This window comes from Carya illinoinensis, chromosome 2 (assembly GCF_018687715.1).
Source record: "Carya illinoinensis cultivar Pawnee chromosome 2, C.illinoinensisPawnee_v1, whole genome shotgun sequence".
NCBI classification, from domain to species: domain Eukaryota; kingdom Viridiplantae; phylum Streptophyta; class Magnoliopsida; order Fagales; family Juglandaceae; genus Carya; species Carya illinoinensis.
This window is the reverse complement of record NC_056753.1, coordinates 10,809,371-10,881,459: the sequence shown is the minus strand read 5'-3', so window position 1 is coordinate 10,881,459 and position 72,089 is coordinate 10,809,371. Positions and strand designations below refer to the sequence as shown.

At 34.5% G+C, this 72,089-nt stretch overlaps 2 protein-coding genes across 4 annotated transcripts; both read right to left on the bottom strand.

Moving 5' to 3' along the window:
• Positions 1–3,263: 3,263 nt before the first annotated feature.
• Positions 3,264–8,315, bottom strand: LOC122300099 (transcription factor 25). Of its 2 annotated transcripts, XR_006239905.1 has the most exons (5): positions 7,931–8,315; positions 6,876–7,432; positions 5,554–6,465; positions 3,939–4,024; positions 3,767–3,861 (listed from the first exon to the last, which is right to left on the bottom strand). XR_006239905.1 is itself a non-coding variant. In XM_043110502.1 (4 exons), the coding sequence occupies exons 1-4, from the start codon at positions 8,135–8,137 to the stop codon at positions 3,615–3,617; spliced, it is 1,923 nt and encodes a 640-aa protein (XP_042966436.1). In that variant the 5' UTR covers positions 8,138–8,313; the 3' UTR covers positions 3,264–3,614. The 2 variants fall into 2 exon arrangements, 1 of the variants encoding a protein (XP_042966436.1); XM_043110502.1 differs by lacking the exon at positions 3,939–4,024 and having other exon boundaries at positions 3,264–3,861; positions 7,931–8,313.
• A 10,761-nt stretch (positions 8,316–19,076) lies between these two features.
• On the bottom strand, positions 19,077–32,241 carry LOC122300098 (uncharacterized protein C594.04c). 2 transcript variants are annotated; one of them, XM_043110501.1, is made up of 4 exons: positions 31,815–32,241; positions 31,450–31,713; positions 30,809–31,318; positions 19,077–19,094 (listed from the first exon to the last, which is right to left on the bottom strand). In XM_043110501.1, exons 1-3 carry the CDS (start codon positions 32,082–32,084, stop codon positions 30,839–30,841), a joined length of 1,014 nt encoding a protein of 337 aa, XP_042966435.1. In that variant the 5' UTR covers positions 32,085–32,241; the 3' UTR covers positions 19,077–19,094; positions 30,809–30,838. The 2 variants fall into 2 exon arrangements, with proteins under 2 accessions (XP_042966435.1, XP_042966434.1); XM_043110500.1 differs by lacking the exon at positions 19,077–19,094 and adding an exon at positions 30,623–30,723.
• Positions 32,242–72,089: the final 39,848 nt, after the last annotated feature.

Genomic DNA, 72,089 nt, shown 5'->3' with positions numbered 1-72,089 from the left:
CTACTGGAAAGGAGCAGATTAATGCAAGAACACTTCACAATCTTGCAAAGCAAGAAACACACAACAAACAATCAAGAATTCCTTATATTTCGTTGGTAGAGATTTTCGAGCAATCCCTAAGCTCCACAAGTTCTCTCTGTATCGATTACAAGAATTTAGATCCTTATTTAGTAAACAGAACAACCTATTTATACTACACTTCTGATCCTAACAGAAATTCAACTAACAGTTAAATGTAATTGAACACGACATCGCTTGCTTTCAGTCTGCCTTTCCTAAAGCCTTCTCGCAACGCACCGTTTTATTAATTCCTCAACACAGCATTTTATAGCTTCCAATCACTCTCCCTTCTCATCAACACGTAGCATTTAACCAAGATAGTTAAAGCCGTTAGACCTCCCTACAGCCTTCAATCAGACACACCTTACAGGAGACCCTCCATCCGGCTGGACTATTGCAACCACTTCCCATTCCCAACTCTCCATGGTAGGATATTTCCATGGATTTCATTGAAAGGCTTTCTCTCTTAAATGGGTTTACAATGATGTTCATAGTGGTCATTGTTCATAGTGGTGGATATGCTCACAAAATTTGCTCATTTTTTTCCTCTTGTTCATCCTTATACAACAAGCAAAGTAGCCCAAGTATTTTTTTTTTTTTTTTTCTTGAGTCTTCAAGTTGTATGGGATTCCTAAATCCATGGTCTCAGATAGGGATCCAATTTTTAGAAGTTATTTTTGGAGGGAACTATTTCAATGCAAGAGAATTCATTCAATTTCAGCTCTACCTATCACCCATAGTCTGATGGGCAAATTGAAGCATTAAATAAGTCTTTGGAGGCATACTTGATATGTTATACCAATGACAAGCCATAGGAATGAAGTCTATGGATTCCAATGGCAGAATGGTGTCGTAGTCACTCTTTAATTGGGATCTCTCCTTTAGATGCCCTTCGTGTTTATCTACCACCCAAGTTGTTGCCTTACATTCTAGGAACAACTGCTAAAGTTACAATAGATTAGCAGTCAGAGTTGAGGGAGCAACTTGTGTTGAAATTCAAGAGAATTTGACAAGAAGAACTAAGATGAGTTTTAGGTGGGAGAATGAGTTTTTTTTTTTAGGCTCCAACCGAAGACAGTTGCTTTGTGCCCCAATTTAAAACTTGCTCCAAGGATTTATGGTCCTTTTCATGCCCTTGCAAAGATTGGAACAATGGCTTATAAGTTGAACCTGCAATCATTTTCAAGGAAATACCCAGTCTTTCATGTATCATGCTTGAAGAAGAAGTTGGGGCAAAATATCTCTCCACTACCTACACTACCTTCACTGGATCCACAAAGGCAACTTCAACCTGAGCCGGAGTCTATTCCAGAAAGAAGGATAATTGGAAATCATGTAGCAATTAAGGTACTTGTTAAATGGTTGGGGGTAGTTGTTGATGTGAACTCGCGGGATTGGAACTCTTTGAACCCACAATCAAATTAAAAACTCACCCAAGAAAGCCAAAATCAAGTCAATGGATGGAAGAATCTAAACCTATTGAGAAACTCATTTCAAGAACCTATATTATATTAAAATCTAAACTTGTTGAAGAACATGTCTCAAGAACCCAAATTACAAAGGAAGAATATGCGCCACAAAAGTTGTAATTTATCTTTGATAAGTTCAAAAGTTCAATGAAGAATAAGAGGAGATAAACTCAACCTACAATGAATAAAATTCATCAAATTTCAAAAACTTTCATAAACTTTTGTAATGAGGCAATAAAGAGTATTTAAACTAAAACCTAATTAAAACTTTAGCCTAAAATAAAACCCTCTTTCTCAAAATTACCCTTGCTGAATAGTGCCGAGTTACAGTACCGTAAATAGTGTCATGCTACGGTAACCCTTCCCCTAAACAAGATAAAACTCTAAACTAAAAATTTAAGAATCTTTCCCAAAATACCTCTGGGCGAAATACAAAGGCATTCTCAAAAGAAGTCCTAGCTGAAAATTAAAACAATCCCTAAACTACCCTTAAAAATTTCTCTTGAAATCCTAGTTCATAAAACATAAAACATATTTGGGCCAAACATACTCAAACCTAAATATTCAACAAATCCAAGTCTCAAAAACAATAAACATAATAATAAGCCCAATTAATAAATCCTAAGCCATGTCTTCCATAGCTTGTATCACGTGGTTGAAAACTGAATCTCCTTCTCTCAAGTCCATCTTGGATGTTCGAGTCTTGCTAGCTTTGTCTCGAGTGGATTACACCAATCCTTGCATTTGCTTCCCTAATCTTCTTAACTCTTGGCCTTGTGATTGGTCCATTTGGAACTTGCAATAGATATTTAAGATTCGGTCCACTTTGGGGCCAATCACTTGTGGAAGACAATTCTTGGGAACTATTGTGGAAGTTACACAACTTTTATCCCTACCTTGTAGGCAACGTCCTCGAGGAGGGGGAGGGTTGGAATTGTAAGTGTGTTGAGGTCAGGACAGTAAAGGGGAAGGGATTGTAAGGGAATAAAATTTGAGAATGAGGTGATGGTATGAGATGAGAAGGGCCAGACAACTATATTAACGAAATGAAGGGCAAAACAATGTGTTTGGGGATTTAAGTGGTGCAGTGCGTTTTGAAGATCAATGGTATTAACACAATGAAGGGCAAAATGGTGCATTGGGAACTTCAAGTGATGCGGTGCGTTTTTGAAGATCAGAATGATTGTGATGGGAATAAGAATTACAAGCTGAGTATTAGCATTATATGTGATTAAAACAACTGTGTTTACTTCATTTGTCATATAACTTGTAAAAAAAAAAAAAACACTCAGAAACAACTTTTGTTCAGAATTTTTAATATTGAAGTTCATTTGAAGGTTGGAGATTTCTCAAAAATCTCTTACAAGAATAAAAAATTAAATTCTTGGATTTCTTTCCATTCCTGTTTGAGTTATAGTATTTGCTTTCTTCTGTTATTTCTGCTTTTGTCTTGCTGTGATTGAAGAAAGCTCGTGACAGTGTAGGAGTTTGGCTCATATAAAATTTGAACCAATATTAGTGTTCATGAGCAGCTCATTTATTAAATAAATCGAGTTGAAGCCAAACTGAAGTCATTCAAGAGTTGGTCTGTTTATCTACAGCCCCTGAGGTGCAACGACAATAATGAAAGCCAGTGAGACCAAAGACACGATAACTACTTAAAAATTTCATCAACCAAACAAAAAACATTGGATGTCAAGACTCAAGAGCCTAGACCTATTGATAAGTAAAACGAGTACGGAACAGATGGGTACCATTTATTATCATGTAAAATAACAGTAAGCGACTAAACGTACCCAAAACTTCCTAGCAAATCTATCTTTGGTAAATTTGAGAAGAAATAAAGTATGTTTTACATCCAAAGAGTCGGTCCTCTGTAGAATCTACAGAACAGTCGCTAAAACAATAGTAAACCGGGCACCAATTTACTAGATATAGAAAATTAACTTCCGAGAGTGAGGACGGTAAAAAGAACTTTCCCTTCTGCAGGAAAAACCGAAACGGAAAACATTTCATTAACAATGAGTATACTCTAGCCGCCGTTGCCACTTCAAAATAATATCCATGGCCTTAAGGTGGCAATTCTCAATCAGCGCCTCCATCGTCTTCGTCCCTATAATGAACCCATGGTAGCATTGACTCAAACAAGACAGCCAGTGCATTCCGATTTGCAACGTCACGAGGAGCATGGCCATTGCCAGGTTGATTGGCAACTTGGTCTTCATCCTGTGCAAGCCCCCTCATCCTTGGGTCACCAATAAAGTTTTGAAGGTTTTCAGGGGGAATAGATGGCACTGAATCTGAGAAATCTGAAACCATCAAATGGCCATACCTGTCAACAAAAAGAATGTGGTCAACCATATTCCCAAATACAACAAACTTAAGTAATGCAATAGAACTCTGTACAACCATCATGATAACAACGCTCCAGAGCACAAGATCCACATCCAGCTTAGAATTTGAGCCTAGTACAAATATCTTAACTATATACCAGCCTACAAAATTATTCGTACTCAGTATTAGAATAGGAAAATGCTTTAGCCAAAAAGGAACTACATAAAAATAAACTCAAAAACTGATCTTGCTTGATGTGATACATCAAATTGTAAAGTTACCTTTATTATGAAGTAGATCTAACGTATTCCTTAAAACCACATCAGTTTGTGGGTTTACATTGTGTAATCTTTTTGTGTCTGTAGCAGTTCTCTTAGAATAAAGGTAAATTACACTTTTTTTCTCCTCCATGCCATCATTTCAAGATATATATATATATATATATGCCACCAAATTTTAACCAGCTGCAAGTCATCTTCGAAGAAAATTTTTGGGGAGAGTACATTTTGAATCAGAAACCACCACTCTTTTTCTATTTGCACACCATGTTACGAATACCATCAATCTCGACACCAAACTATCACTTTTTAACACTTTACACTCTTGATTACAATCTAGCTGTCAAGAATATGCCATATCTTATATTTTCATCAATCTTAGCTGTTAAATCCAAACCAATGGTGCAAATTGCCTAAAAAATGGTAATTGGGGGATGCAAAATATGTTTCTCCCACAAATTATTGTTTCTACATGTCCCTCTATCCAATGTAGCCATTAACTTGGACAGAAAAATTCCTTAAATATTAATTTGCACCATTTTACTCAAATTACCCGAATAAACCCAAAACACAACTTCCTGAGTCTAAAGAAAAATCTCCAGAAAATCAACAAGAAAGAGAGAGCCAAAGTAGAAGAAATTAACAAATCTTCAAAACAATATTAAACATACCATCGTGTATTTGATGATTGAAACAAACTGAAGATAGCCTCAGTTCTATAATGCTCCAAAAGAACCTCAAGCATCGGACTTGAGTCGACAACTAATTATCCAAATCCACTCTTAGCTACAAATACCAAGCACTAAATTACACCCAGGAAAACCTTGAAACCAGTTAACAATACCTTCCTTTCTTCACCTCCTTCCCTTCCCTTCACTGCAAAATACCACGTCTTCACATTTTTTCCCCTCTAACAACCAAAGCCTAGGACACAGTTCAGACCAGATATCACATTGGTGCATTTTGGTTTATTCTAGAAATTTGGGTGAGATGGTGCATCTAGTCCTTGGTATTTAAATCAGGCTTTATTTGGTCCTTTTATAGCACCATTTACATGCGCAGATCCCGTGACCATGTATGTACCTATGATTGTTTAGGACACAGAAAATTCAAAACATAACTCCAGATTACCAGACAGGTATCGATTTAAAGTTTGATGGTGTATTTAAAATATGAGAGTTGTTCAGGGGAGGGGTCAGAATCCTGCTGGAAAGACCTACTACCCTTCCTCAAACCTTCCCCTTTTCATAATAATAAGGTAAGCCTGGGTTCCAAACCTTTTGATATGCGGTCTCAGTGTAATCTACCCTACACTCAATTAGCACACATACATTCTGCAATCCAAGAATATAATACAGAGCATTCTGGTTGAAGAAAACTAAGAAAAAGGGAAATTAACTTTAGATACTCACTCATTCTTCTCAGATGGGAATGCTTCTTTTCTGACACAAGCCCAATCATTGGCATCACTCTCATTAGTTTCCATTGTTTCGATCACCAGTTTTGCAGCATCCTTGAGCAATTTTTGCAGTTCTGGAAGCCTCCAAATAATGTAATTCCTCTCTACATATATATTGATCAAATGATCTAAGGATGGTATCCCTGTTTGATCTGATCGGAAGAAAGAATGCTTGACTATATCTATCCATACCCTATCCTTCAAAGGTGCCTTTGCAACTAGTTTCTTTAGGATAGAAGGGTGAAGCATCAAAGCCTGCTTCATAAGATCATTTGAAGTAGCATTTGAAGAATCCGCATGATTATCTCTTGAGAAGTCCTGTTGCTCAAGATAAAACCTGCTAATGGCAAGTGAATACGAGAAATTTGGATACAACCACAAGGAGTTGTCACTTTTATAGTCCTCAGAAAATTGTTCCAACCATGCATATTCCTCTGCCCTCAACGATAAGTAGTCAATACAAAATATGGCACCCATTGGATCATCAGAATCCAATGATAGCAACAGTTTACAAACTTCCAGAGCAGATCGATGACAGCCTCGTCTGTCCATATTTCTCATGTGAGTGAAAAGCGATGTGAATAGTGGTTTGTTGGTCTCATGGCTGAATTTCAATTGGCAATTACCCTGCAAGGGAGTGAACATAGGATGCCATGCACATTCCAAGGCATATAAACTCTTTGCTGTGGCATCTGCTGACATTTGATGTTCACCCACAAACTTTAAATATTCCGCCATTGTTATCAGTGAATCTAAGTGATAAGGATGGTGCAACAGAATGTTGGCAATACTATTAAGATCATGAATAGCTTGGGCAGCTTCAAATGCTTTTTGAGCTTGATCATAGGACGGCAAGTGTACATATCTAAATCATGACAACAAAGACAGAATTAGGGTGCATGAGGATTGGTGTAAACAAAAACCATAAAACAGTAAATTGGGATATAGTGAAAACTACAAAGATAAAGGTAAAAACAAAAGGTAAAGAATAAAACAAAGGAAATGAACTTGAAGGTGCAAATTACTGTCACTACCACTACTACCCTGGAGAGGGATAATGCGCCATAACTTCTAGAATCCACCATATAAAATTACAGAAACTTCTATAACCTAAGCTCAGTTTTAGGTGTGTCAGAAGCAAAGAGCAGGTTCATTCCATGCGCAGATAATGATATTAGTTTTCTCACACTCGGTAACAAAAGACCAGCCAAATCGAGGTATCAGTATATGAAAAAGAAAATGCATCAAAACAGAGCAACTGAGGATGATGTTTACCTAAAGTAGTGGTACCCATCCTTTGTTTCCAGAAATTCCATGGACAAAGAACTATCCCAGCGAGGCCAATGGTCTGAAGGAGTGACAAGAACAGTCTTTCTATGACTATGGCTTCCATATCGTCCGCCCCGTATCTGTCTAGAACTGCCAGCTTGACTATTTTTCTCAAACGATTTCACCACCTTAGAACCAAATATTCTTCGAAGTTCATTTTCAGCATTCAAATATTTGGGATCCACGCGTAAGATCGAGGGCACGTATTGTTTCACCAGCTTGTCACCAATCTTCACATTCGTGGCTTTGGCTTTTCCAGGGACACCAGCATGACTAGAAGATTTACCCTCCACTTCTAAAGAGAGAGTTTCTAAGATCATATCCAAGGGCTTTTCAACATTATCTGCACTCGACAAAGAGCCACCCTTCCCTCTCTTCTTCTTCTTTTTCTTTGACTTGTGACTGGATGTCACAAGCATATCAACGTTACTTTCCATCAGTGAAGGTTCTTGTTTAGTAATATTTAGCGTCAAGGTTTCATCAACGACTTCCGAATCATCCCCCTGCAGTCAAAATGATCGTCAATAAAGTAAAAATCGGATGCTATATTCTTGCCCTTTCAGCAGACACCAATATTCCATTGATTTTTTTTTTAGAAGAAGAAGAGGAAGAAGAAAAGAAATGACCCAATTAAGAGATGCCTAAAACTGTATAAACAAATTAGAATCTTCTTGACATCAAGAAATACTCGAGACAGCTAGGCTTGATCAAAAGCACATAAATTGTATTATATTAAGAGTTTGTGTAGGGAAATGACCCTCAACAACCTATATGGTTAGGAATTAGGAAAGCAAAACGGTCGCTTATGATTAGAGTAATTGGAGAAGGAGGGGTTTGGGTATGGATTTCAATTCCTGGCATGAATTACCTGAAAAATAAAATAAAAGGCCACATTCAGCCCTTCAAAACTCAATTTTGTTCACCCCCCAAATATCATACGAAGAAAAGAAAAAACAAAGAGATGGAATGAATCAGATGATCGTGGGGTTAGAGGCAGAAACCTGTTCAGGGTCATCTTCGTCGCATAGAAGGTGGAAGGGATTGATTGAGGAAGGAGGGCCTGAACCGGAGGATTCAGATCGATTTCCATTCAGCTGCTCCTCCTCTTCTTCATCTTCATCTTCCTCCTCTTCGCGGGGAAGCTGCTGCAGTCTCTGTTGTTGTTGTTGTTGTTCTTTCAAAACCCTTTTCAGCAACCGAGCCGACATGGATTCCTTGATTCGGACGATATGCGATAAAAGAGAGGCGAAACTAAGAAAGAGAGAAGAAAGCAAAGGCAGTGCAGTTGCAGACGATTTGCAGCCTCCTCACCCACACCGCAGCAATCCACCCTTCCAATTTTCCCTTCTTCCTTCGTACCTTCCTATCGTTCAACTTCAAGTTTCAACCCACCACTCTACGACTTGTAGCTCAGTGTTTTTATTGTTTGATTTTGTTTTTGTTTTTGTTTTTTTCTTTTTCTTTTTAGGATACTTGTGTATATTAAATAGAATTATTAAAATTCTCAAAAAAAAATTCTAATTCATTTTCAGATATTATTCAAATAAAAAATACTTTTTAATATCAAATTTTTAACTTCATATAATCATTATCCCAAACACAAAAATTAATAGAGATTTTATAAATTTTAAAAAACTTACATTAAAAAACTAAATTCAAACAAATTTTTAATTTTATAATATATTTATTTAAATATATATATATATATATTCATGTTCTTTTTCTTTCTCTAGAGGTGGGCTCCCTCGATGCAGTCCAATTCAGTAGTTATTCTATTATTAATCAAGGGTCCATCACATTGTCACGTGACACTAACAATTTAATATTATGAATATATTAATTAAATAATAATAATGTAATTTAAATTTTTTATTTTATGTATATAATTATGCGTTCTGATGTGTTAGTTATTCAAATAGTAAAAATTTTAAATTTTGATATTCAATTTGAAAAGGAAAAAAATGATAAAATAGAGCAAATACTCTATACATAAAATATCGTGTATAAAGTTTATGTATATGTGTGTGTGTGTAGAAGTACTTTTAATCAAATTTGACACGAAACACAAATTTCATCTCATCCACGTTACTTAAAAAGTATAAAATGAATTCTAATTAATAACAAAATGAGTCAGTTTCACATATTTGAAAATTAGACTCATAAATAACTAATTCAACAAAAAATTTATTAACATGTGTGTTTGTTCGAGCCATCCTAAAGAATAGAGATTAACAACAATGCTCTATTTGGATACGCAGTTGATCTCATTTCATCTCATATCAATATTCAAATACTGTTTAAATACAAAAACTTTTTATTTTCTTTTCATACTTTTTCATCTAATCATTACAACTTTTCTAAACTTTCATATAAAATACAAAAAATAATTTATCTTTTTAAATTTCAAAACAAAAATTATATTTTATAAATATTTTAATTTTATAATAATTTATTCAATTTTATGTGTCTCATTTCTCAAAATCTAATAAAAAATTTAATTCAAAGTATTTTACTACTATTTACAAATCATTTCATTATTATTCATAAATTTCTTATCTCATCTTATTTGACTATTTAAACGAGGTCTTCAGGCACCTTCATTGATGACTTGGGTCACCTTGAAAATATTTAATTCTTTAATGTTTTGGTAATGTTTATATTTTATGATTTTTTTCTTAGTTTTTAAAAATATTTTAGTTTTAAATGGTTTTTGGGTTTTTAGAACTACTTTATAATTCTTGTTTTTTAATAAATTGGTTGAGTTAGCATTTTTGCACCACACGTTGGATTTTTTGATTGGTCTAAAGTGACGTGATACTAATTTACTACACTATTGGTTGAGCTACTAGGAATTTGATGTTTGGAAAATGAAATGAGACGATGAATTTGATGAATTTGTTAATAGTAGTAAAATAGTTTGTGAATAATTTTAAAATTATTTGAGTTAAGTTGTTTTATTGAGATTTGGAAAGTGAGAAACAAAAACATAAATTAAAATATTATAAAATTAAAATATTATTAGAATATAATTTTTTAATATGATTTTTGTTTTAAAATTTGAAAAAGTTAATTTTTTTTTTTTGAAATTTTGGAAAAGTTGTAATGATTAGATGAAAAAGTTAAAAATTTGAAATATGTTGGTATTTAATTGATGTTTGGAAATGAAACGAGATGAGAAATTTTAAAATGAAATAAGATGAAATAGTCTTTGCATCTTATATGTCATGAACAGGGGTAGGTAACATTATGTTGTATGTCTCGACGCTTCAAATGTCCATCCAATCCCAAACAGAATTTGGGGATGTCACACATACGCTAGGATTATATCTAGCATTACTAATCTACAAAAAGCACCTGATTATATCATTTTAGCATTTTGATAATTGGATTTGAAGAGTTATTCTCCTTATTATCCTTATACCACATGCATGCTAAGGGAAAAAAATTAAAAAGATAAAAAAATAAAAGTAGGTGTATGATATTGTAATAATGAGTGGAATTTCTCGAATTTGAAACCATTTGCAACTAAGTAGTTTGGCAATAGAGACCTACCCCTGTTCATGACATATAAGATGTAATATTCCTAACATGCATCTAACATTATGCAATATTCGTAGCGAATAAATTTTTTTCTTTAGCAATACTATGCACCAAATTGAAAATATCACAAATGCTTAAAACATATTACATATATAAAAGACCCATTGAACAACTAAGATCACAACACTAGTCCAAAAATGTTATGATTCAAAAAATACTGGAGATGAACCTCCATCGTATAAGTAGCAATTTACGTTAACTACTATATTAACATTGACGTCGCACCGTCGCTCAGTCAACTGTATCTAGTTCGTCAGCTCCTAATTCTCTTTCAGATCCTGTAACAAGATCTACTATTCGGGAGGAATGGTAGTTGGGATTACCAAAGTGAAATTTGATTACAAATCTCAGTAAGTTAACAAAAAACTTCTACACAAGCTAATGATGCATGGATGACAGTAAAAATATGAATGCATAATCAATTTTATAAATAATTAAAGCATAACTTGACGTTCAACATAGCATAACTGACATAACTTAAATTGAAACGTGAACTGAACTTTATTTGACATGAACTTGACTTAACATGAACTTGCTCTAAAACTTGACTTAACATGAACGTGATCTGAAACTTATTCTTTAACTGCTTAAATATATACTCCACAGTTGTTGTGGCCCCATGTATTCTACGTGTCACAATTACTGTATCTCACGTAGTGTATGCGTCACAATTGCTATGACCCCATACTTCGTGTGCTTGAAATTTATTCTTTAAATGTTTAAATACATACTCCACAGTTGTTGTAGTCCCATGTATTCTATGTGTCACTTGTTGTGTCTCACGTAGTGTATGCATCACAATTGTTGTGATCCCATACATAAGTAATTAAAGCATAACTTGACGTACAATATAGCATAACTAACATAACTTAAATTGAAATGTGAACTGAACTTATTCTTTAATTGCTTAAATACATACTCTACAGTTGTTGTGGCCTCATGTATTCTAAGTGTCACAATTGTTGTGTCTCACGTAGTGTATGCATCACAATTGCTGTGATTCCATACATAAATAATAAAAACATAACTTGACGTACAACATAGCATAACTGCCATAACTTAAATTGAAACGTGAACTGAACTTATTCTTTAACTGCTTAAATACATACTCCACAATTGTTATGGCTCCATGTATTGTACGTATCACAATTGCTGTGTCTCACGTAGTGTATGCATCATAATTGCTATGACCCCATACATAAGTCATCAAAGCATAATTTGACATACTTGAGATATGGTTATATCGTAACATGACTTAAACATGTATCAAATAACATTTCATAACATGATATTACATGTAACAGAAACATAATTAACATGACATAATTATAACAGTGAACATGACATGACATACATGTAATAGATGACATATTTAACATTATATACGTGCAATATATGACAGAATATCTTGTATAACAGATGAAACTCATGACAGAATAAATTATGTATAACAGACAAATATGTAATAACTTGGCATGGCATGGCATATATGATAATACACATACATACACTGTAGTTCCTTTACTTAGTACACATGCACAGTAGACTGCTAGTAAGTTAAAAGCTAACTTACCTCGATTTTCATGTTTCTTATAAAACCTCAAGCGCGATCACGAGGAATTGTAATTAGTGATTCTAAAAGTTAGAACTAAATCACTAATAATTTGAAATATGGAAAATACTAACTTAAAGAGTAAAATTTCTATTTTACCCTCTACATGTAGAAAAATGACCGTTTTACCCCTAACTTAAGGATTTTGCATGCTAACTCCAAAAGTCACCAAAATTTACATGTCTCATGTAAATTTTATCCTAAACTCAAATATAAATTTAGAAAAATTTAAAACTAATCACAACTATTAAAAATTCATAGGGCCGAAATTCCTATATGCTATTTCCATTAATTTTTGTTTCTAACTTGTTTTGATTAATTTTTTGATCTATGACTTATAAAGATATGATCTTCAAACCAAACTATCACATGATTTACAAAGATATATTAAAACATATATAAGCTTCTAATTCAAGATCACATGGTTAAACATTAACCAAAACATAAATTGAGCTAAGAACATCCACACTTTGGTCTATACAAATATCTCTTTATATAATATTTCATATCTTTAAAACTAACATCAAATATCTTTAAAATAATATTATAATATGTATATAAGAGACTTAAGATCCTCCAATAAAATTATCAAAGCCGTTGGAATAGGTTTAAACCACCAAAGATTTAAACTTTTTTAAAATAGAAACTGTTTTTCCTCTTCCAGTTTCTAAGTTTCTAGATCTAAGAAAATATTTCATCAAAACCTTTAATCATGTAACAAATCCTCAACCAATAATCATATACACATGTTAAAAATACTCCATAAAAATTTTGGATCAAGATCTATCCATTAACTTGGTCAAAAACTCCAAAATATAACATATTCTCCAATTTATCTCCCAGAATAACCTCTCTAGAGTTTAAACAATATTTGATTGACCAAATGATCTTCAAATGGAATAAATAAGATATCCACGTAAACTAAACTAAAAAAGGAACAACTTGTATGAAGGAGACTTTATGATAAAACACTTACAAAAGTTTCGAAATTGGAGTGCAAAAGAATACCTAAAATCTGTCTAAGAGAGTGTTTGATATTCTTTCAATAAAAAGTGTAAAAGAAGATGATTTCTTGGGGAGTGGGCTGGAGATATTTATGCACAAGATATGGAAGAGTGTGAGGCTGAAGTGAGGGTTGAGTGTAGGTCTTTCTTACCCGATAATATCTATAAAAATCAGCTCAAAATATTTTTACCCAATAATATCCATAAAAATTAGTTTAAGATATTTTTATCTAATAATATCCACAAAAATTAGCTCAAGATATTTTTACCCAATAATATCCACAAAATTAGCTTAAGATATTTTTATCCAATAATATCCACAAAAATCAGTTCAAGATATTTTTATCCAATAATATCCACAAAAATCAGCTCAAGATATTTTTTTCCAAAAATATCCACAGTTTTGAACAGACGTTTCTTCCGAAAATATGAAAAAGAGTTATTGCGCTATAAGATCTTAAATAACCCACCAAGACTAATGGCACAAACCATAATACATTTTGACACTTCTAACTATCTCCAATAATAAAAAAAACACACTTCTGATACCATAGTGAGTAATAACACTAACTATGTAGTTAGACTAAAACCTATACGATTAATGGATTCGTAAAAACTTATGGGGTCTTCACGAGATTCCTAAAGCCAATAGAAATTTCACAATTAAATTTCTAGCAGGTTGTTACATTATGTAAGTCTCAGAAACTCATTTTGAAAAAAGTAAAGTCCACCATTAAAAAAAAAAAAAAAAGATTAACTACTAATGATGAGGAAGTGAACATAACGCTGGTCACCCTTCTAAGGGGCATGTGGCATGTGGGTCCAGATATATTTGTTTTTTTAAAAGAAATATACGATACTTATATACTCTAAAACTATAAACGTCACTCTTTTTTTTTTGAATATGTGAAGATATAAGAAATCATTTACCCTTTAACCCAATATATATATATTTATATATATGTTGTACATTAACCGACTCTTAATGACCGCCTCAAAATCATCGCCTATATGCTCCAATATATATTTGGGGCGAGGTGGGGGGGGGGGGGGGGGGGGGGGAGGGTTTCTTGTAAAAAAAGAAGTAACTTTGAGTGCTTGAGTAACAACACTTTAAATATTTTCTCTTGCAATATTATTTTCTTTTAATTTTATAATACGTTATCAACACGAGGCTTTGCTGATTTTGAAGCTAGCGGTCTTCTATTTCAAATAAATTTTTCAATATATTATTTGTAGTCCCCAAGATGAATATGAAAGATTAAATTACTTATTATTACTTAATAAAACTTTGCGTTTATTCTCATGATTTTGTGAATGAATTTCTTATTTACAAGATACAAATACTTATTTTCGTAATTCATATATATAGAAAATGTCAAATCTAAGAAAATTGAAATTCATTGCTCTTGACATTTTTGACAATAATTATTTATCTTGGATCTTTGATACTAAGACCCATCTGGATGCAATGAACCTAGGAGATACAATTAAAGAAAGTAATCACGCGTCCCGGCAGGACCTTGCTAAGACAATGATTTTCCTTTGCCACCGTCTCCATGCAAAATTAAAAACTGAGTATCTCATGATAAAAGATCCTCTTACTTTGTGGAATGATTTAAGTGAGAGATATAAGCACCAGAAAATTGTAGCCCTCCCAAAAGATCGTAATGATTGGTTGGACCTGAGGTGCAACCAATCATTACGTGTTGAGAAAGTCATTCATGATGACATGTTAGAGAAAATATATACTACTTTTCATGTCCCAATGTGCTTCTGCAGCAGTAGTATCAAGAGCGAAAGTTCAAAAAATATTCTAAACTTATATCTTGACTTCTAGTAGTTGAGTAAAATAATGAGTTTTTGTTAAAAAAATATCAGTCATATCCTATTGGTTTCACATCATTTCCTAAAGTGAATGATATTGAATTTACATCATTCTCAAAAGCGAATGGTGCATCTTTTTAAAGAAATAGAGGGCGTGGACTTAATAGGAAAAACTATAGAAGTGGAGGTCTAAAAAGTGATAGCACTAAAGGGAATAATAATATAAATACATTGTATCACCAGAAGTTGTCCAACTCAGAGAAATGTAAAGGCCCTTAGAACAAATCTTCAAAAAAAGATGAAAATGTATACCATAGATGTGGTATGATTGGACATTGGTCATTTACTGATTATACGGTTAAGCACTTGGTTGACTTATACCAAGCTTCTATAAAAGGGAAAACAAAAAAGTTTGAGACAAATTTTGCTGAACCATCAAATGCATTAGTTTCAATAGATGGAGAAGATATTACCAACCTTGATGCTTCTGATTTCTTTGACTATCCTAGTGATAGAATTAGTCATTTGATTTACGATGGAAGTGTTCCTTCCAATTAATGTATTTTTTTTTTGTCTTATAGTAAAAAATTTTAATATTTTGCAATGCTTTGAAATAATGAAAGTTTTACATATTTAGTAAAATCATAGGTCTTAGTTATGAATTTTTTATCTCTAAGATGAATGATAAAGATGTATATCTGGCTAACAGTGCTATAACTCACACAATTCTTACGGATAAAAAATATTTTCAAAATCTAACACTGAACAAAGCCTATGTCCATACTATATTAGATTCATCGAATCTAATTTAAGGTTCTGGAAGAGCTTATATTGTGTTGTCTAATGGTACCAAATTTTGTATTGATGCTCTATTTTTTTCACAATCTAGAAGAAATTTATTGAGTTTTAAAAATATACGTTGTAATGATTGTCGTATTGAAAATACCAACAAAGGCAGTTAAAAAGTATATTCTCATGATTAAAATGATTTCGAGTCAGAAGCTCGTATTATAAAAACTGACTACTCTCTCGTTTATGGATTGTATTATACAAAAATTAGAACAATTGAATCGTATATAGTAATGCACCAAAAGTGCAGTGACCACAAAATATTTATGACTTGGCATGATCGTTTTGGACATCTGGAATCAATAATAATGAGACGAATCATTGATAATTCGTATGAGCATCTCCGAAAGAATTAGAAGATTATTTTATACAATAAATATTCGTGCTCTGCTTGTTCCCAATATAAATTGATTATCAAACCATCTCTCTCAAAAGTTATTGTTGAATCTCTATCATTTTTACAGATGATTCATGGAGATATATGTGAGCCTATTCAACAATCAAGTAGACCATTTAAATACTTTATTATTTTAATTGATGCATCAAGTCAATGGTCATATGTTTGTCCACTTTCAACTAAAAATGTTGCATTTGCTAGACTTATTGCCCAAATAATTATACTACGAGCACAATTCTATGACTATCCAATTAAAACTATTTGATTGAATAATGTAAGTGAATTTACATCTCAAGTTTTTTATAACTATTGTATGTCAATAGGAATAGATGTTGAACATCCTATTGCCTATACACACACTCAAAATGATTTAGCTGAATCATTATTCAAAAGGCTTGAGCTAATAGCTAGACCTTTACTTATGAAATCAAAACTACCTGTTTCTGCCTGGGGACACAATATACTTCATGCAACAGTCTTGATTCGGGTTAAACCATCAGCATATTACAAATATTTTCCACTACAGCTTGCATTTGGTCAACAACTAGATATTTCTCATTTTCGTATTTTTGGATGTACTATATATGTTCCAATTGGACCTCTACAACATACAAATATAGGTCCTTAACATAGATTTGGGATATATGTTGGGTTTGATTCTCCATATATTATTAGATATCTTGAGCCTCTTACAGGTGAAATGTTTAAGACATGTCATTTAAACGAATCCATTTTTCCAATATTAGGTAACGAGAAATTGATACCTGAAGCACGACAAGAAATTATTTGGGAAAATAAAGTCATTTTCCAATTTGATTCTCGTACAAATGAATGTAAACTGGATGTTTAGAAGATTATCCATTTGTAAGATGTTTCAAATCAATTACCAGATTTATTTACTGACCCTAAAAGTGTGGTAAAATCATATATTCATGTTGTTAACGTTTCAATAAGGATTGCAATCCCTAAAGGAAAGTTGTCAAAACAGTAATAGGTGAGTCTAAGACACGCCTAAAGCGTGGACAACCTATTGATGCAAAGGACAAAATTCCTTAGAATAGAAAACTACAAAATGAATTTGGTATTCCTGAAAAATCCTTACCCACAATACAAGCCACAAGAGCAACACAGGCCATAAGGCCACAAGACTAAATCTCATGTTCCAAGATCTCTTGAAAAAGGACATCTAGAAGAGATATTTTATGAAATGTCTTCCCTTGAAAAGGGACATGTACTTGAAAAAAATGAGATCTCAATACATTTCATGAGTATTGGAGAATTTTGGATAGAAATAAAACTATTGTCGACAACATATTTTCATATAATATGGCCTTGACATTACTAGAAATAGTGAAGAAAGTGAGCCAAGAACCGTCGAAGAATGTCAACGTAGAAATAATTGGTCAAAATGAAAAGTTATTGAAGTTGAATTAAACTCGCTAGCAAAGCGAAAGGTCTTTGGACCTGTTATACAACTACTAAAGGGTGTAATGCATGTTGGATATAAGTGGGTATTTGTATGAAAAGGTAATGAGAGGAATGAAATTATATGGTTGAAAGCACGACTCGTCGCACAAGGTTTCCTGCAGAAACCTATGATTGATTATGAGGAAACATATTCTCTCGTTATGGATGTAATCATATTCAAATTTTTGATTAGTTTGGTAGTTACAGAAAAAATGCATATATAGTTGATGGATGTAGTCACAGCATATTTATATGGATCATTGGATCATGATATATATATATATATATATGAAAATTCTTGAAGGATATAAAATACCTGAAGTGTCTAATCTAAATACATCAAAAAATATGTACTCTATCAAGCTTTAAAGATCTTTATATGGGTTAAAACAATCCAAACACATGTGGTATAATTACCTTAACGAATATCTATTGAAACAAGGATATGAGAATAACCCAATATGCCCATGTTCTTTTATTAAGAAATCAGAATCCAGATTTGCTATTATTACGGTTTATGTTGATGATCTAAATCTTGTTGAAATTTGAAGAGATCACAAAAACTACTACATATTTAAAGAATGAATTTGAAATGAAAGATTTTGGCAAAATGAAATTTTCTCTCGGCTTGCAGCTTGAGCATTTGCAAAATATAATTCTCATTTATTAGACAATGTATACAGAGAAAATCTTGAAGCACTTTCATATGGACAAATCTCATACCCTGAGTATTCCAATAGTTGTTTGATCACTTGATGTATAGAAAAATCTATTTCGTCATGGTAAAGATGATGAATAAATTCTTGGTCCTGAAGTACCTTATCTCAGTGTAATTGAAACCTTGATGTATCTTACAAATTGCACTTGGCCTGATATTACATTTTTAGTTAATCTGCTTGCAAGATATAGTTTCGCACTAACTCGAAGGCATTAGAATAGTATTAAACATGTCTGTCATTACCTCTAAGGTACAGTTGATATGAGATTATTTTATCAACATAAATAAAGTCTACAATTGGTTGAATATGCGAATGCAGATTATCTTTTAGATCCACATAAAAGTAAATCTCAATGTGATGCCCCCAAATCCCCATGCACGAACACGGGAAAATCGAGACGTTCGGATGATGACATCACGGGTCACCACTCTATCGATGTGTGCCAAGTGTGTGTATAAGCAACAATTGTGCACAAAAAAACATGCAACGGATAGCAAAGTCATATAACTAAGTACCATAATTTTTCTTATTTTAATACAAAACTGATCAAAACATACATATTAAAATATTAAAAAACAAAAATATTATTTCAAAGCCAAATACAAAACATAAACTCCACTCAGAACTCCGGGGGAGCCGCATCGTCGGGCTCAGCCTCCTCCTCCTCTTGCTCGATCTCTGCACCAAAATCTACGGTACCAGAAATAGTGTCACAAGTAAATAAAATCCAAACACCACTAGATAAAAACATATAAAACTCAAACAATATGCATGAAAGAAAAGCCAATGCACATGTCCCGTAAAGCCATATTTTCCAAGCACGCCAAAAAACCATTTGACCCACAAAAACATATAGCTTAAAACCAAGCCTCGCCATTATCTCAGATAATGGTCCAAACCACAATTTTCTCAGAAAATGGATCAAAACCTCAAAACCAAACTCCGCCATTTTCCCAGAAAATAGCCCGCATCCGAAAACCATAAAAAAACGATCCAATTATGCATGCACCATGATCTCCCTTAGGGATCATCCGCACATCCTAGCTCTGTGCCACATCACAGGTAACGACTACGCATGTGACACCTAAACAAGCGATGCCCAGACTCGCGCCCAGCGCGTACCTGACCAGACCATCCTCTAGTCCCCGCTACTCTAGGGACCACGAAGTCGACACGACAGTGTTACCGTATCGTGCGATCCGGTCGTCGCCCTGCGACAATCCAGGGGATGTCACTCAGTATTATCCACTCCCGAGTGACCAGAGGAGCTCTAGCGAGATAATAACTCATCCCGGCTTGGGCTCGTGAGACACACGCACTTGAAATCCATTTACGCCAACAAAACACGATTTTCTCAATTAAAATCAAATGCGCATAAATGCAATATAAATGCAACCTTAAGGCATAAAACAACCAACAAATCCAAATCAACACATCAAGCAATTCCGTCCTCAATCCATCCGACCCCCGAACTCCTCGGACTCAGTCCGGAATCAGCCAACCAACAGCAATAATTTATTGTATGAGAAAAATATATCTAAATCTAAAAGTAGGGTTCAAAAAATACTTACAGCGCTATACGGTATTTTTCAAAAGCTCGCGGCGTTGTAAACGGAGGAGGAAAAGCAATGTAACAGTGTAATTTACACTATGGCCGTGGGTAATAAATTACCCACTTTCGAACGGAAACAAACCAAGGCTCAAAATTGATAGGGAATGGTCTTGAGATATTTATGAAGCTAAAGGAAACGAGTTTTGGCCGTGGGTGGCAGTGGAAATAGCAGAGGAAGTGGAAAAAGCTCAAATCGGAGTTGAGCTTGTGGGAGCTGCTCCGGCAATGGATCGAGGCCGAAAATGGGTGGTTTAGGTCGGCAAGAGGTAGGGGAAGAAGCTATGAAGAGATGGTGGCCGGAGGTGGTGCGACGGTCCTGGAATCGGTGAAAAACCGTGTGGTTTAGAGGAGCTCGTGGTGGCTAACGGTGGCTCGGATGAAGGTGAAACTTGGTAGGGATGTTCACCGGTGAGAGGGGAAGAAAACTGGGTGGATGGTATAGGCCACGCCGCTGGCGAGCGGCAGGTCTGGGCTGGGAAAGCAACCAGCGACAGGGGGGAAAAACAGAGTAGGTGCCGTGACTTCCAGGGGCTCGTGGCGGCTAACGGCTAGTTCGATAGCTCTAAAAATTGGTGGGAATGATCTCTGATGGGAGGGGAAGAGAATGGTGGGGATGGTGCACTACACGGCGGCCAGACGGTGGCGCACCGGGATGTCAAAGGGGCGGCGACGGTAAGGAGAAAAGGAAGAAGAGCTACGCGGGGAGAGAGAAACCAGGAAGGAAAAAGAAGAAAAAGAAAGAAAGAAAAGAAAAGAAGAAAAGAAAAAGGAAAAAGGGAAAAAGAAAAAGAGAAAAGAAAGAAATGAGGTCCAATCCTCACTCCGGAAAACAAAAAAACCGATCCGCCGAAAACGATATTAAAAACCGTAAAACGACTAAAATAAATTAAACACAATATCAAATAAGTTAAACTTAATTTAAAATACAATAATTTAAAATAAATAAACCAATATATTAATTAAATTAAAAACAACCCTTCAGTGAAAATACACGTAAAAGAAGGTCATCACACTCAAACTATATATGTGTTTACTTATGAAAATTCTGTTATATCATGAAAATCTGTAAAGCAAATACTATCTACCACCTCTTCAAATCACTCAGAGATCATTACAATCCATGAGGCAAGTCGATAATATATTTAGCTGAGATCAATGATTCAACATATTCAAGAAAGTGTAGTCTTCCTGTGATCAATGATAACCCAACAATTTTATACGAAGATAATGCTGCTTACATTACTCAAATCATAGGAGGATATATCAAATGTGATAAAACTAAATATATTTCACATAAATTCTTTTATACCCATAAACTTCAGGAGAAATGTGAAATTGATGTCAAGTAGATACACTCAAGTGATAATCTAGTAGATTTATTCACTAAGACATTACCAACTGCAACATTTAAGAAGATTATGTAGAATATTGGAATGCGAAAATTTAAAGGCCTATTAACATGTACTTTTCAGGGAAAGTGAATTTTCTTGAAGACTTATACTGATAGTACTCCTTTTCCTTTGCTAAGGTTTTGTCCTATTGGGTTTTCTTTTGCAATGTTTTAATGAGGCAATCATAAAGTACTTGGTGGTACACATGAATAATGTACCATTTTTTCTTTTGGCATTGATCTTTTTCCCATTGAGTTTTTCCTTGAAAGGGTTTTAACGAGACATATTTTTTATGAGTGGTCATCCAAGGGGAAGTATTGTACATTAACTGACTCTGAATGGCCACCTTAAAATCACCGCATATATGCTCCTCCTATATATATTTTTTAATAAGGTAGACAATGTGACATTTTTTACATGCAACATTAATGCCAACGACTAAACCATTAATGAATTTAAGAAGAGCTCGGTGGAAGAAGTTAATTAATCAATACTAATGGAAAATACGTGGCCCAATCACATGTTGCTACCTATTAATCATAATTTCTTTAAAAGATAGTCAATCACAAAATCAGTTCTTGGATTGGTGGAGAGTTTGCAAATCACTCAATCGGTCTCACTTTATTATAATTTTTTTTTATAGGTAAAAAAAGTTTTATTGATCCATGTAAATAGGCAAAACTCGAGTACACAAGGAGTATACAAGAAAAAGCCTAATTACAAAATTATGTGCTACGGATAGTAGCATACAAATCATTAAGACTTGTTCCATTCCATGCAATAGAAGAGCCCAAAGCAACAAAGTATGAAAGAAAAAGTCCCTAAAGCTATCCGGGGAGCATTCCCTATCCGCAAAACAGCAGCCATTTCTTTCATTCCATGTGCATCACATTAGGCATAAAAATATCATTTTCCATACAGAAACAATCTGGCGATTGCCCCTAATCCTTTGCCAACAAGACAATAGGTCTATCACCCTCTTGGATATGACCCATGCAATGCCAAGCCTCGAGATGATTGCATCCCACAAAATCTTAACTACTTCGCAATGAAAGAGAAGGTGATCCGCTGATTTGCCGTTACATTTGCACATGTAGCACCAGTCCATTATGTATGTTCCATGCTTTCTTAATTTGTCTATTGTTAAGATTTTACCATAGGAGGCCACCCAACCGAAGAAATCAACTTTGAGGGGAACATTGCTCATTCAAATGCTTTTCCAAGGGAAATCATTGAAGGAGTGGGTCGACAAGGTTTTGTGATATAAACGAACTGAAAATTTCTTGTTCCCTGTGCAAGTCCAAAGTAATTTTTCCTCCCTTCCCACCCTTAACTTCAGCGAATATAACAATCTATAGAACTCAGTGATGTCTTCCATCTCATAATCTTGTACAGCTTTAGTGAATCTCATAGACCAAGTGATGGAGTCAATGCCATAACCATTTCCCTATAAGTGCCTTGTTGAAGGTTCTCAAATTTCTTAGGCCCAAACCGCCACAAGATAACATTGTGCATATTTTTTTCCATTTGATCAAATGGAATTTCTTTATAACCTCTAGCCCCTCCCCATAGGAAGTCACAAAAGATCTTTTCCAATCTATTCGAAACCCCTGCAGGCATTAGAAATAATGAAAAGAAATGTTGGGAGATTGGATAATGTACTTTTAATAAGTATGATTCTCCCGCCCTTAGACAAGTAGATTCTCTTCCATCTCGCTAGTTTGCCTTCAATTTTCTCCACAATCTCTTCCCACATTACCTTAGCATTATAAGGGGCCCCCAAAGGGAGTCTAGGGTACTTCATTGGCAATGATGTTACCTTGCATTTCAAGACGGTAGCCACCTCCCTTAAGTTGTTGACCGAGCCAACGGGAACTACTTTCGGCTTAAATAAGTTCACATTGAGGCCAAATACTGCTTCAAAGCAAAGAAGGAGTGCTCTGAGGGAGCGAATCTGATCCAGATCCAGATCACAAAAAATCAACGTATCATCAGCAAATAGAAGATGAGAAATCGTCAAGCTTCCATGTGTAGAACCACCCACCGAATAACCTGAGATGAAACCCCGTAATCACTGCCCTATCCAACATTCTGCTTAGCATGTCCATGACAAGGATGAATAAAAATAGGGATAATGGATCCTCTTGTCTCAATCCCCAAGAGCTATTGAAGAAACCTTTGGGAGTGCCATTGATCAAAATAGAGAATTTGACAGTTGTAATAAAGTGCTTGATCCATTGACACCATCTTGTCCCAAAGCCATACCTACCAAGAATATACAACAAAAAGTCTCAGTTCACATGATCAAATACCTTTTCCATTTCCAGTTTACACAAGATACCTGGAATGCCGGTTCTAACTTTGCTCTCCAGACATTCGTTGGCAATGAGGATCAAGTCTAGTATTTGCCTTCCTTTCACAAAGGCGTTTTGTGACTTCAAGATGATCTTCCCCATGACCTCGCTCAACCGCTTCACTAAGACTTTAGAGATAATCTTGTAAACCCCACTTATCAAACTTATAGGTCGAAAATCATTCACTTCCATCGACCTTGCTCTCTTGGAAATTAGAGCAATAAAAGAGACATTTAAGGCTCTTCTCAAATTTCATAAAAGAGTGAAATTCCAAAGAAACCTTCAGGACGTCCTCTTTAACAATTTCCCAACAGGCGTGAAAAAAAGCCATTGGAAAGCCATTTAGTCCTGGGGCTTTATCTTTGTTCATACATTTTACCACACCAAGCACCTCGCCTTCTTCGAAATGCCTCTCCAACCAGGTCGCGGTTGTGTGGTCGATGGAATCAAAAGCTAGACCATCCATCTTGGGTCTCCAAAAGTACTGCTCTGTCAAAAGCTTCTCGTAGGAATGGACAATATGGTTCTTAACATCATCTTTGCCTGATATAACCTTGCCCTCCTCATGGAGGACCTCTATAGCGTTGTTCCTTCTATGGGAGTTTGTGACGCTAGGAAAAAACTTTTTACTCCTATCTCCTTCCTTTAACCAAAGGGCCTGTGTTTTTTGCCTCCAAGAGATTTCCTCCATGAGGGTATTTTTTCCAACTCAACGACCATAACCAGTCTTCTTGTCCTATCCTCAATCAATAATGTCATTTCCGCTTCTCTCTCATCAAGTTGTTGTAACTCCATAAAGAGTTTGTCTCGTTGGTCATTGATGTTCGCAAAGACTTCCAAATTCCATTTTTTAAGATCATTCTTCAATGCTTTAAGCTTCCTTGCTAGAACAAAACTAGGCATGCCTGTGAGTTGATAAGAGGCCCACCACGAGTGGACTTTTTCAACAAACACGTCCACCTTTAACAACATGTTCTTGAACTTAAAGTATCTCCGTCCCTCCTTAAGACCTTCACAATCTAGTAATAGGGCAAAATGATCCGAGCAAAGCTAAGGGAGCCGCTTCTGACACAAAGTGGGAAAGTGAGTCTCCCAAGAAAGAGAGACAACGAACCTATCCAGTCTCGACCAGGCCCTTCCGTTTGACCAAGTGAAGTCTCCTCCTGCCAAAGGAAGATCCACCAAGTCTAAATCAAATAGGAGAGCTAAGAAGTTAGCCATAGCTGTGCCCATACTAGAAACCCTTGACCGCTCACTCAGGAGCAGAGTGATATTGAAATCAGCCCCGATACACCACGAAATATTCCATCAACTACATATGCTAGCTAACTCATCCTAGAGAATTTTTCTGCTACTATCATCATTTAGCCCGTAAACTCCTACAAAACCCCAAACAAAGTCATCATCCACATTCGAGAAAGAACATGCTAACGAAAATTCCCCAACGCAATCCTCCATGAAGTTGACTGCTCTCTTGTCCCATAGTAAAAGAATACCCCCTGAAGCGCCCTTAGAAGCGAGGGTGGTCCATCCTGCATAAGGGAAATTTCACAAACTTCTGATGATGTGCCTGTTGATAAATTTTAGTTTTGTCTCCTGCAAACAGATGATATCCGCTTTCCAATTCCGTAATAAGTTCTTCACTTTAAGGCGTTTGTTCGGATCATTCAAACCACGAACGTTCCATGAAAGAATCTTGGGCTTCATGGATCGCCAAGATTCACCCTATCCTTGCGACATCCTCTGCATGCGCTACCCTCTCGTGCATCATAATTTATGGAGCAAGCAAGTCTCTTAAGCTCCTTATCCTTCTTCATTGATGATCTGGCAAGTAATGGTTGGCTTGATTTTATTGCAATGAGGAGAGCTTGCAGCTGATCCTCATAACCCTCACAAGACATCCCTAAATAGTGACTCATATCCTTAACCTTCTGCAAGATCCCGTCTACTTGCGGATCAGCTGAAGGGGCTGTTGCTGGCAACGAGCACATAGGACTGAACATATCCTTGGGTTCATACAAATCAGTTGCGAGTGTGTCTACCCCGAGTTCCTTGCATAATAGTTGTAGGTCTGATCCGTAAGGTGTCCCTTCATCTGATGAACTCCCATCCAAAGATGAGTTGTCAACCTCTTCCAACTCAGATCTCAGGATCATAGAGAGTGATTCAGAGAGGCCCAACGTGTGTTGAAAAGCATCGGGAGCATCTCCCGTAGTTGGCCCCAGTGAAAATAGTGTCTTCACGCTGCTAGATCTACCATCAATGATAGGGAGTAGTTTCAAAATAGGAGCCGAGTGGTCGCTGGAGACCATCAGCCCTTTCTATGGCAGTAGGGAGGAATTGATGGCCTGAGAACCACTGCTGAAGTCCGTTCGAGGGGCCTTCATAGGGGAAAAAAGCTCAAGAGAGCCCTTTGGGTGTTGCCCACCCAAATCCGAAGCGACCTCCGTGTTCGTCGGCAGTTTCTGTGCCGGTGAGATGGCCAGGGATGCCACTGGCAGGTTAAACCTCGGGTCGGAGTTAATCGAGGTATTGGTCTGTCCACCCGCACCTCACTGCTTGGGTGCCCATAATTCCCGTGGGCTTGCATTGCTTGAGAGTGGGCTCAATTGATGCATAGGGTCGATGGATGGACACAAGCTCAAAGCTCTTGGGCAAGAAATAGTCGGAGGCTTACTTTTGGGGCTGATGGGTCGGGCTGTGAGAGGGCTCAAAGCCTTGTCCAAACTGCCACTAATCTTTGCTCGTGAACGAGTATATCGTGGGCTCGAAGTGGGTTGTGAATCTTGGGTATTAGGATCAGTGGGCCGTGGGCTCGAAGCCTGTGAACGAATTAGTAAAGGTGGATGGGATTGTGGACCCGAGCCTACCCCATCCTTTGATCCACAAGCCATGGTCCCATCTCTTCCCAATTTAGGAATGGCGTCTTGAGGAACCCACAGAGCTAAAGCTGTGGGTGTCATAATCACCTTGCTCAGTCCCATCACCATGCTCAGTCTCAAATCAACCTTTTACATTAATAAGGAAATTTCTTCTAGTACACTAGAAAGTTGTGCTTTGACAGCCCAAAACACGCCCTCTACCTCTCCCAACTTTTTACCACTGTTAGAGAACGCCCCCATGTCCACTGGGTAAGGACCAGTAGCTTCCTCCTTTGTTTCCATGGCAGAACTACACACTGCCTCAAAACCCACTGCCATGGCATATGATTTCGAGACATGGACAGACTTGCCATTCTGTCGCGAAGCTCTTTCTAGTTGCACCATCGTGTGCTCAGTAGCCTTTTTGAGATTATAAGCGAAACCCTCCCAACCACTGCCCTTTAGCCTTTGGGAATGATTAAAGAACCTCTTCTCTTGCCATTGTTAAACTCCTCCAAAAGGAGATAACAACCTCTAGAGTTTCTGAGAAGCTGCAGAGTAAGAATCCCATTACCCACCCTCTGTTTTTTGAAGAAATCATTTTGCCACCTAGTTTTGATGGCTTCCCCTACCATTTTTACCACCCATGAAGCTACTGAACCATTTAAGAGAAGAAACAAAATCATGTGTCTGTTCCTTTCTATGATGCGAAAACTATTGGCACCCAATTTTGAGAAGATGAAAATTTTTTATTCCACCATAAAGCGTCTGAGTTCTTCCATCTTAAACTAAACGGGGAAAAGAAAGAGATAAAAAAATGATAGAGAGGGGAGGAATAGAAAGTGAGTGAGGAAATCAGCTCAGCGAGGAGCGTCGGAGTGAGGTTAGGTGCATGCATGCAGGCACGACGAGTACAGAGAGAGAAAGAGATACTAAAAATCCTAAAAGAGAATGGCAAATTTGATAAAAAAAACATCCAATCCCAGAACAGCATAGCTAAGCACAACATATGATTCGTCAAACAAATCCAAAAATAAGTCCAGAATTTAACTCAAATCAGCATGAATAAAATTACCATTGAAAGATACTAAAACTGAACAACATTGAATCCCTTTAACACATTTTCACTAATTTCAACCACCTTTGTTATTATAATTACTTCCTGAAATGCAAAGTTTTGAGATTAAATCCTTTCATCGATCTCCCGTCAATTCAATTAAGAAAAAATCTATTTATCATCTTATTTTTTATTATCCTCTCATAATGGAATGATGAATTATACAAATATAAAAATTATACAACCATTTTTCTAAAACAAAAAACCTCGTACCCAAGTATTTAGCTTCATTTGTCATTCATAAAAGGATGATTTCTCATAGATTATAGTTCGAAAGGAGCCTAATAAATTCCCATTTACATTGCAATTATAGATTTTTAAGGGCACATATCTAAATATGATATTTTGGGGCCTTATATCTCATAAGCTTTAGTGTATGGGTGTAATTGGTCCGATTCAATCCAGCTTTGGACATATTTTAGAATCGAATTGATATATACTTGTTTTAAGATTTAAAGAATTGGTATGCATTGGTTACACCCCTAAACTGATGCTTCCAGTTTTATTGGTTTTAGTCCGGTTTTTTCAACTTTTATGATATATTATATAGTATATATAATATAGTATATTATATTATATAATGATATAGTGATAATATATAATAGTATATTATAATGTATATTACAATTTTATTATAAACCATAATGATATCTTATAGTATATTATAATATATAGTAATATAGTATTAGTATAACTATTAATACAATAGACTATAATGATATAAAATTTTTAAATTTAATATTATATTAATTAGTAATTTATCATATAATACAAAATAATTTTATATATAATTATATATATTATATATAAAAATTATATATAATATAAAAATATTTTATACAATATAAAATATGAGTAATGCTATATACAGTCATTTTTGCATACTCCTTGCGCACTCCACTTATGTGATTGGCTGCATCAATTTTTTTAATACACAACCAATCACATCAGTAAAATGTACAAAAGAGTGCCTAAAAGTGACTGCACATAGAATTTTTAAAATTATATATATATATATATATATGAACAGGTCCAGTCTAGTTTTGTTTAGTGTTAAAAAAAGTAAAATCCAAACTGGACCAATTTTAATCAATTTTGAGAAAAATGAAAACAGTGCCAGACCAAACTTATCGGTTCAGTCCGGTCCAGTCTAATTTACCGGTTCACCAGTTTTTTTTCACCCATACTTTAGTGATTATGTAATGATCTCACAAGATCTCTCACATGACTAAAAATAAAACTCTTCCAAGATCTCTAGTTAAGGTTCAAGAAAGAACCACATAAAGTTGATTGAGATTGTTAACGCTGAAAAAAATATTTGAAAAATGATATATATAAACTCCAAATACACAAGCCTTGCACAATGCTTTTATAAAAGAGATTAACTTCAAACGGGTGTTGTTCTCCTTTTACAGCCTCCAATAAAATGTGGACACATAAAAGACTAATAAGACTTACGATAGGTATGGATGTTTCCTTCTTCCTTTTCCCCCAGTCCGCCCCTCTCTCTCACTTATCCATTTTTCTCCTCTCTTCTCCCCTCGTCTGAAATCGAAACCCATTTCAAATCCAGCTCTCTCTCTTATCCCCTGTCTTCCAGAATCTCTCCCTCCTCTCCTCTCTTCTCCTCTGTCGAACACATTTCAAACCCATCTCAAATCCATCTCTGTCAACAGATTTTGAACCCATCTCTTTCAATATATTTTGAACTTATTTAGGCAGATTTCGAACATAGATTTCAAACCTATCTTCCTCATCTGGATTGGAATCACTCAAGATATTTTTGCAAGTACCTATTTATCTTCATTGAAATTTTTTGCTTGGATGAAACTTTTAATAAATGTTTCTTCATTGTAATCCATATTGAAATTTTCTCATCTTCACTTATAGTGAATATTTAAAACTCTTCAACAAGAGCGAAACCATATGGGAAGTATTTACTCATCTTCCCTTGTTGATGGAGTATTTTAGTGAGAGAGAGAGAGAGAGAGAGGGTATGACAAGGGGGCTTCGATGCAAATGTTTGTGTGAGAGAGAGAGAGAGAGGGAAAAAGGCTCAAGTCTCTGCTTGACGAGGAGAGAGGGGAGATGAGATTGGGTAAGGCGGGGGGAAGAAGAAGGAAGTAATGAAAAAATTAATGCAGATTCACTGCATCCAATTTTATTATTAATTTTGTTAGAATCCTTATGTGTTTTTTTGTTATTTGTTAGTGTAAAATAGTGGAAGTCACCAGTCCAGTTCTTGGTGCTTCCCTTCATAAAAAAGAGGACTCTACTATAGAAAAGTGTTAAAAACTCACTTTTTCGTGATGTGACTCATACTTTTACAAAATATTTAAGCCTACTACTCGAGCCATGCATAAATGCACAGTGCTTTATAAATTCACCTTCTAGTCTAGTGATTGTTCGTCCAGCAAGAAACTGATGAACTAAGAAAACATATTTCCAACTCTTTTACAACTCTTTTGCAACTCTATATTAAATTAAGAGTCGTTTCCTAAAATTGAATGTCATTTTTAATAAAGTAGCATATTTGCATTGGTTGATGGTAAAATGGGTTAAGAGAGTTGTAGTGTATCGTTTATTAGAGTTGTAAGTTATAACTACTGTTAGCTATTAGTTATAAATTAGTTAGAGGTGATTAGTTTGTTAACAGAGGATTTAAGCTCAAGTCCTGTATAGAAATACTTCTCATGTGTAAGAATCAGAAGCATTGCAATAAAATCATTCATTTTCAGTCAATCTTCTCCACTCTAGGCAGTTTTCTCTTCTCTCCCCCCAACTCCATTTTTGACATCATTACCCGAAATGGATATCATTATCTGACCAAAAAGCTAGATCTTCGATGAACTTCAAAATTAAATCTGAATAAACCCGCAAAAGTTTCAGAAAGTAAAGGTAACGCTTTTAGCATATGCAGAAATATTTTGTACAATACATACTACGATCTATATTTGGCTAAGCACAAACAAAACCCATCTCTCCTGAAATGAACAAAGTAGTAGATAAGTCCTCACAAATCAAGGCAGAAAACTGAACAAAGAAAAAAATGCTGATAAATACGAGTACCGTAGCAATGCTTGGTGCCGAAATATCAAATCAAGTGCTTTTATCTTTTCCTCCCATGGCGGATGACCTGAACCAAGGTATCCACACGGAAGTTGTCTTCTGGTACAGTCTGTAAGCCTCAGCTCTGTAATCTTGCTTCACCATCCGGTCCTCCACAAGCATAGTCACGTAAGCTAAGCACATACTATTGATAAGTGCTCCGAGAAAGGTCCATCCATGTCCGAGGTTCCACGCAAATATAACCAGTCCCCACCACCACAACTGCTCTCCAAAGTAGTTTGGATGCCGTGAGTATTTCCACAAGCCCTTGTCCAGGCTGGGTACCATTGGCTTCCCATGATCCTTCAGCTTGGCGTTCATAGTCACAAATTCATGGAGTTGCGTGTCTGCATAGTAAGCGACAATGATTCCACACACACAGACAATGACGGCAATAAAATCCCAGATGTTCAATGGCTTATTGATCGAGTGGACAACATATAATGGGAGGCTTACTCCAATCAGAAACACCTGCAAAGTATAAACCAACCAGAAAACATACCATATTAGCTAACATGGTTTAGAAACCCATTCAGGAAATTCATCGAGCAGTTATTGTGAAGTCGGATACAGAGTCAGATTGCCTTGGGCTCATCAGTTACCTGTTGACAGAGGTAGACAGCGAAAAAGGAAACCCACCACCAGTGCTTGCCGTACTGTTGGCGCATATTTGTGAACCTCCAGTCCTCCCTTGCGCCCCACTGCCAGCCTTCACGCCTGAAGTAGTTATGGGTCAGCCTTAGACCCCACACCCAAGTCATCAAGATTGCAATCCTCGACCTCCACCAGTCATAATGAGCCATAGGGTGAGTCGCATAGTAATGAACAAGCATCACTGGTATTACCGTCCAATACAAATCTATCATCTACACAGCCAAACCAAACACAGAAAATCAACAATCAATTGGAAAGTAAAAAGAAGCAAAGTAGTCCGAAAGGAAAACGAAAAAAGAAGTAACGTACGTACCCAGTGGCTCTTCTGGATATGACCGATGAGCCAGAAGAGCAAATTGACGTTGAGGAAGAAAAAGGCATTGGCCAATAGGAGAGGGTGGCGATAGCTCCATGTCCAAAGAGGAGAATGAGAGAGCCCGTCACCGTCACTACCAGAAGCAGTAATACGATAATGGTGGTTAAGGAATGAGAGATAGAAGATTATGGAGGGAAGGGGAGCTAAAAACGCTATCACGGCATTTTTCAAGTTAGCAGAAGCACCACGATTTCCACCAAAACCCATGCTATCCCCGTGTTCGATCGGTTTGGTGCTAGTATTGTTGACCTTCGGTGGAGAGAGATAGGGCTCAGGACTACTTATAAAATGGGAAACGATAGCATGAATTCGACCATTTCTTCGGTTGTCTAACGTTCGAAAAGAAAAAGGCTAAAGGTTCGGCGGCACCTACCATCTTGATCCGTTCAATGATACAAATGAATTGTCTTTCGGCCCACATATTAGGAGGCATCCACTCCTAAAGGCCCAAATAATTATTACCATGCCCAACGCCCCCATCACTTTGGTTTATAAGAAGTATCAATAATTCAATGACAGATTATATAACACATCAATTTAATCATTATTTTGCCAAAATAATCATTGTTGTGACGTCCGGTCAGATCCTGAACGCCAACAACAATTTGACCGGTCACTGCTACAGGTTTTAACCAGAGTTCGTGCTAGGCGTGTAACCGGTCCAGTTCGATCCGATTTTGTACAAAATCTAGGACCGAATTGGTAGGCACCGGTTTTGCATTTTTTAAAACTAATTACGCACCGATTTTCCTCCTAAACCGGTATTCCGGTTTTACCGGTTTCCGGTCCGGTTTGGTCCGGTTTTCCGATTTTAATAAAATACAAATTTTTTATAAAAATTCTGTTTAAAAGAAAAAACTGATTTAAAAAATTCTGTTTACCATTTACAAAAATCTGCTTTGCAAAAAAAAATCTGTTATGTAAAAAAATTCTGCTATCAAAAATCTGGTTTATAAAAAAAAAATCTGTTATGTAAAAAATTCTGATATAAAAAATCTGCTTTATAAAAAAAATCTATTATATAAACAAAATTCGCTATATAAAAAACTGCTATAAAACAAAAACTAAAATAAAAAATTTAGTGTAAAAAAAAAATCTGCTATAATCCTATATTAGACGATTAGTATTAGTATATATATATTAGTATTAGTTATAGCTATATAATATATTAGATAATATAATAGTATTAATATTAGACTATTAGTATAGCTATATGTTAGTGTTAGTTTTGATGATTTAATATAACTATATTAGTATGAGTATTAACTATAATCTATATTAGAATATTAGTATTAGTATATATGTAATTATTTTTTATGTGATTAAAAGTTATATATAATATAAAATATATTATATGTAATATTAATATATAAATAGTACCGGTCCGGTCCGGTTCGGTCCGGTCCAAAACTAACCGAAACCGGACCGGTTCCGACCGGTTTTTCATTTATGAAAACCGGTTCCGAACCGAACCGTTCCAAAACCGGCACAACCGGTCCGGTCCAATTTGGTCTGGGCCGGTTTTCCAATTTTCTAATTTTTTTTTACACCCCTAATTCGTGCATCGAAAATTTTATAACTTTCAAATATATAAATTATATTTGAAGTTATATGTGGGCGATTGGCGGCACGCGCAGAAAGTTATTGGAGTTTTGACACATTGCTTCCATGCGCCACTAGGAAGGCCTGTATTGACGTCATGAGTGGCAATTCTTGAGCCTATGAGTCGTGAACTTCTAAGATCGGCCTTTAGTTTCCTTCTATCGTGGTGTGTGTTCTACACGCACTATAAGAACTCCTGGGTGCATTAGTTTTCTAGTTTTGTGCAGTATTTTTATTGTAGTTTATTTTGTATCTTGTATTTATTTAAAAAAAAAAAAAAAACAACAACAGTACCTTCGGACCTTTAGTCCGAATAGAGTGATCCTCCCTTTGCTTGACAGTGCTTATGGTGTGGTTAGTGCTGCATACTCCGCTTAGTCGGGATATGAGAATTTGGTAACTCTATCGTGGATAGAATTGTACTATCTCTTAGACTTAAGTCTTTTGAGATTTATCGTCTGGACTAGACCATATCAATCACGATAGTGTGTTGAGAAGTTATTAACATTTGTAATTGGCTTGTTGTTAAGTCAAATTTATATGTCCTCTTTTTATGAATGAAATGTGATCCGTTATTATAAAAAAAAAAAAAAAAGTGTCGTGTAATTAAATATAAAATTTATATAAAAAGAAATTAATTTTTTAATAATACATTTCATTCTTTTTTAAAATGACTATGCGACATTTGTGCATTCTATAACTGCATATAACATTATTCTTATGAAAAATGATGTAAGAAAAATAAAGTAAAATAAGAAACTAACAGTCGATTAATAAACCAATTATGTCAATGTAGGTATGTTGTTATGAAAAATGATGTAAGAAAATAAAGTAGATTAAGAAATCAATCATACAATACAAAAATTTATGTGATTCAACAAAATGCAATAAGCGAAATATGCAAGTGATCATATATCATATGAAGGTCCCGTTTGGATACAAAAAATGTTGCATCTCATCTCATCTCATTATTATAACTTTTTCAAATTTTCACATAAAATATAATAAACAATTTAACTTTTTCTAAGTTATGATATAATAATAATATTAAAAATAATATTCTAACAATATTTTATTAAACTTTTAAGTTTAATCTCAACTCATCTCTTTTCAACTTAGACCTAATACTAGCACATATATATCACATATTCAAGTTCTTGCTGAGTGGCATAAATAATATTATAATCCCTATTCGACCTCTGGGTTGCTATACTTTTATCACCCTAACTTTAGTAGGTTTGGGGTTAAAGAATTCTCATCTCAAACTCAAAATTCTCATATCATTATTACACCTTTCCCAAATCTCTATACAAAATATAATAAATAATTCAACCTTTTCAAATTTTAATATAACTTTTTCAAATCTCAAAATAATAAAATAATATTTTAAACTATCATCTCAAACTCAAAATTCTCATCTCTATCCCCAAACATTCCTATGTTGGTATGCATATAACTCTTACTTAGCCCTTAGTATTAGTTTCCAGCATAATGTATTGCTTTTTAAAAATATCTTCTCTTTATCTTTTGCTATCATCCTCCATTTGACTCAATTATGTTTTAAAAATCAATAGAATTATTATGAAATTAATGGGAATAAGTCTTTGTTAGTTTATATGTATTATTTTCTTTTGATGGATGATAGAGACATAAGCATACTTGAGCTTTTATGGTGGAATCAACAATCATGGTGGGATCAGCGAACCAGTATTCATTTCTTTTAACTAATATGATAATCTCACCAAAACTTACGATTCCGTTTAGATGATAAAAATGTCTAATCTTATCTCATCTTATTTTATCTCATTATTATAATTTTATTAAATTTTTATATAAAAAAATTAAATTATTTATTATATTTTATGTAAAAATTTAAAAAAAATTATAATAATTAAATAAGATGAAATAGAATAAGTTGTAAAACTACACGAGGGGTAAGCATCTCAAACTCATTCAAAATGTAAATGCGGTGTTCGTGGGCATAAAATAGTTAAGTCCCAAAGTTTTCATCCGTTTGTAAAAAGCTACATGAGTTTCAAATTTTTGCTAATTACTCCCCGAGTTTACAGACTTTTAAAAACTAATTTCTTCCATCCAGCCCTCATTACATTTTTAAACGACAGAGATGACATGCTGCATTAATGCCACATGATAAGACTTGGACTAAAATCCCATCATTATTACCTTTATGCCACATTAGCTGCCTCCTAGAAAAAACGTAAAAGTGTAGAAGTAGTAAAAAACAACTCAGTTTAAAAAAGAATAGAAAATAACAAAAATTATTATGTGTAAAAAAAGAACTTCTCTTTAAGAATTTTATCCCCACGAGGAGATCGATCCACAGGTGGGGGATGGAGCCCACCCCACTCTACAAAACTCTATGGAAGGAGCTTTTCTATCGGGAGAAAAAATTTCTATTAATCATCTTTATTATATATTATATATTACATATTTTATTTATTTATTTATTTTTCTCTTTTATTAAAATTATGATATATGAATAAATTAATAATGAGTAAAAAAAAATCAATTAGTTTAAACCAACTCATCTTAATACTGCAAATAACATTTCTTACTTATAAAATATTGGTTGAAACAGGAAAGCAATACTTTAGGTTGGGTTTGTGTGTTAATAAGTATTAAAGTATATTATGAATAGTAATAAAAAAGTAGGTAAAGAGTAATAATAAAATATTGAATAGTAATAAAAAATAAGTAAAAAGTAATAATAAAATAATAAATAGTAGTGGAATATGTTGAGAAGTATTGAGGTATCCTCAACATCCAAGCACACTTTCATTTCAGTCAATCACTTTTTTTTTCTCTCTCTAGGCGAATTTTTCTCCCTACCAAATGACCTAACCATTCCAAAGGAGGTGCTTCTGCACCTCCCTCCCTCCTCCCTTCTAGGTTGTCTAGAAACTATCCAGTTGTCTTTTACCAGTTTTTATCTAGTTTTCCATTTATAGCAATGAGAAGTGCCTATCTGCTTTTCAACCCATAACGACTGCCACATGCCCCATTGCAAGATTCCCTAGCTGCCAATCTTTAAGACGGCCTAAACAGATTGTCGAACGAAGCGACAAGTGAGCCACATGTGGATTAATTTACATGCCGCTATACCAAGTGCTTGCTGCCACCACATGCGATATTTTTTGGGCTAGAACATCAAATCCTTTACACTTAACTATCCTCCGCTCTACTAGCATAGTGCATGACTACGCGTCACCAAAGTCTTGGGTGGTCGTCCCTCGGCGATTCAGTATATCTCCTGTTTGCTATATTCTTAAGGTTTGTTTTTTGTTTTTTTTAACAAAAATCATGGGCGAGAGATAGTGGAAGTCTTTGACAGCTAGTCAAAACCAGCAAAATGTAACACACAATTCTTCACTATGACTTCCAATTATAATATTGCAATCCATTTTTGATCTGTATCAAAATTGTTTCAAATGACTTCTCCTTGTGAGAAATGAGTGAAGGTCAAGTCATTGACGCTATATTCCTATTCTTTTTTAATTTCTTATATTGGATTTATTAATTTATGATAAATGTTGAGACATCTCACTCTATTGACTATTATGTTCTTTAGTCGTAAAATATGTGTATATTATGCTTGATTAGAGAGAGAAAAAAGACCCGGCCGAGTTTGGGTGGGCTGGAAACATCACGTAGGAGTAATAATTAAAACAAACAGCAATGATAAGGCATCTAATCAAATACATAAAGACATGATTAATTATGAGGAGGTTACCATCCGTATTGGTGCATGGTGTGTGCAAGGACTAATAAATCATTATGCGTGCAGCAGAAACAAGCTAGTGTGCCTAATCATAAATGCATGCTGGCCTCCTACTGGCCTGGATTAATCATATTTCCCTTGGTCCCCCTTCCTGCTCCATATCCATCATTTTTTTAGCCCCATCTCTTCTTTCTCATGACCTCGTAAAAATATTCTCCCACAAACTGCCTGCGACGGACACAAGGCAAAACTAGGAGTGGAAGGACCATCATCTCTATCCATGGCTGCTTCTTGACTTTATTAGCTTGAAAATGAAACGCTAAGTGCGTGCGTGGTCCACAATGGAGCTCGATCATTCATAGAATCATATTCCTTTTTGCTTTTAGCATGCACATGCAAGTAGTTCATGCAAAACTTTCTTGTAATATTTTTATCGTACTAGGGTGGGGGGCGAGTCCTTTTGACTAAAAATTCTCATAGCCATGATAAATACAAAGGTGACACTTGACAGTACTTAGTCTTCTAATCCCGCCTTAGTGCCATCTATATATTCCTGGTTCTCAGCCCTGATCATCAATGTTATCTAAAAAGTAGAGATAATTGGGTGAGTTCCAATAACTCAATAAGATCAAGCAAATCCATTCTAGCATGCAAATTATCTATGAGCCATTTACTGAATGTAGAGATGAATAATTCTCATAAAAATAACATAGCAGTAATCAGCGGGCATTTATTAATTATACTGAAACAGCATAAGAAAACAAAGGTTATGTTTACCCCGTCGCAAGATTATGCATTTTAGCGGCCAACTGAGAAAAACAGAAAGTGAAATTTCCCTAGTTAAGTTCAGTAAGCTGAGTGTAAACTTAGACTAAATATAATAGAAACGCACTACAAGGTATCCGACTTTTTGGGGCGATTTAAATCGCTGCAAATACATTAATTCGCGCCGCAAAAGATATATTAGTGTCCACAATCTTTCGCAGCTAGATGGTTGGTACCAATCCATCTCAAAAAGTTTTTTTTGGCTGTGAAACATGTAATCGTCTCCGTTGATCATATATTCACAGCGTTTTATATCGCAGCTAATTACAAATTTTTGCGCTACAAATAATGTAATTATGCTACTGAAAAGACTTAATTGCAGCTACAGAGTAGCGTTGTTAATAGTCAAAACAGGATGAATATATTAGCTTTAATTACTGCAAAACGTGGAGTTCCAAAATGCCATTAACGGATGTCCCATCCTTGTCACAAAAAATAGGAAAATTGCTAGGAAATACTTGGATTGTTTGCGTCGCTCAGGATAGTGCCACAAATATCATTCTGTAATGAAATTTGCCGTCATTTCCAATGGGCCGCAATAGCCATTGACGCGCTGCAAAAACTGATTTGGAAACCCAGTACACCATTTTTTGCGTCGCCATTGATAGCATCGCAAATGGTTTTGTCGTGAATGTTTTTCACGTGTGAACTTGATTTTTTCACGTCGCAATTTATTGGAAATGGATCTAATTTACAATCTATTCCGACACTATATTTACCTTTAGTTGGTTGAAAAAGAATGTAATTTGTTAATTAAGTTGGTCCGTCATCAATGTGAATAAATGGGATAAAGTCAGTATTTATTAACAATTCCAAATTTATATTAATTAGTCTTCCAAATTGCAGTTATAATTTCACTTTATCACATTGAACGAATAATATTACAATTATCACGTACCTAACTTCAACCCAACTTCAATAGTTTAGTTATTGGCTGAGTAACACATAATATTTTACTAACCAGTATACATCAACCCATATAATAAACTAGTGAATACATTAATAATTACACTGAAAATAATATGAGATCATTTAACACATTACTAATCATGCCATGTATAGATTCCATATGAACCAAAAACAATCAGAAAGCATCATTTAGAGTTGAACCATATATATATATATGTGACATAATGCCATTGAGAAGTGTCATATACATGGGAGTGAAGTAGTACTACAAATCAGTCTATACATGGCAGGTGGAAGCAAAAGTTATATGAACAAAGGAACTTTCCAATTAAAATGTTTGTTTGCCTAAAATATTTACATGAACATATAAATTTTTTAGGCAAACATGAATGGGACAGAGCCAATACATGCATTATACCCACCAGTCAGCAGATTTGTACTTCTTAACTTCTATTAATGAAGCATGGTGAGAACTTCCCCATGTAACAATATTTGTACTCCCTATATTAATGAAGCATGGTGAGAAGTTCCCCATGTAACAATATTTGTACTCCCTTGCCCTTTTTTGCGATCATCCATCAGCTTTCATTAAGCTTTGTTGCTACATTTTCCTGCATCCATAACCATTCTTACAATTAAATAAAGCAACTAATATTATATGGTAATGAAAGATGATCACCTTCAGATATATGATTCAAGTTGCATGTTTAATGCTTATCCTATATATTGCACATGATTAAGTCCCTTGCTTATGTTACATATAATTTCACCTCCTGCTCATTTCCCAGGCCGTAACACACACACACACACACACACACACACACATATATATATATATATATATATTTATATGTTGAAACCTCAAATGCCTGTCAGCACATGCACTATCACACATGTAATTGACATATATAGGTGTGCACCTAAAAATGAGGTCCTACTGTTGGCATGCATAAGTGATTATGCAAATTTATGTTTTATTAAATAATATTTTCCAGTATGGGTAGTTGGCAATAACATATAGCTAAAATTTCATTTCTTTACAATCTGACAAATACATTAAGATCACATGTTCATCCCCTATATATCAAATCTGCTAACATTAATTATCTTTATTTATAGAAAAGAGGTTTTGATAGATATATACCTGTTTTAGAGTGCTATAGCCATAAAAATTACAGTTAATGTAGTAGGTTGACCTGTTTCATGGTACTATTGACAATTATTACACCTGTTTTCTATTTTCCTTACCCAAATGTGTTTTTTTTTTAACATTTATTTTTGTTTCTTTTCTAGTGTTGTGTTTGTTTATTTTTTTAATATTTTAAAAAAACACAAAAAATGTTGTATAAAAAATTGATCAATCCAAAACTTTAAACACTGTCGATACAAAAAAGCTCGATAGCCTTTGTCAATGGATGTAGCAGGGTCCATATATATATATATATATATATATATATATTTATGTAACATACTAACATGTAGTTCTGCCTTATCAACCCTAGAATTCCTACGTGCATGCACGTAGGAATTATTGAATTAGCAATAGTCAAAAGAAATAATATATACCTACAAGTATGATCTTAAGATACAACTAATATTTAATGCCATAATTCTAGCTAAAACATATACCTGGCTCGTCGCTTATTAAAGTGTTGTAAATTTTACTGGATCAGAAACTAATTTAGTAAGTAAATTATATATATATATATATATATGCAATGAAGGAATTCAATGCGTCGATTGATTTCTATTGGGTTCCATTGCTGTCGGAGTTGAACTTCGATGATCCGGTAAACCATCGGATACTGGATCTGATTGTTAGAGTCAAGGCAATAGAGAAGCATGCTAGGCATTGGACGGACGCAGACATACTGGTCATGTTGGACTCCTACTTATGTTGGAGGAGGCCATAAATGAAAGTTCTGTAAGTACTTTTCGATACATAAAAGTACCCCAATATTAGCAGCTAGATAGTTAGCTCCTTAATTGATCATTTGTCACAATATCGACTTAAATAGCAATCTAATCTTAGCCTGTTACTTTTTGGTGGCAATGATTAGGTGGGGATCATTTGAAAGTCCAGATGATGCTATTTATAAAGAAATAGAGATGCTTCACGTCACTACAAGATATATGATTTTTTGAGACAAAAAATTTTGTCTTAAAAAATGGAAATTTCGTCCCTAAAAGTTTTGGGAGATGAAAAAATTTCGTCTCTATTTTGTCTCAAAAAGGCTGTCTCAGAAAGTTTTCGGAGACGTCTCCGAAAAGTATTTTTAGGGACGAAATTGGGCGGAACCGGTCGAAACCGTTCGAACGCAAAATTTTTTCTGAGACAAAAAAATGTCGTCTCAGAATCAAGTTCGAACGAAAATATTTTTGTTCGAACGAACGCATGGATTGTATTTTCCGGTAAGTTCGAATAGGTATATTTTTGTTCGAATGGAAATTTTTTGGTTCGAATGGATATTGTTTTGTTCGAATGGAAATTTTTTTGTTCGAATGGATATGTTTTTGTTCGAATGTATGCATAAATGGTAATTTACCATTCGAACGGCATTGATCAAACAAAATGAAATTGATAATACAAATTGTAATCTATATACATCAAATTGTAATCTATATACATCAATTGTTCAAATGTTTACAAACATCATAAATATTAAAGGCAATTAAAAAAAACCAAATGAATTATGATTATGGTGGTAGTGGTGGTATAGGGTTTTGGGACATCATTAATTGAAATTGTTCAAACATTTTTTGGTTATTTAATTGTAGCCTTTCTTCTAATCTTGCTTCTAAATCTGCTGCTTGATCTAATCGGGTCAGTAACTATTTTTCCTTCGATCTCAATCGTTCTATCTCAAGTGCAGCTTCCTCTAATCTTTTAGTCTTGTCGTCATTCGATCTGGTTTTAGAAGATGATGAAGATGTTGAGGATGGCTTCACGCAACGTCCTAAGCCCCTCAAATATCCAGAACGTGATCCACGAACTTGAGAAAAGATTTGAGCATCGTTGACAGATGATTCATCAGATGGATCCGCAACAGTGTCTTTAAGAGATATCATCTTGTCCTGGAAAAAGAAAAACATTAAAATTAGTATATGTAACAAAAATATATTTAGACAATGAAATTAAATAAACTTAAACTTACATAATTTGCCTCTGCCTCAGGATTGCTCCAAACACCATCACGATTTTTATGTGCTTTAGCATACAATTGGGTCAGATCATAATCAGTAGGATTTTCTTCTTGCTGCAAAATGAAAATTAATATCATAATTTATATGAAAAAGTGTATATATTAAGATTTAATGGAGACAATATGAAAAAATAATATCATATTTTATTTAAAAGATATGCAGTGATAAAATACCTTGTTCTGGCGCTGGTGATGTTGGCCCACCATTGTTGACAGGTGAATCACACGGGAGTTAGTAAGTGGTGGGGATGGCTCACGTGTTCTTTTGCGTTTAGGAGGCATTTCTGTTTGAAATTATAATAAATGTATAAAATGAAGTCTTAATCTATTTAATTAGACTACTTAAATATTTTTAATTATACATTATAATTCTTTAATTAAATATTATATAAGTATATTCCATCATGTTAATCATCTTAATTAGAGTACTTAAATATTTTTAAATATTTAGTTATAATTTTTTAATTAATTATTTTATAATTATATTTTAACTAATTAATATTTTAAAATTTCGTCTCAGAATCATATATTTTAATTATATTTTATTAGAGTACATAAATATTTTCAATAATTCATTATAATTATTTAATTAAATATTTTATAAGAGTATTTAGAGTATTAATCTATTTAATTAGAGCATTTAAATATTTTCAAATATTTAATTATAATATTTAATTAATTAATTTATAATTATATTTTAACTAATTAACATATTAATCTATTTAATTATAGTACTTAAATATTTACAATTATACATTATAATTACATTTTATAATTACATTATAAATATCTACGTAATTGGTACTGTTCGAACAAACACTCAAACTGTTCGAACGAAATTCTGGTCAAGTTAGATTCCGTTCGAACGGAGAAAATTCAATTCGAACGGTATTCAGAGTGTTCGAATGGGACCAAGCCAGAAACCATTCATGAAACATAGCAAAAAACTGAACCACAAAACACAATTTTCCCATACACTACAGCATATTTCAATATAATATATTGAAAACTAAATTATTATCCCTAAATATGATTATTAAATAACTTAGAAAACTATAAAAACTTACCTCTAATTTTTGCAATCTAATAAAAATATTAATCCACAATACCTATATGTATAAAACACATTAAACCGTTGTTCTATCCCAACAAATAAATGCAGCAAATATCAAGATACTTGTAAAAGAAAATCGGAATGAAAAATAACAAAAAAAATACATATTACCTCTTGTTCTTGTCTTTTCTCCCTCAAGAATCTCTTTTCTCTCACTTCTTTAAGCTCTCTCTCTATACAACACTCTCTCAAAGCCTCTGTCGCTCTCTCTCCTTCTCTCAAACTTCAATCCGAGTGAAAATGAAGTGAAATGATCGGTTTAATAATATGTGAATTTATGTTCGAACGGATTTTTTAGCAGTTCGAACGCGAAAATTCAAAAAGACCGCTAATTTTTTCCACAATATTTTCCCGTTCGAACTAATAATATAAGCGTTCGAACAAAAAAATGGAATATTCTCCAGCATATACCGATAATTTGGCGCGAATTTTCCCTCCAAACAAAAACAATTCGTTCGAACATACTTTATCTCTGTTCGAACTATTTTATATTCGTTCGAATATATAATTCTAGAAATATATAAATATACACATAATATTTTCAATATTATTATTAGTATTTGTAAAAAATATATACACTATATAATACTAAGTGTCACTAATAGCATAATACTAAGTTTCTTACCAATCTATAATATTAAATATTACTAATAGTATAATATTTTATTTAGTATCACTTATAGTGTTATACTTATAATTAGTATCACTATAAGTATAATACTAAGTATTACTAATAGTATAATACTAAGTGATATTATAGTATAGATAGCATAAATATATGAAAACTAATAGTACTATAATACTTTATTATATATTCTAAGTACTTGGTTTATTACTAATATACAAACCAAATATATTAGATATATGTATTTTGTACTTATATTTAATGCAATGTTTTACTATATACTTAGTATATTACTTTATAATGCAATGCTTTACACAATACTATTTTATACTCATCTAATGCATAATATATATACTAGTTACTTACAATATATATAAGTAACTAATTAAATACTCTATACTATATAATATAGATATCTAATATATATTATATATATATACTATATTATATATACTAGTCCAGAAATTTTTTATTAGTACTAATATTAGTATTATATACTAGTATTAGTAATATAAAACGTATTGTTTTACCTCTTGTGCTTATATTTTTTTTTTATGAATTATTATATAATTCATTCGAACTTATACCCTTTTCGTTCGAACTTATACCCTTTCCGTTCGAACTTATACCATTTCCGTTCGAACGAAATTATGTTATATATGCCGCGATACAGTTTCTTCTCCGATCCCATTTTGTTGTTTTGGGACCAAATGACACAAAAATAATCGGTAGAAATGATGGGGCTTTACTCCTAAATCATTTCTACCAATTAAAATCTTGGATTATGGTGAAAAACTAGTTTGTAGATTCGGGACTGAGTCGACTCAACCATATCTGTTTGGCTTAGTTCCGTTCGAATGAGCCTAAATTCCATTCGAATGAAATTCAAGACCATTCGAATGGAATTTATTGTCATTCGAATGGACTTTAACGTCATTCAAATGAAATTTTCGGCCATTCGAATTGAATTTTAATCATTCGAACTAAAGATAATATTTGGCAGCCCTTATTGTTATTTATATTGAGGGACTTCATTTAGCCAATCATGGAAAAGTTAAAGGACCTGGAATGATACTTACATACCTTACATGAGGATTTTGATTTACTTAATAAATAGATATTGTTAGTTATTATTTTACTATTTTTATGTTGTATAGAACGTCTAACTCTTTTTAGGATGTAATTAATGTATGGTTTTTATTTTTAGTGTTTGCTAGCCTCTTTATTATTAATTATATTTTATTCTCATTACTCTTAAAGTTCACGATAATTAAAAAAATGACAATATCTTTAAAATAATATTTATTTAATTAAAATATTTTTAAATTAATTACATAAAATTAATTTATGAATTCGTAAATATTTTAATTCATTGTAAATCATAATATATGATATATAGACATTTTTATTTACTTTGAAAACGATAAAAAATTAATATAAAAAATATGTATTATTACAATTTTAACAATATATCTTTTCAACTAAATAATACCGTTCAAACAAAGTAATACTCATTCGAACCAATTATTTTGCATTCGAATAGATTAATTATCTGTTCGAATTAAATTTTATTAGTTCGAACGGTTTATATTTTTGGAGACGATCTAATTCGTCCCAAAATCTCCGGTTCGAACTAATATGTATTAGTTCGAACGGATTTATAAGATACTCCATATTTTGAGACGAAATTTAAATTTCGTCTCTGAAAAGTATTTTTAGGGACGAAATTTATTTCGTCCCTAACAAATTTCGTCTCTAAAAATTAAATTTCTTGTAATGCGTCTATGAGCTGCCTCTAAGAACATGGTCTGATTGGGTGGAAGGTCATGTTAATTAATAGAACCTCATTCCAATTGTTTTCTTTAGCATGTCACCAACTCATGAAAGGTATAGTGATATCTTGGCTCCCTCCTACCCTTGCCCCCCAGCCAGCCTAGTCTGTGTGCGCATATGTATATAAATATATACATATATATATATATATATATATGATACCATAAAAGCGGAATCAAGTGTATGATAGAAGGAAAATGAAATAACAGAGTTTGAAGATAAATGACAAGAATTTAAATATGAACAGATATCTTTGGAGTCGTAGTAGACTGCCGATGCATGATATGCTTGATATGAAAAATAAAGAAATAATGAAACCAAAACTTTCAAATATTATTAATTGAAAGTAGATATTTAAACAAACTTACACAAACTTAAAATAAAGAGAAGAAGAGAAGGAAGGTGAATTTGGCTTGTATGGGAAGCAGTTCTTGCTGAAGGTGAGTTCGGCTAGAAAGTTCTGTTTTTCCCAATAAAACGAAGAGCCCTTTTATAGATGAAGGAAGCTCTTTTACAATCAAAGGATCCCATAAATCACGGGATGAACAGTAAAAGTGAACAGTGACTTTTTTTACTATTCACTTTTCAGAAAGCATGCACTCGTCGAAAGTGGTCTTGTCTTCTTTCACCGAAAGTGCGATATTCTTTCCTGCACTCCAAGCACCGAAAGCATCTTTGTCTCAATGTGCTGTCTGATCGTGCCGAAAGCAAACTGAAATGACTAAAGCATCGAAAGCATTTCTGTCTTCAATGTGCTGTCCGTTTGTAATGATCGAAGCAAACTAAAATGACTAAAGCACCGAAAGCATTTCTGTCTTCAATGTGCTGTCCGTTTGTAATGATCGAAGCAAACTGAAATGACTAAAGCACCGAAAGCATTTCTGTCTTCAATGTGCTGTCCGTTTGTAATGGTCGAACCATCTTTCCACCCCCAAAAAGTTGAAACTCCGCGGTTGAGAAGAGGGCAGCCGTTTGGGCATGATTTAATTATCTCCCAGCCTAGGGGGATAGTGTTCCGAGTCATGTCCAAAAATGTTGCTGTATGGATCAGAGGCCGTCGATTCTGTTGATGAAGCTTCTGACTCTTTATCCGAACCTTCACTGTTGGAGGTCTGTTCAATGGACTTCTTCAACAGTTCAAGTTGTAAAAGTAAATCCTGCTTCTTCTGTTTTGGAGAAGAGGATGAAGCTGTAGAATTCTTCTTTTTACCGGAAGGTGACTTTTTCTTCTGTTTTGATGAAGAATTCTTTGACCCTGAACCTGAAGCTTGATCACTTGAACCTGGAATGGTTGGATATGTAATCAAAGCTTGATTTGGGGTGGGGGAAGGGAATTGTTGTTTATCCTTGAGGTTAGGAACAACAAGGGGAAAATCAGCTGAAATTCTTGAGACAATATCGTTAGTGTGAGGAAATTTATCCCACCACTTGACAAAATATTGTCGAATTAACATGTAATCTTTTTTAGTGTATTGCCATCTACAAATCCAAGGAGTTTTGTATTTGGCACAGAAATGGAGTAAGGGTGGGAGCAAGATGTCTCGTCCTTTCATTTTTGATACACTGGAAACGGTAAAATGTTTAATAGCCTTCTGAAGACTATCAGGAAACAAATCATCAATGGGGCCAAAGAAATGCCACCATTTTTGAAACCACAAAGGAAATGATTGCTTGCAGTTCTTGTTGAAATTGAAAAACCAAGAGTGCTGCATAGCTGGTGTTTGAAACAAAGGAAATCTTAACCAAGCTTCAATATAATCATAATAATTATACTGAGCATTAGAATCCTTGATTGTTTTGAAGGTAGATGGGTGGGTTTCCCATTCTTCTTCGGTTATGACTGAAATGATAAAACAGTTGTGAAAGATGACCCTTGCAGGATCAACTTTGCAGTAAATGGGTTTAACTGAAATGGAACCGGTGCCAACCAAAATTCCAAGATAGTAGCTGAGGTTTTTGTTTAGATCCTCAGGGATCCAATGGAAACCTCGGGGAAAATAATCAGAAGCAATCTGGAAGGGATCTGTTTTTACTGATTTCTCAATGTAAAACAGATTCTGAAACCAAGCTTTTAAGAAATATTCTGCCTTGTTGGCAGAGGGAAATCTGGGGTTTATCGTAGCTAAGGGACTCGCATACGCATCGTATGGAGTGACTAAGGTAGAAGCAAATGAACTGGGAGGAATTGGCCTAGGAACTTGTCCTAGACTGGTAAATCTATTGGCTATCTCCAGTGGGGAGGAAGCTATGGTTGATGCAGATGCTGGAGGCATAAGCATTGGTAAGACCGGTCTGGGAGGTGGTGAAGTAATCGGTGAAACCGGTTTCTTCTTCTTACTCATGTTTTCTGCAAGAATTCACGGGTAAGAAAATCAGGGATCGAATTATCAGAACCTTTGATAAATTCAATATCATAATCAAAAACACTTAAAATAGCTTGCCATCGTGCAAAAATCTGTTTTGATGCAATGTTTTTAACATCTTGTTCTAAAACAGTTTTAGCAGTTTTGCAATCAATGCGTAAAAGAAAATGCTGATTAAGCAAATCACTTTGAAATTTAGAACCACATAGTACTACTGACAAAATCTCTTTTTTAATAGTACTATAATTATGTTGTGCATGGTTCCAGGTTCCGGAATAGAAACGAACAATCTGTTCAGAAGAACCTGGTGAAACAACTTGTTTCAGGATGCCGCCATAGCCTGCGTCTGAGGCGTCAGTCTCGACAATCTTGAAGCTATTTGAAGTAGGAATCCCAAGACATGGAAGAGTTTTGACATGTGTCTTGATTTGTTTGACTACGTTGGTGTGAACATCAGTCCACGGAGAAGGATTAGAACGCAATCTCGCAAAGAGAGGGCGACATTGTTTTCTCATATCCTTGTAGAAATCTGAAATGTAATTTAAAGAACCAAGAAATCTTTGAAGTTGGTTTTTATCAAGAATGACATCAGGAAATTTGTCAGCAAATTCAATGGCTCTTTGGATGGGCCTGATTTTGCCTTCAAAGATGTCATAACCAAGGAATCTGATCTTGGTTTGAAATAGCTTAATCTTTTTCGCAGAAACAACAAGTCCATTTCTTTTGATGATCTCAAGAAACGTTCTGAGATGTTTCCAGTGTTCATCAATAGATTTGGAGAAAACAAGAACATCATCTATGTAGACGATGGTGAAATCAGTGAATGATAGGAAAATATCATTCATAATATTTTGGAATTCACTAGGAGCATTCTTCAGCCCAAATGGCATGACGTTCCACTCATAGTGACCGAATGGAGTAGTGAAAGCAGTCTTGTACCGGTCAGACTCCCTAATTTGGATTTGCCAAAATCCAGACTTAAGGTCAAACTTGGAGAAAATAATTGTATCACTCAATCTATGAACCAAGTCATTCTTGTTAGGAATGGGATACCTAATCCACTCTAACACCTTGTTCAATGGTTTGTAATTAATGACTAAACGGGGTGTACCTCACTCAATCTCAGCATTTTTCTGAACATAAAAAGCTGCACATGACCAGGGTGACTTACTATGCCTGATGATATTTTTAGCAAGAAGATCCTGGATTTCATTTTTGCAAAACTCCAAAGTTTCTCTATTCATTTGAATAGGTCTTGCTTTGGTTGGAATTAAGTTTTCAGAGAAATCTTTAACATAAGGTAAAGAAACAACATGTTTCTTCCTATGCCAGAAAGCATTAGGAAGTTCCGAGCAGACTTCATAAATCAAAGTTTTTTGAAAATCTTCGATTTTAGATCTAAGCAAGGAATCATGCAAATTATCAGAAACACGTTTGAATCTAATTTCTTGTTTAAGAAAATCTAAATGTTTTCTTTTTGCAGAGAGCAGAAACACAGATCTTCTAGCAGTATCACGTTCAAACTTAGAAGCAAATTTAAACTTAACTTTCTGTCCAAAGGGGTCAGTGGTGATCCCATCGGCTTCAGAAAGGAATGGATAAATCATGTTAAGAAAGGGCATACCAAGAATAACATCATGAGTCAAATTCTTAACAAGCACAGAAGGAATCTTAAAGCAGACATTGTCCTGGCAAATATGAGCTGTGTTCAACTCATAGCGAATCTTCATCTTAGATCCGTTTGCCGAGAATAAATTCTATATATATATATATATATAATTCAGGTATATCGGGTACCTCCTAGAATTTATAGGAAACTGCACTAAAATGATGGATTACTTAATTTTTTTACATTCTCAATAAATTAATGATATACTGAGTAAAATATATATACATTAGTGCTTGAGACACAGTGCCAATAACAGAAGTAAAGTGCATATTATATACTACATTATTATCTCATTTTCATCATATACAAGTATTGCTATATAGATACACACACACACACACACACCACATGCAATCAGTTATTGCTTTTAAAAATAAGAAATGATGATGAAATAAGGATGGATCGTGGCCCAAATAATGGTTCATGGAAATTAAACCTAACATTCGGTGCATATTGCAATGGAGAAGATTGGCGCACAATTGAAAACTGTTACAAAGAAATCGATGCAATTTTAGATGAGAGTTATTGGGGAAATGATACAGATCCAAAAGTAATGCGAGTGCTTGAAATTTCATGAGGTCTTTGACTATCCCAATTGAAATGATCTGAGAACAACAATTGAAATATATTAACCATGAATAAATTCCGTAAGGTCTTTAACCCAATTTGATTATCACAATTGATACTCAAATACATGAAAAATATCAACCCTTCCACTAACAGATGGAGATGCACAAATATATAATCTTATTTAAAAGAACAAATCTGGTGGATCATGTAATTGAAAATTGTTGGCATCATCTAATTATCCCATCATGATTTCCGCAGGTAAACATTCAGATTAGTACCTAAGTTGATGCAGAGGAATGTTTGGGGCCTATATTTTCAGTGTTCAATGAAAGACAAATTTAAGGTGGCAAATTGGATCTTGTACTACAGCCAACATTAAATTGGTCTAAGGAATTGAATCTGCCATTCTACTTGTAGCAGGAGAGCTTGCTGTTCTTTATATGTTTAATTTGAAATTAATAATATGTTAACATGCAGTAAGTTGCATGTGAATATATTTGATATATAGGGGATGATCAACATGCGATATTAATGTATTTGTCAGACTGTAAAGAAATGAAATTTTAGTTGCATGTCATTGTCAACAACCCATGCTGAAAAGTATTATTTATTATAACATAAATTTGCATAATCACTTATGCATGCCACTAGTAGGACCTCATATTTTTAGGTGCACACCTATATATGTCAATTACATGTGTGATAGTGTGCTGACAAGCATTTGAGGTTTCAAGTACATATACATACATATATATATATATATATATATATATATGTTACTGTCTGGGAAATGAGTAGGAGGTGAAATATCAACTCAAAAGCACTCACAATAAAGTATGACCAATTGAAATGCTTGGTCATACTCAAAGATCAAAATATTAATTGGGTACCCAAACTAATGGAGCCCATGAACTATATATATGCGAAAAAGAAAAACTGAAAGTGTCAAAACCCATCGCTAACCAAACAAAACATAGAACAGTTCAAAAGATAATATAAATGATTTACATATAGAGACCGATATATGGGGGTGAGACAGACCAAGTGAGGGTCAATGAGGAGATAGAGAGGGAGAGAGGAAAATCAGGATAGTGAGTGGCAGAATACCTAAGGTTTTGGTAGGGGCGCGATTATGGAGCAGAGAATACCTTGGAAACGATTGAGCAGAGTTGTTTGTTGCTGTAAATATAGAGAGAGATAGAGATCAGGATGTGCGGGGGAGAGAGAGAGAGAGAGAGAGAGAGAGAGAGAGAGAGAGAGAGAGAGAGAGAGAGAGAGAGAGAGAGAGAGAGAGAGAGAGAGAGAAAGAGAGAGAGAGAGCCTACTCGAGGAGTTGATGGTGTGGCATGCGAAGGGGCCACTTTGGGGCAGTTTGGGTGATAGAGAATAAAATTGTAGGGTATTGGGTTGGGGGAGAAGGAAAAAAGGATGGCTTCCAATTGGGCGTTACCTGTTACGGTGATAAATTTCACTGCAAAAAAATTTCCATGCTGCTTAGTTATTGTGTCGGCCTGGTAATTGCAGTGAAATATCGCCCAAATGCGGTAAAAGCAACTAATCGGTCATGATTTGTTACGACGACAGCCCGATTGTCGCAAAAACACCATTGTAGCTTCATTCTTGTCCTCGCTGTAATGAAATAGACTTCAATACACTTTGGTGTCAAAAGTACATAACGCTGCAAATAATCTAGATGCAAAATGTGGATTATATTGTAGTGACGTTGGTATCCAATCAGAGTATCATAAACATAGGCAACAATTAATAATTTAAGGACGATGATAGGTTTATACCAACCCATCGTGTAGATATCCTTAATGATAAGGTTGATATCTTGACTGATGAGATACGGACTACGAATTTCGTGAACAACGCGTTGATCTGAGTGTTGTTTACAAAATTCTACCATATTTTGTATTTTACTTTTAATATATGTAAGAAACAATATTATTTAATATATTTATTATTTTTTAATTTCAATTCTCAAACTTCCTTAATGTTAGATTTTTTAACTTTAATATTAAATCATTGCACTTCAAATATATATAAACATAAACATAAATATATACTTATATGTTTATATATATATATTTATATATGTATATATAAATATATATTACAATCTTTTAGTCTTGTTCACAAATTATGGAGTATAAAACCACATAATTTTTAAATTAGAGTCATATTTAATTTAAATTTACATTTAAAGTTCGAATGTTAATGACTAACATTCGAACGTTGGCACCAAAACATTTCATGTTCTCATGTAAGTAGCTTCAATGTTCAAATGTCTATGTGACGTTTGAACGTAAATTTTTCCTCTGTTTGAACGTTAAAAAAAAAAAAAATCTCATCTATCTTTAGTGACGATTTTCAGAAACTATTACAGAAAATACTTTTTAGTGACGGTTTGGTGACCGTTACAATTTTACAATCGTCACTAAAAAGTAATTTTGTTGTATTGTTACTCTCTTACTACCTCTTTAGTATTCTAGTACCAGTATTGTATTTGAGATTTTTATTATTTTCTTTTAAGTATTTTCTTAACATTTAAAAAAAAATATGCAACTTCATTAATAATCATTTCCTTAACTATGAAATAAAAAATAAAATATAAAAAAGTAGTGAAAAGATAGTAGGATGCTAGTAAGCTTATCATTATTCATAATTTAATATCCATGATAAGGCTATAACCAAAGCACTTTTGTCCAAAGTTTTGAATACTGTTTCGGTGGCTGTTTCAATCAAGGCACTAAAATATTTCGCTACTGATATCGTTTCGTGTACCGTTCGGATAAATATTTCAATACTGGCACCGTTTCATATATCATTTCTTTTTTTGAAAATGAAATTCCATTTATTAAAGCGGACAATTACAACTTTTAACTTGTAAAATACAAGTTAAATATAAACATTTACTCGCTCTTCAGTCCACAAATTTTTTTGCGACTGACAGGGTCTTGCCCAAGGCCTCCAGACTAACCGTTTGAGGGGCAGATCTCCAGACTAACCGTCTGAGAGACTAACCTCTGTCTTAGAAAGACAGTCCACACAACTCCCCCTCCCAAGGAGTGGAGTACAAACTCTACGGACCCTCGGTCCTAGAGACTATGTTCCCTACTGCTAATTAAAACAAATAAAAAACATACAACAAACAACCACACAAAGAAACAACCTGGGCCCAGCCCAAGCATAACACAGCGCATCCCAACCCAAAAACCCAGTCCACGTACAAGCCTAGCCCACGTACACAGCGCAGCCCAACAAAACCCAGCCCACGTACAAACCCATTTAGGGTTTCGTCTCTAACTTCTGCTGCTGCCCCCTCACCGCGCGGCGCCCCCCCCCCCCCCCCCCCCCCCCCCCCCCCGCCCCCAACCAGGTGCAGATCAACACCATGCGCAGCTCACGACTCCAAACTTTCCTCGCCATCTGAAAACAGGGGCTGCTCAAGGTTCCAAGCTCCTCCCCAAAGTCTGAAAGCACCGGATGCGTGCATACTCCGGCGGTCCTCCGCAGGCCACAGAAAAGCTCTGCTCTCCGGTATCTCGCCAGGGAAAAACAAGCCCTCCCCATGCATTTCTCCGGCGTTTTCACCTTCGTTCTGACCCGCACCGACTTGAACGCCGTAGGCCACCTCGTCTTCAACCTTCTCCACCATCTCGATCATCGTGAGCTACGTTCCTCAGGAAGACAGGCAACGCTTCCCCAAAACAACTGGACTTGAAACCCCTAATGCCTAGCGCCAAAGCTCCGAAGCCATGGAGACTAGAACCGTCTCCCTATAACCAAAAAACCAGATCTAGGAACTGGGCCTACAAAAGAGAAAACTAACAAAAAAACAAAGGAAAAACAAAACAAAGAAAAACAACAAAGGAGCGGGAGGGAGGGAGGGAGGAAGGAGCCGAAGCTCCTGCCTCCCTCTGAGGAGATTTCATATATCGTTTTTGAATAGTCTATACATGAATAAATTTTATATATACACAGATAAACTATAGTCTTAAATAACAATAAAATAAGTCATAAACTCAATAATACTTCTCAATACAAATCTTAAGTTTTAACAACATACATAATTGTAAAACTAAATAAGTTCTCAATTTAGCTATTAAAATAAAATCACTCATATTCATTAAAAATACAACAAGGATCAACATTCAAAATGTTAGTCAAAATATTTTCATCAACGTCACCATCATCATCACGGTCTTCCAAATTCAGTGAGTTTAATGCTCAATACTTGTCCAATCCAAGTTTTCTCCATCAATAAACTCAGATTCTTCACCTACCTATTCTTCCATCAAGTCAATATTTTTAAGGTTGATTGGATCTAAAGTATCTCTTCATTTTTTTATGTTCCTGTCAAAATAAAAGTCAAACATAAGTAACAATGTTAAATATTTTTCAACAGTGAAAAACATTAGTATTGAAAATTTTTACCTCTCTAATAACTTCAAGTTATAATGAACAAGGGCAGGTTTGGTCAGTCAAAATTCTCATCTCACCGTTACTACTTTCCTAAATTCTCACACAAAATATAATAAACAATTCAACTTTTTCAAATCCCAAAATAATAATAATACTAAAAAATAATATTTTAAACTTTTATTTCAAATTCAAAATTCTCATCTCTACCCCCAAACCTGCCCAATCATTCAAATGTTTATGCACTAATATATTTCTCTTCTTCAAATAAATAAACTAAAATGTGTTCCAATTTCTTTCACATCCAGTTGCACTACAGCATTGACTAAGTACTCAAACTACAAACTTTTGAAACGTTGGAACCTCGTAACCAAAATTAGTCCACAATGCAACTATAGCAATAGTGCAATTATAAATTATTAATTAAATGCAAATAAAAATGAAATAATGTAAAAATTAAAGTAAAAATTCACACTATTTAATAAATGATATTGATAAATAATAATACCTGGATTAATTTTTTCACGTTGGCAGGTTGCTAAAAAATGTCCAAAATCACCTTCTTCATTCCTATACAATTCAAGTTCTTCAATGATCTTGTCTTGATTATCGGCATCAAGTTCCATCCCCACAACACAAGTCATAAACTCTCTTGAAATATCATTTTTATTTTTAAAGCAAGGGTTATAGTAAATTGCAAGGTTAAGAAAACAACCTGTAGCATATAATGGACTGTGAAGTTGCTTATCCCATCTAGCATCAATGATCCTGGTTAATAGATTGAATACAGTAACTTTGTTATTGCATTTCACTTTTTTGTTTTCTTTGGCTCTTTCCATTGCATCATATAAGTATCCCATTGCAAGCTTCTCTTCCTTGTTGACAAGATGTAGAAGTACTCGAACCAAAGGCTCACTAACTTTCACAATAAATTGACATTAAGCCCAAAACTCTCTATCTTCTGGAACAATCTCGACTATCTCCTTCCATACGTTGCTTTTAGAATGACTTGATGCAATCCATTTATCACAAGTAAATATTTGTCTAAACTCTTTCTTAAAATAAAAAAAAAGAAAAGCATTGGATACTTAAAAAATTTATCAAAAACCTTGTGACTACAGAGCAACATAACTCATGACCTTTAGTAAAGTCTTTTCTCATCAAAGCCAAAACCCAATCATGGTTATAGATGAACTTTGTTATCTTTCTTGCCTTTTTTTTTTTATAGTTTCATCAATAATAGAAAAATGCCTAGGATCACAAAAATTCTCCAACATCAAATCTATACAATGAGCTGCACAAGGGAACTAGTAGAAAGAGCCATATTTCTACTATAACATTTTTCCTGTAGCTTTATAATTTGCATCATTATTCGTTATGAACTGCACAAGATTATCAACTCCAACGTCTTGAACAACTTCATCAAAGATATTAAATAATGTTTTAGAATCTTTTCTAAACCCTAATGTATCAATAGGCATTAAGAACATTGTACCTCTTGGGCAATAGATTAGAAAGTTGATTATTGGTTGTTGTCTCTAGTTTGTCCAACCATCTGCCATTAGTGAACAGCCAGTCTCATTCCAAATCTTTTTAATTTGTTACAGATAATTATGAACCTCATACACAAAATTTTTTAATAGATTTCCTCTCAACTCATATAAAGAAGGATCCTTGAATCTTGGCCCAATGGTAGCAATGACATCTATAGCTGGTTGATAAAATTTGGATTAAGCTACATTGAAAGGTAGGTTAGCATCATTCCACCAGTGTGCTAAAGCCTTTTTTTCTTGGTCAATCATTTCCTTCAAACACATAACACTCTTAATGGAAGGTTGAGATCCAGGAGTTGTTCTTGGGGCAAAAAATCTACTCAATTCCCCCAACCAACTTTGCAGTTGCACATTCTTTTTCCTTCCCCTTACCTTTTGAATTCTAATAGTGTCCCTTTATATTATCATCAAATGTTAACTCTACGTCTCCAATATCTAAGTTTATTTTTCTTTTATTCACTTTACTTTTTTCATTTCATTAAGTAGCTCCTTCATTTGCCATTTTACACCATCAGAGGCCTTTTTACATGCTTCTACACTACTTGGAATCCCAGCTAGATAATATTCAACCGAGTGATTCCGCCACCTCTAATTATTTTATTATAATAGACACATTTAGTATTATTTATTGCCCCTGGACCTACACGTGTATGAGCCCATACTAGATCTTCTGATCTCGCAGGAGCAAGTGTTGTAGATGTAGCATCGGTTGATTGAGAACTAGACATTTTTTATATTCCTATATAATAATTCATAATTCAACACTTATTCTAATGAATAGCTACTAGCTAGTAGATAATGGTTATTAATCAAACTCATTTGATTATCATAAAAATTAGAAAAGAAAATAATTAATCTTAAACATAAAAAATGATAGAGACTAATGAATAATATAACTAGTTCATAAAAATATCTATATATGGCTTGAAGCCTTGAATTCTAAGTTTATTCAAGTTCAAGTGTTCAACAAAATCAATCAATCAACACTTAATAGATGCACAATTTTCCCCTTTCAAACATTAAGAAAAGTGTTGGAATTAACAATATTAAGTTATTAACTATTTAAGTATAAAAAATTAACACTGTGAATTAACCCATTTCATTTTGGTTAGGCCATTTTTCAAAAATTAGGAATAGGAAATAACCAACAGAGGAAGGGAATAGAAATTAGAGGAAAATGCATGCCTTTAGGAGCCTGATGAGAGCATCTTCGATAGAGGGAAAGGTCTTGAGCTTGGATGATTGGATCTGTGTTCCTTGAGTTGCTGCTGAAGTTACAGACGTTGAGGCTAAAGTGAGAAGATGGAAGAAGAACTTCCTCTATAAGAAACGAGAAAAAGTGAGAAAAGTAAAAAGTAAAAAGTAAAAACCCTATAGACTAACTCTAATGCACTTCTTAAAATGCCCCTGCACTTTAACTTAAATTACAAAAATGCCTTAAATGAATCAGATTCAGTATTTTACTTTTTCTAATGTACCATGCGAAATGATCATTTTGGCTGAAATCTGGAATACCAACCGAAACACCCTAATATAATCGGTATTTTAGCTGGTAAGAAACATAGGCTTTCATGTACCGGCTATTGCTTTGGTACGGTATATTTCGGCCATATTGGCTGGTAAGGTACAAAACTTAAAACTTTGCTTTTGCCTCAATGTTTGCAAATACAGTACAATAATAGAAATAGTGCAATAAGTAGATAATTTCATGTAATGATCACATAGCTTATCAAAAGGTCACATTTACATTTTATGCAGTATATAAATAGTATATAAAAATTGTTCATGTCTATACAAATCATGATAAACTTACTAAGTTATAGGAATAGGCCAGTGTCCGTTAGACCTTTTTTTTTTTTTTTGATAATAAAACATTGTTCATTTATTTCATAAAGGGATATTACAAATCTGACCTGAGAATTACAAGCCAACTACTACTTTTCAAGCTCTCCAATACACAACAGTGATTGGTATGGTCTTGGCCAATATTGTACTATCTTTCCAAAGAAACCGTATGAGAGACAATATCACTCTGTCTTAGAATAATGTCTAAGACAATAACAAACCCAACACTCTCATCGAGTGGAGGACACACTCTAAAGACCCCTGATTCTAAAGACTATTTTTTGTTTTCAGATTACAACCTAAAATAAAGTAAATAAAATAAAACATAAATACAAGGAAAATACATGAGAAAACAACAAACAAACAATAAAAATAGAGGTTGTACTTGGAAGTATGGCAGACAGTAGGGTTTGAAGAAATTGGTGCCCCTGGACCCAGAAAAGCTGCGTGTGGCAGCAGATGCACTCTCCTTAAGGAGGCGCATGGGATTCACACTCCAACTTTAGACTGAGAGTGTGGCTTACATGCCGTTCCATTCTGTGAAACTCTTCACTCATCTACAAGATCAGTGCCTTGAGAATCCTTAGGTATGGCATGTGGTGGTTGCTTGGTGTTGGAGAGCAACAAATCAACCTTTTGCCCTACTTTGACTTGAAAAAATAAAAAACTGAAAAAGGAAAAGAAAAACACTTGAGAGAAGAGGAATGAAGGAAGGATGAGTGAGGGAGAAGGGAGGGAGTAGCCAAATACTAAGTAACAATTATTAAGTGATGTGCAGTGTCTCTTAGACTTGAAGTCATGGTTATTTTAGGAGCTGTGTTTCGAGTAGGAATTGATAACTTAAAATGCAACTAGGACTTGGACTATGGAAGTGGGTTAGGCTAGGGCTCTAATCATGTGTTGGGTTTCATATAAATTTTTGTTGGCTTTCGTAAAGGGGAACCTTGGGCCAGCCTTTTCATAATTACAAGGGACTAATGGGTTGGACCTCCTATTGGGTGTTAATGGGTTGTACCTCTATTATATTGTAGAATTAAGTCCAAGATTTGCATTCCAAACCTTGTTTCACACTAAAAACTCCTCAAACAATCATAGCTCATAATCATGACTCCAAGGTATCCATATTAATCATCCCCCTACAACCATATTAATCATTCCCCTAGAACTACTACTACCTTGCATAATATCGCATTACTTATTTTCTTTGATCCATTAATGAGATTGAAAAACCTAACTTACAAGCACTAATTTGATCATCAATTAAATTCTTGACAATTCTTCCTTTCACCCTAACCACCATATATAAATAGAAACTTTGTAATAAAAGAAACTTTAACTTTCCTAAAATAGAATCCTCAGAAATTTTATCTCCCCAATAAATGTAATGGTAACTACCAATCAACATAATCATAGGTCTTCTTAATGTCTAGGCACTCTGTGAACAATCCTGGGCTCACTGTATTTAAGCCTACCTACTTGGTGAGTGTAGCAAGGCTAGGATTTGTCTTTCCCTAAAGATTGCACTTAGAGGTTACTTAAAGATTATCTTCTCTAACACCATATGCATCTTATTAACGAGAACTTTAGAGATAATCTCTTAGCATTTTACCTGTGACATATTCATCACATGGTAACCTGCAATAATTATCAACATTAATGAGTTATTAACATAAAACCTCAAAACATATCAACCCATGACAAGATCTTAAATATATTGGATGTCCTTATTTAGTCATGACAAACAAAACACCCATGGTTGTAAACTCAGTCATCCCATAATATATTGGCCTCCAACTATACTTGTTGTGAACTATGTAGCTTGATCCTTAAGACCAACTTCATCTTTTCATACCTAAAACTAATATAGTAACCTTCATAATTGTAGCATCATGGAAAAAACTACAAAGTCTTATGATGAGGGAGATAACTAGAGAGCTTGCCAAAAGACAGAAAGAGTTGGGCTCATATTAGGTGGTTCGCAATGGTGGTGGTGTCTTGGGTTGCAAACAACTATGAGGTTGAGAACTAGCCATAAGAGAGACAAGGTGTGGGTTTGGTCTTGAGTTGGCTCTTAGTTTTTGGAGGCGTGATGGATGTAGATTTTGTGCATGGGTTCTAGTTAGCAGAGCAGTGTAGTGAGGAGCTTGGACATGGGAGATGAGCGTAGGCTATGTTCATGAGCGAGGGTTGGTCTTCACCAGCAAGTGGAAGCTGATTTTCAATGGTTTTTCGATGTTATATATACTAACAAGATGGATTGGAAACTTCTCGTATATTGCAAAAATGAATAAATTTTATAGGTATATATATGTGGGGTTCTGCTCATTAGTAAAATGACTTAACAATTGGGTACAAAATTAATTAACAAAGTAAGTAAAACATATGGTAAAATATACAATACAAACTAAGTAAATTACATGATAAAATATTCAAATGACACGTACCATGATACACCCTCTGAAGCTAAAGAGTAAATGGAATGTTGAGATTTTACTCCATGGGAAAAGCTTACTTGACACTAAGAAAACCAACATCTTGAAGGATTTCAAGAGTTTATTTTCTTTGATAAAAAGAAATTCCTTGTGGAGATCTAACTACTTTCAAACCAAGAAAATATTTAAGTTTCCCGAGATCCTTGAGTTTGAATTTATCATCAAGTAAAAATTTCAAATTCTCCACAGATTGTAACTCATTACTTGCTATCACAATATCATCAACATAAATAAGAAGAGCAATGAAGGAAGAGACTTGAGATTTGGTAAAAAGTGAATAATCAGATTTGGATTGCATAAAACCTATGTCAATGAGAGTATTAGATAATTTTGAGAACCATTGGCATGAAACTTGTTTCAGACCATATAAAGATTCAGTAGTGCTAGGGATAACCATCCCGTATCCCCGGCACGGCCTCGTGGCTGAGCTAATATTATATTATATTATATTAAAAAAAGAAAACGAAGGCAGAAACGTGGGGGAAGAAATTTATTTTGAAGAAAGATTTCGTGGGAGGAAGTCATCCATCGACATTCATCTGGGTCTTCATCGGTAGGGAGGAGGGAAACTACAGCGTGGCATTCTCATCTGGGTCTTCATCAGCATTTTTTCTGGGTCTTCATCGGCTAAACTGCTGGCTCTTCATCGGCTGGATTTGTTGATCTTCATTTGGGTCTTGAGGTTTACATCTCCATCGGGTGAACTGGGTAAGATTAAATCTTCTTTTGACTCTGTAATATCTGCACTTGAAATGTGTTTTTTGCCTCACAATCCAACTGACTTAACTAGTAGAAGTTGCTTGCACGTCATCTCTTCCTCCAGGTGAATACTACTGCTTTCAACGTCAAATAGGCCCCCAAACTTTACTGTCAATTTCACTTTGGTCTATCATGATCTTTGGGACCACTTGTATTGATCTACTTTACTACCTTCCAAAAAGAAGAAGAAAAAAAAGCGTAAATCACAAAAAAAAAAAGGAAAAAATTTTAGTTTGGTCTATCATGATCTTTGGGACCACCTATTGTATTGATCTACTTTGCTACCTTCCAAAAAGAAGAAATATATATATATATATCACAAAGAAAAAGGAACAAACTTTAGTTTGATGTCGGTTCCACTTTGGTCTATCATGATCTTTGGGACCACCTATTGTATTGATCTACTTTACTACCTTCCAAAAAGAAGAATATATATATATATATATATATTTATATATATCACAAAGAAACAAGGACCAAAGCTTTAGTTTACTATCGGTTCCACTTTGATCTATCATGATCTTTGGGACCACCTATTGTATTGATCTATTTTACTACCTTCCAAAAAAGAAGAAATATATATATATATATATATATATCACAAGGTGTATACAACTTATAGATACTGGTACCCATAATTTAAGTCAGCGACATACCAGGGCAGGCAATAAGAGAGGGCTGGGAGACTTTAGCTAGTTATCCAGAAAGGGCATGATGAGTGTGGAACCAGAACCTTGGGAACTATATCCAACTTTCTCATGGGAACTATATCCAACTTTCTCATAGGAACTAACGGCATCATATGTGAAGACACAACCCTTTCCTGTAGTTTTGAAATCAGCCCCCCACCTCCAAAAGCCAAAAAAAGGCTTGTTAACACAAAGAGGACATGAATACAACACTCGAAGAAAATAGTGATTTACCTTCACTGTCAAGGCCACCTTAAACATTGAAGGAATAATAAGGAAATAATCGTTTATAATAGAGCGTATTACAGAGTAATTGAGCCATCGTAGGGCAGCTCATCTGCTTGTTGTGTTGGTGTTGATAGATCTGCATTTAAGAGATGATATATTTTCCAGCGAGTCTTATTACTGAGAACAATATTTTATGAATGTGGATAGCAATAAAACGGTCATCTAAAACTTATCTAGGCGATATGGACTATTTAGTTGGGCATGCTAGGCAGTTTTATAATCCTTCTTAGCGTTATGATAATATAGGTAGTTTAGTAATAATATAGGCAATTTTAATAGTTTCACTTTATTACACAATCTCGTATCAGTAAAATTTATGATCATATAAATAATTTTATTTATAAAACATCGCGTTACGCTTTAGATTAGTGTTTAATCTTTTTTGTACATAAGATTGTGGAATCCATTAAAGAAAAATTTTTATGGCTTCCCCTTGCTTATTCTCATAAATTTTAGAAACTCTTATTTTGCCACCAATTATTCTCTCTTTAATTGAGATATTTAAAAAATATATTGACAATGCATTTGTCTCCTCCTCAGCATGAGCAACGAGAAAAAACAGCCAACTAGTCCAAACATCCCAAATTACACGCCTGGTTATATGGACCGGTGCCTTCATGGTCACTAGCTTTTCTTCCATATCCGATTGGCAACCAATATCCAATCAATATACAGGTGTTGATAACATGTTATGATTTATTTTTAATAAGTTGGCTTCTTTGCACCTATAAAAAAAAAAGCACTTTGGTCGTTTTTGCAGGAGTTTAATTGCAAACTTTTTGTATTTTTTACAGAATGCTAATTACTCATTTCAACATGGCATGAAACCTTCGACTCTTATCAACAATTCAAGCTCCACTACAAGTAGAGTAGTTGGTTCAGAGGATAATAGACTTGATGCTGGGGAAACTAAAGTGCCATGTGGATACCTTAGAGTTGAAGCAACGCTTTTGAGATTAGACCAAATCCTACGAAAATCGATGATGGCAGTGTCGGCACATCTTTGAATGTCCAAGTGGATGATGATGATGATGATGATGATGATGATACAATTGAGGAGCTAAACTCAGGTATGGAGTTTAATTCTATTGAAGATTTAATGAGTTATAATAAACAATATGGTAGGAAATGCGGATTCGGGGTGATGATAAAATGGACTGAGAGAGGAGAAGATGAGTCTATTAGATATGTCACCCTCGCTTGTGCTCAAGGTGGGAAGGCCCAGAATAGGACATTAAATGTTTCCAACCCACGTCCGACGGGAAAGATGGAATATAAGGCAAAGATTAATGCCTTAAGGTAAGATGGAGTGCTTCAGTTGACGACAGTACATAATACTCATAACCATGACCTCAGTTCAAAGAAATCTCACTTCTTTCGATGTAATAGAGAAGTTAGTGATGCTATAAAAAGGGTTCTAGATACAAACGATTTGGTTGGGATCTGAACGAATAAGAGTTATGGATCTCTTGTTGTTAGTGTGAGTGGATTCGAGAACCTCCATTTTTTTGAAAAGGATTATCGTAATTATATTGACAAGGCAAGATATTTACGGCTTGGCGCAGGTGGTGCTGGAGTGCTTCGAGAGTAGTTTTTATGGATACAGTTCAAAAATTTTGGGTTCTTTTATATGATGGATATACATGATGACGGGAGGTTAAAAAATATCTTCTAGGCAGACCCCCATAGTAGCTTACCAATATTTCGGTGATGTGGTCACATTTGACACCACATACCTAACAAATTGATATGGGATGCCCTTTGCAGCATCTGTTGGTGTAAACCACCATGGGCAGTCAATTTTGTTGGGAGCAGGCTTGATTTCCAGTGAGGATACCGAGACCTTGGTGTGGTTATTCAAGACATGGTTGCAATACATGGATGATATTGCTTTGACAGCTATTATTACTGATCAGGATAGAGCGATGAAAAATGCAATCGCAATTGTTTTCCTAAAAACCTGGCATAGATTTTGTCTTTGGCATATATTGAAGAAAGCCCTCGAGAAACTTGGTGCATATGGTTCTTACAAAACTGTGATGAAAAATTCATTGATGAAATGTGTATATGACTATCAAAGTGTTGATGAGTTTGAGAAATGTTGGGATCAATTGCTTACCACTTACAACTTGGGAGAGAATGCATGGTTGCAAAGCCTATACGTGTAAACATTGGGTACCGGCATTTTAAAAGTATTTTTGGGCTGGAATAAGTACAACATAGTGAAGCGAGAGCATGAATGCATTTTTTGACGGTTATGTTCATTTTAGGACAAACTTGAAGGAGTTTGTAGACCAATTTGATAACGCATTGAAAAAAAAGATTGAGAATGAAAATCTTGTGGACTTCCAAACATTTAATGTCACAATCCTCTGCATATCTAGATCTCCAATTGAAAAGAGATTTCAAGAGTTATACACGAATGCTAAATTCAAGGAAGTTTAGCAGCAAGTCAACGACATCATTGAATTGAATCCAAAGTTACATAAAAGTGATGGTGCGGTATAGACATATATGATAGAGGATGCACTTTGTTTGGAAAAGTTCATCAAGTTGGTGACACATTTTGTAGACTTTAGTGAGGAAAACGCAGTTGCAAGGTGCTCTTGTGGATGATTTGAGATGAGGGGGATAATGTGTCGACCATTTTGGCCGCATTCAGGTGTAATGATATTAAATTTTTGCTAGAAATATACATTTTAGATCGATGGAGGAAGGATATTAAAAGGCAATACACATTAATCGACAGTAGCTATGATGCATGGGAACAACGGGCAGATTCTAATAGATATTTAAGTCTTTTAAATATCTATTATCAGATGATTACTCATGCATCGGGTTAGAGAGAGCATACTGAGGATGCGAGAACTAACTTATATACAATGATTGAGTTGTATCGTGTCAATCAAGAACACCCATCGATGACTCAGATTGGTTCCAATGTTGATAGTACTGCGAAGGACACTACGGTTAGTGCTTCTGGGGAAGTATGTAGTCCACGTGTTGTGCAAAGCAAAGGCAGACCTCCATCTCTAACGAGAGCATCCAGGATGGAGATAGACATGCAGAAAGCTAAAGCAAAGACGAAAAAAGCACCAGCAAAGGGGAAGCATAAAGAGGTGCAAATATTTTAATATCTGCTTTTTATTCATATTTTATTAATGAAGAAGATTTAATGTATATTTGTTTGTTAAATAATTATTAGCGGAATGGAGGAGATAGCCGGGTCGTGGATAAAGGAGATACACCTGTCACGGAAGTATGCGGAAATTTATTTGGCCCTTATGAGATGGATGTCTCCAATGTTGGACACATTTAGGTATATTAATAAGTTTAATTTTATTACTAAGTTACAATATTTGACTGTATAACTTACCTTTCATTTCCAGCAAGCTATTCCTCAAAGAGAAAGCGTGGCTATAGACATTATTGGAACCCAGTTTCGAGAAATAACTATTTAGAGTCAAGAAAGCATAAGTGGTATCAAACTTTTTCCCCAAGTTTAATACTAATTTTTATGTGGTATCAATTAATATTTTGGTTTATTATTTACAGATGCAAATTAGGTTGGATGGATCACACTTGGTTCACTTTAGGCTGGATGGATCACAACTGTTGCAATGAATTGATTTAGTGTTTTTGATGATTGGGATTGTGAATATATTTATTTTTGTATTGAATATGTTCCAAGAAAAATGTGTGTATTGAATATATTTTAGGGACTTTGTTGTGCTCTTGGATTTGTGGATTGAATATTTTTTGTGTATTTGAGGCACTGGGATTGTGCACTTTGTTGTGCACTTAGATTTGTGGGTTCAATATTTTTTGTGTATTTGAGGCACTTGGATTGTGCACTTTGTTGTGCACTTGGATTTGCAGATTGAATATTTTTTGTGTATTTGAGGCACTTGGATTGTGCACTTTGTTGTGCTATTGGATTTGTAGTCTTGAAGGGATTTAGCTGTGCCTTGAGGCACTTTGTTGTGCACTTGGATTCGTGGATTTAGCTATTTTTTGTGATTTTATGGTACTTGAATTGTGTGCACTTTGTTGTGCTATTGGATGTGACTAGCAGAAATTTTTTGAGCGTTGAAACACAATAGCAACCTCATGACTATTTCAAAATGTATTCCCATGTTCTTGTAGGCATGGTTCAAAGCTGGAAAAAAATCCAATAGCTTGTAGGAATGGAGTGGAAAAAATTCCATGCTTGTAGGAATGAACCTTTTGCTTGCTTGGAGAATCACTTGATTCATTCCAGACATTTTCACCCATGTATATAATTCACCAGATGAATCATCAACCATGTTGGTTTGCTAATGTAAAATGTCTAAGCCAAGAGTTGGTGGGTTGGTGCTCACAAAAGGATCCCAATAGAATCGAATGAAACCATAATCCTAGCAAGTCAAATTAGCACTAAACTAAGAGGTTGTCAAACTTTTCTTAAAAGTGATAGGATGCAGAAAGAACCATCAAGATCTTGATGTTAAGGCTAAGCTACTTTCGACGTGGTCAAACTGATGGTTTTTATCAACTTGGATAACAGCAGAAAATTGAAAAAATTATTAAAAAAGCTGCGTAAAATGATGGCTTTTATCAACCTCATTACAGTCTAAATACATTTCTGCATTGATCTCTTATGGATCTCTTTTGTAACTCATGCAAATGAGTTTTTGCATTGAAACCGGTCACATATTTAACACATTGATTAACAACTTCTAAAATTGTACTCTTTGTATCCTCAAACAAATGAAGATTTCTATATTTTCAAACCAAACATATCTTAAGATCATATATAAAGTGGAAAAATGGATACAAATTTAAAATAGTATCTCAGTTTCATAACTAGGATAATATTCCATAAAATAACTTTGCATAACCACCAAAATAATTCCAAACTGCTTAATGGCTAATATAAATGCACAAGTCCAATACTTAAATACAGAACTACTAACAACAATCTCAAATTACTTATATAACACTAGGTAAAATGCATGTACAAATACAAAACAACAATAAATCCAAAGTAGCATGCCTCAATGCCTTCTTTTAACTTCTTGTGTGTTAAGCACCAACTCCTATTGCGTAACCTCATCGCTTTTATTGGATAGCACCATATGCACCCTCTCGAGGCGATCCACAATCTTACGGAGCTCAATCTCCCTCTTTTTGAACAGTTCAAGTATCTTCTCGACATCTTTCTCTTTCTTTAATAGTTCATCAATTCTTTCTTGAACTTGTAGCTTAGTCACTTCATTACCATCCAACCACTTGAAAAACTTACAGTATGGTAAGCCTTGCTCATTTTGTTCCATGCATATGTTAGAAATGTATGAACTGTATACTATATTAATCATTATACATAAAAAATGTTTTAGGCAACAAATAAGATAGTTACCTGGGTATTATACTTTGAACAACCTAAGAAGGGTCGTCTAAGATTTTTTGTAGTAGTTGACCATTTCAATGTGGCTTCGAGCTTGCAGAAGCACAATTTTTTTCCCAAAGTACATTTGGGAAAAGATGATGAAGGTATGATGAAGATGATTTTGACATTCTAAGATGAACCCCCATAAAACAATTGAATAACAGTTGAATAATGATGGAATAATTAATTAAGAGTAGCAAGTTTTGACAAATGTCTTCATTGATACAATATTGTTAGACCTTGAGCTCTTAATCTACTTAAAATCAAGCAATAGAGTTTTTTTTTTTTTTTTTTTTTTTTTTTAGGGTTAGGTCCATTAGACTGAGTGGGTTCTCTGGAAGGAGGACGGGGAGAGGGAGGACGAGTGGGTTCACGGCTTCTTTGGGTTAGGGTTTGTGTGGGTTTCTTGGGTTCTCTGGGTTAGGATTCATGCTGGTTAGCACCGGATGAGAGGGATGATGTGAAAGGAAAGATGAGAGGGAGCTGAGAGGGTTAGGGTTCGTGTGAGATGAGAGGGTTGAGAGAAGAGACAGATGAGAGGGACGAGAGAGATGAGAGGAAACACAAATGTGTGGGAAGGGGAAAGCCAAAGTTTGACCCATGATTTTCCAAAATGTAAATGGCGTCGTTTACATTATCACGCCACGTAGGCACCAAGGACGCAATGGGGATATACCCCAGTTGTGTTTAGAATTTTCCATAAAGATTTGGTCAATTTGCAAACTTTAGACTCCCCCCTTAATATGAATGAAAAATAAAATGCAACTTCATATATATTTCTTCCAAAAAATCCCCATGAAGAAAGGCATTGTTCACATTAAGTTGAACTATATGCCAATTCTGGATAGCAACTATAGCAAGTAAAGTTCTAACAGTAACCACTTAGCCACTGGAAAAAAAGTTTCAGAATAATCCAAGCCTTTCTTTTGGGTGTAACCCTTTGTGACTAGCCTAGTTTTATATCTTTCTATGGAGCCATCAACATGGTATTTAGTTTTATAAACCGATTTACAGCTTATGGGTTGTTTTTCAGGGGGTAAAGTGGTAATAATTAAGGTATTTTTGGTTTCCAAAGCTGCAATATTAGCAAATATAACATCTCTCCAATGAGAGTGCTAGATGATAAAAGTTAAATTCAATGCTAACAGTAATGGCTAATGCAAAAGATTTATGATGAGAAGACAAACGATTAGGGGTGAGTTCGGTCCGGTCCGGTCCGGTCCGGAGAGGTTTTGTGGACCGGACCGGACCTATTCGGTCCAGGGTTTTCCCACCCTGGACCGGACCGAACTCCATCAGGACCGGTCCGGTCCGGTCCTATTCGGTCCGGTCGGTCCATTCGGTCCAAGGTTGACTTTTTTTTTTTTTTTTTTTTTTTTTTTTTTTTTTATCTAATGACATTTTTTTTAATATTTATGTAATTATATTGTAATATATTTAAAATATATACATATAGTATTATATATATATTAGTAATATGCTAATACTATTAATCTATTAGTAATAATACTATAACTAATAAATATATGTAATAATAACTATACTATAACTAATAACTATATGTAATAATAGTAATAGTAATAACTATATATTTATATAATATGCTAATATTTAATGACATTTTTTTTAATATTTATGTAATTATATTGTAATATATTTAATATATATACATATAGTATACTATTATATATATTAGTAATATGCTAATACTATTATATAAATAATATATATAAATAATATTTATTTATTTTTATTTCTATTCGGTCCGGTCCGGTCCGGTCCGGGGTGAAAAACTCCCGGACCGGGACCGGACCGAATCTTTTCGGTCCTTTAAAAATGGGACCGGACCGGACCGGACCCAATTCGGTCCGGTCCGGTCCGGTCCAAACAGTGCCGGTCCGGTCGGTTTTGCCGGTCCGGACCGGCCGATGCTCACCCCTACAAACGATGATAAGAGATAAAGTTAGAGAGATCATATTGTGTGCTTAAAGAAGTAGGACCTGCTTTAAAATTTGATGTAGTGTGTAGTAGAAGAGTTGCAATAAAAATTCTGTAAGTAACCAAGAGTCACTCTTTTTCTGGTGGATCTTCGAGGATGAACAAATTGGAAAGAATTGTCTTCAAGATTAGGGTTGTGAGAAGAATCTGGTAGGGAACTATTAGTGTTAAGAGATGATTCTCCAAGGGAAACATCATTATGAGAAGATGTTGTTGAAAGTACAATGAGAAAATCTATTGTTGAATATGCAATAGCTAGAGGTAAATAAATATTTGATTTGGAAGATGATATGTCAGAAGAAAGAGGTGAGGAATGGAAAGGTTTACAAGAAAAAACATGACGAGAGATTAAAAAAAAAAATGATTAGTGGCAATGTTTAAGAACTTATAGCCTTTGAATCGAAAGGGTAGCCAATAAATATACATTGGCAAGCTCTAAGGTCAAATTTAGTTCGAGTCCTATGTAATGTAGAAGGAAAAAACAAACAACCAAAAGTCCTCAAATGAACATAAAGAGAGGACTGAAATAACAGCTCAAAAGGAGACTTGTGTTTCAAGATAGGAGTTGGAAGTCTATTTATATCTGAGACTGAAATATTAACTGAAGCTGTATTCAAAATGTGTAGATGTTTTCTTTCTACAATAGAATTTTGTTGTCAACTTTTAACACAACTCTTTTAATGTATGACCCATTTAGAAGTGAGAAACGAGGACAGAAAATTCAGTATCATGATCAGTATGAATTTTCTTGATTTTATGCTGAAATTATGTCTTAATCATTCTAGAAAAATTTTGTATAAGGAATACAACTTCAGACTTGCTCTTAAAGAGATAAACCCAAGTGGCATGTGTGCAATCTTGAACAATAGCTAAAAAAAATATGTAGCTTTCAATAGTGAGAATGGAGAATGGTCCCCAAACATCATAATGTATAAAATCAAAAAGGAATTTAGAGAAATATGAGAGTTTTTTTTTTTTTTTTTGGCTAAGGGATAAATTGCACATGGTGAATAAATGCAATAAAACTAGGAACAATTAATTCAGAAAGAAGGATGTCCTAATGTATTATGCCAAAGTTCAAGTAGAGAACACTTTAAATAAGCAAAACAAGTAAATGGATGTAGAGTATTATTAGAACTAGAAATACATGGTAAATTTCATTAAGGAGAAAAGAAAGAGCCTAATTCTTGTAGTATGTAAAGGCCTCCTCTTTCTCTACCCACTCCAATAAGCTTCCAGTGGATTAAATTTTGAATAAAGCACACATTAGAAGAAAAAAAGAAAACAACAAGTGAGGGATTTAGTTAATTTGCTAATGGAAATTAACTTGAAGGTAAAGGAAGGGACACACGAAACATCTTGAAGAATAAGATGTTCAGAGACTCAAACTGTACAAATATGTGTGACAGAAACACAATGACCATTAGGAAGTTTGACAGTGATATTAATAGTAGAGGTAATAGAAGAATAGTACATAGTAAAAGGAACCATGTGATCTGTTATTCCAGTGTCAAGGATTTAGGAAGAACATTCAGAAACCGATAATGCAATTTTAGCATAGGAAAAAATTGAATGAGTAGTATGATTTAATGAAACAAGCGAAGATATACTAGAAATTGGAGAGGAAGTGGAAGCTACGACATTAATTGTAGGAGTGGATTCAGAGGATGTATGTGAGTGAAGCATATCCAAAAGTTTCTAATATTGAGTCTAAGTTAAGGAAAATGGAGACGTAGTTGAAGAAGAGTTGTCACTAAGAACAACTTGATTAGCCATGGACTGTTGTTGTAGTTTGGACTTGTATCCTAGCAGAAAACCATGAAGCTTATAGCACTTTTGATTACATGGCCAGTGAGTCCACAATGTTTATAGATTAATTGTTCCTTCTTGAACACAGACTTTGTAGATCATGAAGTATCAGACTTAGCAGCAAAGGCATGTACCTCAATAAAAGATAGGGAGTCAACCAAAATTTCACGTTGTTGCTCCTCTTGCAATACAAGTGAAAAAACTTTGTTAAAAGGAGGCAAGGGTGCCATTAACAGGATCTTAGCTCTTGCATATGAAAGATTCATTTAAGCCCATCAAAAACTAGAGAATGCTTTCTTGTTGGACATAATTGTTCAAAGTATGGACTGCACCATAAGAACAAGCTGGAGTTGGCTTGTAATCGATCAACTCATCCCTTAGGGCTTTCAGTCGAGTAAAATAGGCACTCATAGAGAGTTGACCTTGAGAAAAGGTGGAAATAGACTTATATAACTGAAAGCATGAACTATTTTT

What these genes read in the sequence shown, in the direction of transcription:
- LOC122300098 (XM_043110501.1), bottom strand. Translation starts at nt 32,084, where the DNA reads ATGGGTTTTGGTGGAAATCGTGGTGCTTCTGCTAACTTGAAAAATGCC. An exon ending in ATATCCAGAAGAGCCACTGG is followed by an intron (nt 31,714 to 31,814) that starts GTACGTACGTTA and finishes TTGGCTGTGTAG; the next exon opens with ATGATAGATTTGTATTGGAC. An exon ending in CTGTCTACCTCTGTCAACAG is followed by an intron (nt 31,319 to 31,449) that starts GTAACTGATGAG and finishes TATACTTTGCAG; the next exon opens with GTGTTTCTGATTGGAGTAAG.
- LOC122300099 (XM_043110502.1), bottom strand. Translation starts at nt 8,137, where the DNA reads ATGTCGGCTCGGTTGCTGAAAAGGGTTTTGAAAGAACAACAACAACAA. An exon ending in ACGAAGATGACCCTGAACAG is followed by an intron (nt 7,433 to 7,930) that starts GTTTCTGCCTCT and finishes TTTTGACTGCAG; the next exon opens with GGGGATGATTCGGAAGTCGT. An exon ending in GATGGGTACCACTACTTTAG is followed by an intron (nt 6,466 to 6,875) that starts GTAAACATCATC and finishes GTCATGATTTAG; the next exon opens with ATATGTACACTTGCCGTCCT.